A 72,089-nucleotide genomic window follows, 5' to 3' on the forward strand; every position below is an offset into this window, starting at 1 on the left:
TCTGGCTGTGTGTGCACGGAGCTCCGGCTTCTGCTCTTAGCTGCTATCCCGGCAGAGAAGGAGAGACGGGGGAGGTGCCGGGATAGTGCAGAGCTGTGAGCAGGAGACTGAAGACTTCAGCAGAGAGCTGCACATGGACATCAGCCGCCCCTGCATCACAGAGGAGATTGTGTGTGTGTGATGTGTGTGATGGCTGCGTGTGTGTGTGTGTGATGGCTGTGTGTGTGTGATGGCTGTGTGTGTGTGATGGCTGCGTGTGTGTGTGTGTGATGGCTGCGTGTGTGTGATGGCTGCGTGTGTGTGTGTGATGGCTGTGTGTGTGTGATGGCTGCGTGTGTGTGTGTGTGATGGCTGCGTGTGTGTGTGTGTGATGGCTGCGTGTGTGTGTGTGATGGCTGCGTGTGTGTGTGATGGCTGCGTGTGTGTGTGTGATGGCTGCGTGTGTGTGTGTGATGGCTGCGTGTGTGTGTGATGGCTGCATGTGTGATGGCTGCGCGTGTGTGTGTGTGTGTGATGGCTGCGTGTGTGTGTGTGATGGCTGTGTGTGTGATGGCTGCGTGTGTGTGTGATGGCTGCGTGTGTGTGTGTGATGGCTGCGTGTGTGTGATGGCTGCGTGTGTGTGATGGCTGCGTGTGTGTGATGGCTGCGTGTGTGTGATGGCTGCGTGTGTGTGTGATGGCTGTGTGTGTGTGATGGCTGCGTGTGTGTGATGGCTGTGTGTGTGTGATGGCTGTGTGTGTGTGATGGCTGTGTGTGTGTGATGGCTGTGTGTGTGTGATGGCTGTGTGTGTGTGATGGCTGCGTGTGTGTGATGGCTGCGTGTGTGTGTGATGGCTGCGTGTGTGTGTGTGTGTGATGGCTGCGTGTGTGATGTCTGCGTGTGTGTGTGATGGCTGCATGTGTGTGTGATGGCTGCGTGTGTGTGTGTGTGTGATGGCTGCGTGTGTGTGTGTGATGGCTGCGTGTGTGTGTGTGTGATGGCTGCGTGTGTGTGTGTGTGATGGCTGCGTGTGTGTGTGTGTGATGGCTGCGTGTGTGATGCATTTGTGTCAAAGCTGCATGTGTTTGTGAGCTGCGTGCGTGTGAGCTGCGTGCCTGTGTGTGAGCTGCGTGCCTGTATGTCATTATACAGTATGGAGCATCATGTGTGGTCATTATACAATATGGAGCATCATGTGCGGTCATTATACAGTATGGAGCATCATGTGCGGTCATTATACAGTATGGAGCATTATGTGTGGCCATTATACAGTATGGAGCATCATGTGCGGTCATTATACAGTATGGAGCATCATGTGCGGTCATTATACAATATGGAGCATCATGTGCGGTCATTGTACAGTATGGAGCATCATGTGCGGTCATTATACAGTATGGAGCATCATGTGCGGTCATTATACAGTATGGAGCATCATGTGTGGCCATTATACAGTATGGAGCATCATGTGCGGCCATTATACAGTATGGAGCATCATGTGTGGCCATTATACAGTATGGAGCATCATGTGCGGCCATTATACAGTATGGAGCATCATGTGTGGCCATTATACAGTATGGAGCATCATGTGCGGCCATTATACAGTATGGAGCATCATGTGCGGTCATTATACAGTCTGGAGCATCATGTGCGGTCATTATACAGTCTGGAGCATCATGTGCGGTCATTATACAGTCTGGAGCATCATGTGCGGTCATTATACAGTCTGGAGCATCATGTGCGGTCATTATACAGTCTGGAGCATCATGTGCGGTCATTATACAGTCTGGAGCATCATGTGCGGTCATTATACAGTATGGAGCATCATTTGCGGTCATACAGTATGGAGCATCATGTGCGGTCATTATACAGTATGGAGCATCATGTGCGGTCATTATACAGTATGGAGCATCATGTGGGGTCATTATACAGTATGGAGCATCATGTGCGGTCATTATACAGTCTGGAGCATCATGTGCGGTCATTATACAGTATGGAGCATCATTTGCGGTCATACAGTATGGAGCATCATGTGTGTTCATTATACAGTATGGAGCATCATGTGCGGCCATTATACAGTATGGAGCATCATGTGGGGTCATTATACAGTATGGAGCATCATGTGCGGTCATTATACAGTATGGAGCATCATGTGCGGTCATACAGTATGGAGCATCATGTGTGTTCATTATACAGTATGGAGCATCATGTGTGGCCATTATACAGTATGGAGCGTCATGTGTGTTCATTATACAGTATGGAGCATCATGTGTGGCCATTATACAGTATGGGGCACTGTGTGGCCATATTTTTTTGTTTATAATTATTGTATATGAAACAGTGTGATCGGCAGTGCTAAATGGGTGTGGTTGGGATGTGGATATGGGTGTGACTAATTATGAATGGGTGTGGTCAGAGGCGTGGCCTAAAATTTGCCGCGGCGCGCAAAGCGCGCCGCAAACTTTGTCCCTCTTTCCCATCTTCAAAAGTTGGGAGGTATGACTCACCTCCGCTCCGCGCTGGATGAACAGCGAGAATGAACAGCCAGGATGAGGCAGCTCGGCCACTCCCACACTGATAGCAGGGGCGCCGCGCTCTCGGCTGAGCACGGGCGCTCCCTGAGACAGTGATCAAAGAGCTAAGCACACACACTATCACTGTCAGACTAGGCTGCCTGGCTGTTGCCAATTTCAATGCTGGACAGGACAGGCTGCAGTCTAGTCTGACAGTGGTAGCAGTATAGCAAAAATGCCCACCCCCTGCCTATGGATTAGTCCTTCCCTTCCCAGCAGCCCCATTTAGCAGTCTGAGCGCGCTCAGACTCAGAGGGCAGAGGGCACTGACACACTGAACAGGTGAGGGGGTCTGAGGGATGGGATGGGTTGGGCTAGCCTTTTTTTTTGGATGGGGACCCCCACACCTGCCCCCCCCCCAACCACCCTTGGGGCATGCTGATTTGGCATGCCCCACAGCATGAAACCCGGGAGGGGGCCCAGCTGACTTACCTCATCTTTGGCAGTCTGGTGGCATCCTCACCCAGGCGAGAAGTGTTGGAAAGAGTTATGGCAGTAACTGTATACCTGGCAACCAATAATTTAGCTTTTCGAGGATCGTCAAATACATTGTTTACACCAAATAATGGACATTTCCTTGGGCTTATAGAGCTTCTTGGAAAATTTGAACCAGTAATGAGAGATCATTTAAAACGAATTACTTCCCAGGAAATCCATACACATTACTGTGGAAATTTAATTCAAAATGAAATTATCTGCTTGATGGCCTCTCAGGTGAAGAAATGTATTCTAGAAAAAGCCAAAAGATCTAAGTATTTTTCAATAATGTTGGACTGCACACAAGATGCAGGTCACACTGAACAGTTGTCATACACCTTAAGATTTGTTGATATAGATGATGATCACGTAGCAATAAAGGAACATTTTATTGGCTATCGTCCTGCTACTGATACATCTGGGGAAAGTCTCGCCAATCTCCTTTTAGAAGAGATTAGTAAATGTGACCTGGAATTAGAAAATGAACTGGCAGAAAAGCTGAATTATTCGGAAGCTATTAATGCTTTTGCAGCGGCTAAATCTAGAAGAGTCAGTTTCTCATAAATCTGCAACCTACAATTTTTAGGATCTGTTTCCAAAATAATTAATAGATATTATTTACCTACAACTTTGTTCTCACCGTTAATAATTAGCATACTTGTCCCTTTTCCCCAAGTTCTATATAAGTTAAAGGCAAATTATAATTTATTAAAAAAAGGGAAGATACAAGCCTGCTCTCTATTTATTACTCAAGCCCACAAAAATAATGTTTATTATTTTCGGTGCCGGGGGGGGGGGGGGGGGGGGGGAGAAATTTCCTACTCTCGCCCTGTGTCATTTTTGGGCTAGAAACTGCCCTGCATGTACAGCACCATGGATTCAGTGGGGCTATATAAATAAATAAATAATAATAATATCACCCTGAACATTCTAAGCTGGAAGGAGTAGGGGAACCTGAGGACAAGTTGAGGAACAGTCTGCAATGAGGGCGATCGTTATGTAGCTGTTTGCAAATTGATCAGGTGATGAGAAGAGATGTAAGAAGAAGCTGGAGAATGAATGTCTGGAAAGATGCCATCTTTTATTACAGTACCGGGAGCGACCTAATGGAAGCCAGAGCAGTGGCTGCAGCAAGGATTGCTTGGAGGATAGACATGGTCTAGTCTTGGCAGCGTAGAAGACAAACAGCATTTAATCTGCAGCCGCACAGACAGCTCATTAAACCTCTTTATTACAGGCCATTTATTAATCACATTTATCTCCCCCACCCACATGTATATCGGGTACATAAGCCAATCAGGTGACTACTCAGATATAAAAGCGTGATCGGATGATTTCTAGGAAATGTGATAATGCTGTTAGTCACATCGGTATATTATTGTGATGTGCCATTATATGACATGCTGAGAAGGATAAGTGTAAAGGTACCGTCACACTAAGCGACGCTGCAGCGATAGCGACAGCAATGCCGATCGCTGCAGCGTCGCTGTGTGGTCGCTGGAGAGCTGTCACACAGACCGCTCTCCAGCGACCAGCGATGCCGAGGTCCCCGGGTAACCAGGGTAAACATCGGGTTGCTAAGCGCAGGGCCGCGCTTAGTAACCCGATGTTTACCCTGGTTACCAGCGTAAAAGTTAAAAAAACAAACAGTACATGCTCACCTGCGCGTCCCCCAGCCTCTGCATCCTGACGCTGACTGAGCTCCGGCCCTAACAGCACAGCGGTGACGTCACCGCTGTTGCTTTCACTTTCAGTTTAGGGCCGGCGCTTTAGTGTCAGGAAGCAGAGGCTGGGGGACGCGCAGGTGAGTATGTACTGTTTGTTTTTTTAACTTTTACGCTGGTAACCAGGGTAAACATCGGGTTACTAAGCGCGGCCCTGCGCTTAGTAACCCGATGTTTACCCTGGTTACCAGTGTAAAATATCGCTGGTATCGTCGCTTTTGCTGTCAAACACGGCGATACACGGCGACCTAGCGACCAAATAATGTGCAGACCTTCTAGCAGCGACCAGCAATTTCACAGCGGGATCCAGATCGCTGCTGCGTGTCAAATTCAGCGATATCGCCATCCAGGTCGCTGCAACGTCACGGATTGCTGGCGATATCGCCTAGTGTGACGGTACCTTTAGTAATTTGGCCCTGCCGTGGTCACACTTGTTGGTGTGAAGGCTTTTGCATAGCACATTATATTGGTGAACATAGAAAATCTTCATGTCATGTTGAAAATTGCCAATTGAAATATTCTGGACAATGAGTATAAAAGTAGCCAAGTGACTAATGTCACAGCTCTCAGCCGGTAAGATTGGTGGTCAACACGTGGTCTGGCAGTGAAGTGATGGGAGGGGAGTGGCACTTTGGTAGTGTTGATATTCATTAAAGCAACATTTGTAAGATTTCATTACATTCTTCTTTACCCACTTTCCCCCTTATCCCGATTTCGTGGAGCTGGTAGGGTCTCTCTCCTTCCACCTCTTCCTCCTGTCCTCTTCCTCCTCTTGCTTTTTGTTGCTTTGCCCTTGCCCCCTTTTTCATCGATCTCCTTATCCCCTTCACCTTTCTCACTCTGAGTATCCGAAGATTCATCAATGAAGGCCATATTCTCTCCCCACTCCATGATTCGTTTTGTAGGATCCTCTGCCCTAAAAGAAGGAGTTGGCGGCGGTGTCTGCGGTGCAATGGTGGGAATAGAAGTTGGAAGTGTTTGGGGCTCTTCATTGTCTTCGTCTTCTGTCGTTTTTGCTTTTCTCCCTCCCTTGTTTTCCATCTCCACCTCTACCTCGTCTTCATCTCTTGGGTTTTCATCTGAATCTTGGTAACCCCCTTTCTGTTTCAACATTCGTTCTTGAAAGTTAAGGCTTAGCCCCCTGTGAGGAAGCTTCATATCGGCTGTCATGCTTGCTGTCCAGTTTGCTGCGTGAGCAGTTAGTCCGCCCATCTGTAAAGAGGACAAGAAAAGCTTTTTAGAACTTGCCGGTTGAGTTGTTGAAAAGTTTAGTACAATCCACTTACTGCATAAGCCCGTCGAGATATTATTTTTTTCTGGACAAGTTATGGGCAACCAACATTTTTACAGACATTGAAAAAAACAAAATGAACCATAAATATCACAAAAGTCATAGTGGTATGAATACCTTAGCGGCAATTATAAAATGAAGAACATGACAATAACTATTTCATTGACGCTAAAAATACTTATCCCATTTTCAAGAATGGGTCAATGAGAAAAAAAACATATTACGTGGTCATACGGGTTTTGGTGGGTAGTTACTGTTTAAGGCTAAGCTCCCACAGTGCAAAAACACAGAGCATTCTCTACTGCAGATTTGCTTGCAGTGTGTTTTTCAGTAACTGCAAAATGCATGAGATATGCAGAACGTAAAAAAAGAATGTATTAGTTTTTCTCTTATTCTCTCTCTCCATCCTGCTCCGATTAATGAGTTGGCAAAACATGCACATTCTTTTACATTTTAAATTCTATTTTGTTTTACTATTCTATGTGGATTTACTGAATTTGTTTTACCTTCCAGAGTAATACACCCTTCTGTTTCTGCTTTGCTACCTTTATTTGATTTTTTTATTGTTATTATTATTATGGAGTCCCTCAGGACCTTACTAGTAGGCTGAAGTCATATGTTGTGGCCATAGTTTTTAGCCAAGTTGGGTATATATTTTCATTCTACTGCTTAAAAGCAGAAGTTGTGGATTTCTGGTCTGGGTGGAGGGGCTGGTGGGGTATCGTGTGTATGTCACTAGAATTGATGGTCTGCAGTGCGGTGTAGAGTAAGTTCAGGTGAAGTTGTAGGGTTATATATGGACTATATAGAATCTGCAGAGAATGCAGACTGGGTCAGAGAGAGATAAAGAAGTCATCTGGACCAGATTGGAAAGTCTAACCATTGGATTCTATGATTTACTGATTTTCTGCTGCCTCCAATCTAATATTTCTATCTAGATACACACATTAGTAGACTATCATTTTTTGGCTAATTGTTTGGCTGCCAACTATGTCTCCCGACATGACAACATCTCCATACACAGAAGCTGTCGTTGTGTTTGAGCGCTCCTTTGTACGCTATCAGACTCCTCTGGGAACGGCTTAGAGAACAAAAGGATTAGCAGTACACAATTGGATGCGCCGGATCTTTTCTCCTCCAATATCATCTGTCAGGGAAGAGTCAGGAGCCCCCCATGCACATTAAACTGGTACCCGATCCTGCCAGTATTGGTGGCTTTGGCCAACGTTAATCTAATGTATGTGCGAACATTTAGAAGTACTGGAAAAAAATACATTCAGCCCCAGTAATTCGTCTTTGTAGCTTACCTCCGCTCGGGTTTTTCTGGACAGAACTCTCAGCCAGTTTCCTATCATTGTGAGAATGGAAGCAAAGTAGGCAAGACCAAGCAATATCCAGAACCAGACCAATGGTTTATACCAAGTGTGCTCATTTCCAACGCCGTCACCTACAAGACAGGAAAAGATGAGTCCCGAGGACATACAATGATGGAAGAAATAATGTACATTTATATATATCGATCTTATTATTGTACTGACACATTGAAAGTCAGAAAAATCTATTATATAAATTGCCTGAAGAACAAAGATACATGAATGTCTTAAACTCAATAAACACTTTTTACCTGCAAAATAACCCTATATCTGGATGCAATTAGCATTTCCAGACATTACAGATTCCCTTTACTGTACACTATACAGACAAAAGTATCGAGACCCCTCCACATTACACCTTGAGGAGCTTTTATGACCTCCCATTCCATATCCATTGGTATAAATATGGAGTCGGCCCCTTTGCAGATATAACTGCTTCCACTCTTCTGGGAAGAATTTCTGCCAGATTTTGGATGTATCTGCAGGAATTTTTGCCTCTTCATCCAAAAGAGCATTTGTGAGGTCAGACACTGATGTTGGGGAGAGGCCGGGATCACAATCTTCATTCTAGCTGTGTATCTGCTCATGTTCTTCTGCACCAAACTCCTCCAACCATGTCTTTATGGATCTTGTGCACTGGGCGCAGTCATGGGGAACAGACAAAAGCCTTCACCAAACTGTTCCCACAAAGCTGGAAGCTACAATTGTCCAAAATGTTTGATGTACTAAAGCATTAGATTTCCCATCAAAGGAAGTAAGAGGTCCAGGCCAACCCTTAAAGGCCAACCCCATAGCATTATCCCTCCTCCAGTTAACTGTACAGTTGGCACAATGAGTCAGGCGGGTAACAATCTCCTGACATTTACTAAACTCAGACGCATCCATCAGAAGCCAGATAGAGAAGTGTGATCCATCACTGCACAGAACACGTTTCCACTGCCCTAGAGTCCACTGATGACGACTTTATACCACTCCATCCAAAGCTCAGCCATGCTGTGAATCTTCCGGCACACAATATTAGTGCTGATGTTAATGGGTTGTAGGGGCAAAAAGAAGAATTCCCCAAGGGCTTAGTTCTGTATAAAAATAACAAATGAATTGATACTTACCTGGATTCAGCTCAGGCTGCCCTGTGATCTACACTGGCTAAGGAAGTGGCGCCAAAGGTTATATATCGGGGGCGAAGGTTATATATGGGGCTGAGGGGCCAGAGGTTAAACATCAGGGGCAAGGGGCCAGAGGTTATAAATCGGGGGTGAGGAGCTAGAGGTTATATATCGGGGTTAAGGGCCGGAGGTTATACATGTGTAGCGAGGTGCCAGAGATTTTACTTCGGAGGCAGGGGGTTGGAGGTTATATATGGGACTGAGAGGTCAGAGGTTATATATATGGGGCCGAGGGGCCAGAGGTTATACAACAGAGGGGCCAGAGGTTATACATTGGGGGTGAAGGGCCGGAGTTTATACATGGGGGGCAAGGTGCTAGAGGTTTAACATCTGGGTGGGGGTTGGAGTATATAAATGGGGCCAAGGGGTCAGAGGTTATACATCGGGGGAGAGGGGCCAGAGGTTAAACATTGGGGGTGAGGGGTCAGAGGTAATACATTAGGGGAGAGGGGCCGGAGGTTATACATCGGGTGCTAGGGGCAGAAGTTATACATCGGGGGCAATGAGATTGGAGGAAAAACCTGAATACAGTGAGGAAAAGGTATGCCCCAATATTTTTATCCATACAGTGTACCTCTAAAACATAAGCTTTCTAGGTTATTATGGCTTGATGGGACAAAAATTAGGGCACCCCAGGTTAAAAAACAAATCACAAGAAACTGTCATGTGTCTGAATACTGAAGTCTTCTGGGAGAAAAGAGTTCTATGCCAAGCCACAAGCAAGCAATGCTTCTGCTAATGCATTGTCTCTTCAATGTTACTTACAGTGGCAAGACTGCTAAAAGACAATAGTCTTCAGATTTCATCCTATCCTGACCCCATAATTAGCCATCAAAGCAAATACCTCTTAGGTTTATTAAACGCTATAAAACTTTATTAATTGACCACGATGTTATAAAAAGAGATTAAAATCTTATTTATACACATATTTATATATCGTATTTGTAGAATATATAATGGGAAAAAAAACAGTAAAAAAGTGTCCACCAACTTCAAATGTTTGGATGCTTTCCTGAGCCAAGGTTTTGTGTTTTTTTTTAAGAGCCAAACAAATTTCTTTTTCCATTCAAAATCCTTAAAGGGGTTGTCCCAACAACAAATATACCACTGGATATGTGATACATTTATGGGGTCCAACTGAGATCCCCACTGATCTCAAAGGGCAAGGGTTCCGAATTCCGCTTTGTGAATGAAACAGTAGGAGCATGTGCAACTATTGCTCCATTCAGTGCCAATAGGAGTGGTGGTTGCACATGCTCACTACTGCTCCATTCACACAGGGAATATGTTGCGGTTTTAGCAGCTAGACTCTAAGTGATCATACATTTAACCCTTTTAAAGAATCAGTGTGGTGATGAGCCAAAATTCTTTGCTCATACAAGTGTATGCACCCTAACGGTACTTCTGCATGCTTCCAATTTCCTACTTAACTCTTTTGAATGACTACAAGAAGAGATCTTTCAAACCATAATGAACTTACACATATCTTGGAAAATAGTATAATTTTATATACAACAAAAAAAACATTTATTTGCCTTAGTATAGGTCGCAGTCAGACGGTCGTATAACATGGATGACGATCGCATCACAGTGCACGGACTGGCTGGCGGCTCTCCTGACCCGAGGGTGACAGCATATATTTCTGTGCAGCTGTCATGCTCGGGTCAGAAGAGCCGCCAGCCAGTCTGTGCACTGCGATGCGATCGTCATCTGTGTTATACGGCCATCTGACTGTGCCCTTATATCCCTGTCAGTTTTGATATAAGAGAGAAATAGTTCAGTTTATTCTGGGACCTTCAACACAGCACAATCTTTTTAACCTACAATGCAGCTGTTATTAATGGTAATGAGATGACTCTGTAAACTCTGTCCAAGTCTAAACAGCAAAGCAGAAAAGTGCTGACAAATGTGAAATGTCACTCTAGCATGTCTAATATGTAAACTGGAAAATTACCATGTTTTTTTATGGATAGTCAATTAAAAAAATTAAAACAAAAATAAACTAAAAAATTCAGCAAAAGATTTTCCGTTACTTAAATGTGAGTTATATTTTTTGGGGGGGTGGTGGGAACACTGATTAGAAAAGAAGTAGATATTCCCCTCAATGTAGACAAATTTACGCATGGCCAATATGAATTATGAATATTATAGTAAAGAACATCAGAAAATAGAATGGTATACCTGCCACATAGTCACCAAAGCCAATGGTGGTAAGGGTGATGACTACAAAGTAAATGGCTTCTAGCAGGGTCCACTCCTCGATTTCTTGGAAGACTAAAGTAGGAATAAGGACGAAGAGTAGACAGCCGATAAGGATGAAGAGTACGGCTGAGATAACTCGCACAATGGTGGGCGAGACACGCCACTTCTGTGTACAAAAAAAGACAAGGGAGACACATGAGATGGCGGAGATTGTTTTCATTCCCAAAAATTAAATCAGTCATCAAGTAATCTACATTTTTAGGCACAGATGAAATAAAAATGATTTCTTCCCATTTCAAATCAAATTTACTCTGATCACACGTTGCTTTTTTGTTGCATTTTTTTTTTGCGACCAAGACAGTAAAAAAAAAAAAAAGCTGCTTACAAAAAAAGTAGGTTTTCCTGCGTTTTTGGTGCAGATTGCAGCATGTCATTTATCTACAGTACATGTTTAATAAAGTTAGCATTTTTTTCAGCGTTTATGTACTTTATCAGTCCTTTTCAAACTGAAAAAAAAGCTGTGATGTGCATGTACAGTATCGTGCTGGAATTAAGAGGGTTAATATCCAGATTCCCAATGATTCTGCAGGATGGGACTAAGGCATTGTTGCAAATTATTATCTGCAAGCTTGTACTTCTCATATCCTTCCTGATAGCAGGAGAAAGATTGATGTCTCTTCCAAGTGGAAACTATCCGGTCAGCTAAATGAAATTACTCGATTAATAATTTGCAATGATACAGTATATCCACACGTACAGAACAGCAAGGTAAAGCGGAAGACCTCTGCATTGTATCAACCTTATGTGTACAGATAGAAACGTCGGCCATTATTGCAATGAGTGCACTAACGACAGTAAAAGATGGTAACAAAGTCATTCTAGAAGTATCGTGAGAGCACAGGTTATAATGTTCGGAATTAATCTTTATTAGAAAAACTTTTTCTCTCTTATTATGATGCTAATATTCAATTGTATAATAAATATTTTGATAAATGTATCACTGATTCTTTTATGCCAAGAGGCCCTGGTGCCCATTATATATATATGGATATTATTTGTTGCTGAAGGCATCACATTAGCAATAGCAGCTTTAGGGCTCACTCACGCCACAGTATTTTTGGTCCGAGTGTGATTTGGTCCGACAAAGCAATGTTAGAAAAAAAAAAAACATGCCCGAGTTTGATCTGATATTTGGATTGCAATCGGCCATGCAAGTCAATGACACACTGATACAAAGGAGAAGATGGATCATTTTTTTCTCCATCTCATCCAAGAGAATCAGATCACAATTTGATCAGATTTTGATCAGAGTGTAATTTGCATAACCAGCCCAATTCTCTCGAATGAGAGAATCAATAATCTTCTGACCCTAGCCTTGGGATAAAGGGGAAAGGAGCTTCTCAGATAAACAATTTTTCCAAAATTCCTTGTAGGTTCAATTTGGACCAAACCAATTCGGCACAAATTGAAAGTGCTCCAAATTCTTCACTTGCCCTAAAAAAACGTGTGTGGAGTCTCATAGGACCTTATCCAACCGCTTTTAAGCTCCTTAATGCAAAGACAGCATTATTAATGTCAAAGTGACCTCAACATACAAGGGGAACCCAAAAGATCAGGAATTGTCTTCTATAGTATGAGGTTTCCTGTAGGTGAATGTTCCCGGAACCTTATGCCAGCTGCCTTTTTGAGGAAGGTTGTATTTGGCTCCAGTGATTTTATTTTCAAACTTTTGTTCAATCTTTCACCTATTTTTTTTATTTATTTGTTATTGTCATTGAACTCAACTTCATGAACAACCTCCTGAAAGTTCATCAAACCTTTCTGGAAGATTATCATCAGACCATTGATGAGCTTGTGGAGTTGATTGGGATTTCATGAAGATCCAGCAGCAAAATTTCACTGAAAAATGAGACGTAAAATACGTTGCGGCAAAATTTGTGCCTCGCCTGCTCACCCCTGACCAGAGAGATAATCGCGTGGCTGCCAATGGACATTACTTTAAATGAGACGGAAGTTTCAAAATGTATCAATAAATACACAATTTTTTACAAATTAATTCTCGTTTCTTTTGTTTACGATGCTTTTTTTTTGTCTTTTGTTGTTCATGTGAATCAGCCATCACAAAATAGGCAAAAGACTGAACAACTCATTGTAAAAAAAAAAATCACTGGAGCCAAACACAACCTTCCCCGACAACATCAGCTGGTATACTGACTCAAAAGTAATCACCGTACACTCATTTAGTGATGAAAGCCCATACTACAAGCGTCCTGCCTTCCAGACTACACTATGTTCCAAATTATTATGCAAATTACATTTTTATCAGACTTTCCTAAATGGTCGGTGCAAATGACAGTCAGTCTAATAAAAGTCATCACCCGTTAGATTATACATCGAATTTTATTGAAGAAACCTCCCAATGATAACAGTATAATCTGCAAAATGAATAAAAACTCAAAATGCACTGTTCCAAATTATTATGCACAGTAGAATTTCTAAACATTTGATATGTTTTAAAGAACTGAAAATGCTCATTTGTGGAATTTGCAGCATTAGGAGGTCACATTCACTGAACAAAAAAGCTATTTAACGCCAAAACATCCCAACAGGCCAAGTTACATGTTAACATAGGACCCTTCTTTGATGTGACCTTCACAATTCTTGCATCCATTGAACTTGTGAGTTTTTGGAGAGTTTCTGCTTGTATTTATTTGCATGAAGTGGGAATAGCCTCCCAGAGCTTCTGTTTGGATGTGAACTGCCTCCCACCCTCATAGATCTTTTGCTTGATGATCCTCCAAAGATTCTCTATAGGGTTGAGGTCAGGGGAAGATGGTGGCCACACCATGAGTTTATCTCCTTTTATGCCCATAGCAGCCAATGACTCAGAGGTATTCTTTGCAGCATGAGATGGTGCAATATCAGCATGAAGATGATTTTTCTCCTGAAGGCACGTTTCTGCTTTTTAGTCAGAAACTCTATATACTTTGCAGAGGTCATTTTCACACCTTCAGGAACCTTAAAGGGCCTTACCAGCTGTTTCCCATGATTCTGGCCCAAAACATGACTCCTCCACCTCCTCGCTGACGTTGCAGCCTTGTGGGGACATGGTGGCCATCCACCAACCATCCACTACTCCATCCATCTGGACCATCCAGGGTTGCTCAACACTTATCAGTAAACAAGACTGTTTGGAAGTTAAGGCCCCGTCTCACATAGCGAGATCGCTAGCGAGATCGCTAGCGAGATCGCTGCTGAGTCACAAGTTTTGTGACGCAACAGCGACCTCAGTAGCGATCTCGCTATGTGTGACACGTACCAGCGATCAGGCCCCTGCTGTGAGATCGCTGGTCGTGTCGGAATGGCCTGGACCTTTTTTTGGTCCTTGAGGTCCCGCTGACAGCGCTGAATCGGTGTGTGTGACACCGATCCAGCGATGTCTTCACTGGTAACCAGGGTAAACATCGGGTTACTAAGCGCAGGGCCGCGCTTAGTAACCCGATGTTTACCCTGGTTACCAGCGTAAATGTAAAAAATAACAAACAGTACATGCTCACCATCTGATGTCCGTCAGGTCCCTTGCCGTCTGCTTCCTGCTCTGACTGAGCGCCGCAAAGTGAGAGCAGATCACAGCAGTGACGTCACCGCTGCGCTCTGCTCTCACTGTACGGCACTCAGAGCAGGAAGCAGACGGCAAGGGACCTGACGGACATCAGAAGGCGAGTATGTACTGTTTGTTTTTTTTTACTTTTACGCTGGTAACCAGGGTAAACATCGGGTTACTAAGCGCGGCCCTGCGCTTAGTAACCCGATGTTTACCCTGGTTACCCGGGTGCTGCAGGGGGACTTCGGCATCGTTGAAGACAGTTTCAACGATGCCGAAGTCGTTCCCCTGATCGTTGGTCGCTGGAGAGAGCTGTCTGTGTGACAGCTCCCCAGCGACCACACAACGACTTACCAACGATCACGGCCAGGTCATATCGCTGGTCGTGATCGTTGGTAAATCGCTATGTGAGACGGGGCCTTTAGTCTTCATGTATGTGTGGGCCCAATACAACCATTTCTGCTTGTGAACACTGTTTAAGGGTGGCCAAATAGTAGGTTTATGCACCACAGCAAGCCTTTGAAGGAGCCTACACCTTGAGGTTCGAGGGACTCCAGAGGCACCAGCGGCTTCAAATAACTGTTTGCTGCTTTGTAATGGCTTGTAATGGCAGCTGCTCTCTTAATCCGATGAACTTGCCTGGCAGAAATCTTCCTCATTATGCCTTTATCAGCACAAACACATTTGTGCTCAGATACAACCACAAATCTCTTAACAGTACGATGATCACGCTTATGTTTTTGGAAAATTTCTAATGTTTTCATCCCTTCACCAAGGCATTGCACTATTTGATGCTTTTCAGCAGCAGAGACATCCTTTTTCTTTCCCATGTTACTTGAAAACTGTGACCTGCTTAATAATGTGGAACATGATTTTTAAGTAGTTTTCCTTTAATTAGAATCACCTGGAAAACCAATTATCACATGTGTTTAAGATTGATTTCAGTGATCCATTGAGCCCTGAGACACAATACCATCCACGAGTTTATTTGAAAAACAAAACAATTAAATCTTTATGACACTTAAATCCAATTTGCATAATAATTTGGAACACAGTGTAAACTATAAATAATGAGGATGTTTGTTGTCTAACTGCTAGTTTATGAGCTTATTGTAGAAGTGTAGAAAAGCAATATTGGGAGACGGCACTGAACATATTAAAAAATGAGTGCTGTGATACACTAACTAATTTAAATGTGCCAGTTTGGCACATGGCAATGTTGGGTGCGGTAGTTGCAGACACTGGACATTAGCCCCAAAAAATAGTTTTGTGCTAAATTATAACTTCACTTGGCCACAGACTAATTATGATTTCCAGCAGCAACATCAGCAGCCATCTGTCTCTGCCTTACACCGCGTCAGTGACTCAGTCATCCTCTCTTAATATCTTGCAATTGATGCTATCTATTTTCTTTTCCTCATACACTAACCCTCACAATGTGTACTATGTAAATCTGACTGAGCTGAGAGGTCCTCTCTCCTATCCACATTACTACTACATCTCTACTTTCACACATCCGTTTTTCTCTGTCAGGCACAATCCGGCGAATTTTGAAAAAAACAGATCTGGCAAATGACGCCGCCGGATCCATTTTTTCCCCATAGACTTGTATTAGCGCCGGATTGCTCCGGATGGCCTTCCGTTTCGTCCGTTTTTCGACGGATTCAGCAAAAATTGTGGACCCGGCGGCCAGACAAAACAGACAGAGGAATGTTTTTTGTGTCCGTCGAAAAACCGGACAGCGCATGATCCGGCACTATCTGGCTTTTCCTATAATGGAAGCCTCTCTCTCCCCTCCAGAAACTGACCTTATCCGATTGGCCAAAACAGCTAGTCGGATCCGGCAGGAAAACTGATCTGGCGCTTCAGTTTTTCACTAATTTTGCTGGATCCAGCGATCCATCCCGCCGCCTGATTATGCCTGACGGCAGAAGACGGATGTGTGAAAGTAGCCTAACTCTCCTGCTTGGGCTTTTATTGTGGCTGGCAGTCATCAGTAATCTCACATAGGTGATCTATAGTCCCGCATGATTGGCTGTGTTACAGGGTGGGGTGCCTGCTGAAAGGCACAATGGGGCAACCCACAATCCGCATCTGAAGTCATGTAATCCTGTTATTCTGTTATTTTATATTTAGATATAAGATTTTATGGCATTCACTGAGCATAATTAATGTGTTAAAGAGAACCTGTCATCACGATTTAACCTGTTAAAGAAAAGGTATGGCCATAATGGCCCTGTTATACTGATTTAATGGATACCTGTAGTGGAAAAATCCATAGCCTGGTTCTTGTTTAATTCACCTTAGAAGTTTTGTGCAATCGCCTCTTCGTGCATTGGGGCGGGACTGTGTGGCGGGACTGTGGGTAGGGTCTTCGGCTGTGCTGTGGCCCCTCCGCATCTGTATGAGCCTCTTTTTTTTAAATTTCACCCTAGCGCCTCCATTGCTGTGGGCTGTGCACATTCATGTCCCATCGTTCTCCAGCAAAATAGCACCGCAGGCAGCGCATGCTCAGATTAGTCACCAGCAAAATGGCGCCGGAAACGGCACAAGTTCAGATTAACCTTAAGATCTCCTGCAAAATGGCAGTGCATGCACAGATCAAGATCTTGGCTCGTCATTGAGCCACAATCCCAATCTCGCTTGCGCAGATACCTGCGCCATTTTGCTGGAGAATGCCAGGACGTGAATGTACGCGGGCGGCGCTAGTGCGGAATTTAAAAATTGAGGCTCATACAAATACGGAGGGGCCGGAGCAGAACTGAAGACCCAACCCACAGTCCGGCCCCACGGTCCCGCCCCGATGTATGAAGAGGCCATTGCGGCGTGTCCATACAAAGTCTGAGACTGCCAGCACTGATTGGACAGAATCAGTCACGACAATCCCCAACTGGTAAAACCCATTTCACAATTTTTTCATACATTTCTTGGAAAAATAACAGATGAACACCATAATGCACATCTATGAAAAGAACAACTAAATTCTCCAGAATTTTTATTTCATAGGAACATATAAGGAGAGATAATGATTCCGCTTTAAAAAAAAAAAAAAAAAAGAAAAGATTTTCAAAATGTTACTTGCTATTGTATTATTACTTTAGAGGCTGCGAGAAATACTTAGTATTACCCCTGCTGTATTCATTAGCTCTTGACTCAATTGATAAATATTCTGGTGTCAAAGTAACAAGAAGATATGAATATCATATAAAAGAATTAAAATACTTCCCACTGAGAAGTTTGATTCATCAGTTTGGGAAAATATTCATCAAATCTTGTAATTTTACTCATTTATATTCCTGCTCATTCTCGGCTCTGAGGTCCAGTGGGTGGTCTTATCAGTGACTGACAGCCTTCCCTGTATGAGCATGACTGTCAGTCACTAGTTAGAGCCGCCCACTGGACCTCTGAGCCAAGAATGAGCAGGGATTTAAATGAGTAAATTACAATTTTCTGATTTTATTTGGCCCCTCTCCCCCAGAAAACTATATATCGATCTTCTCAGCTCCTCCTGTTCTATAACATACTGCCCACAGATCATACTGCTTATTCAAGGCGGCAAGTTCCCTTTAAATGGAATCAAACAACCAACATACTTTCAGAAGGATGCTTTTTCTCTGAAATAGTTTTGCATCATAAGAACTGATTGCAGCTCCTGGTGGGAGAAGCTTCAGCAAACTGTCAATCGAGAATCACTTAATATCGACGTTGGCAGAGATGACGCTGAATCATCTACATTGTCAGTATGATATAAAGCGGCGTCCAACATCGGTTTCTTTGCTGTCATTGGAGATTTGACGAAAGCAATAAATGCCCCAAAATTACCAAAATGGAACATGACATGATTAATCAGAAAGATTCTGCAGATGTATCTGGTCTGTATGGGGAGGAGTAGGGTGATCATTTTGTAGCGGTGGCCCTTGTTGGCACCAGTTCTTACAAGATATGTGAGATGAGGATAGTGTTAGTGTTGGTCTCACATGTCGTATTGCGATAATGGATAATTCAGGAACAAAGAACTACAGTAATCTGTTGGTCAATTTCTCACTTTCTAGAACTTCTCATTCCAGCAAAAATACATTTAAACAGTTGGGTGCATAAGTGGCATAACACAGGAATCTTGCCAATATATATATATATTTTTTTTAACGTCCTTCGACTTGATCTCGAGCCATGGCATCTTGATGGATGAACGCTCTATAAGAAAATTGATCTTGTGGGAGCCTAGATAGGTCCACCAGGGTCTTCTCCAATGTTATCTTCATACTATCAAGCCATCAGGTTGCTGGTCTTCCTCTTCGTCTTGTTCCTTCTACTCTTCCGACCATGATGTCTTTCTCCAGTGATTGCTCTCTTCGTATGATGTGTCCAAAGTTGGCAAGTCGCAGCTTGGGAATCCTTGCTTTCAGTGACATGTCTTTCTTGATTTATCCCCAAATTGATTTGTTTGTTCTTCTTTCCATCCATGGTATTGAGAACATCCTTCTCCAGCACCACATTTTGAAGGCGTCGATTCTTCTTCTGTCTTATTTCTGTATCTTGACAATAACAAAAAAAAACAGTAGCGATATATTCAGACACCCATTGTTACTGCAGACATCCAGGAGAGGGTTACGAAAAACCCAAGGAAATCATGAAAATGAACCTAGCAGGCAAAAATGAGCCTAGTAGGCGCTAGTCAGCGTGACAACATGCTGACATACACTAAAACCAGTTCTGAAGTCACCGAGTGTCAGGAAGACAAGAGTTAAAAATAATGAAGCTGCAGAAGGGGTGCAATACATGCGTAGTAAGAACTAATACCTACTCGCCCTTCTAGCTCCGGCAGTTCCAGTGCTACGTCCTTAATGCTTTTCCATACAGTGACAGCAGACGTCATTGCCTAAAAAAACACTGTGACGTCTGCAGCCAATCACTGACCTCACCGGTGGTATCCTGCTGAGGCTGGTGATTGGCTGCAGGCTTCATGTAGGAAATATAGACTGTGATCTCTGTTTTCAGAAGTATCACAGACACAATGCTGGAACCGCCAGAACCTAGAAGAGGGAGTATGTATTAGTTCTTATTTTACATGTATTGCTGCCTCAGTGCAGTGTTTTCATTATTTTGGGCAACCCCTTTTAAGGAGACTGGTGGCATAGTGAAATTAGCTACTGATATGATCACAGATGGCCATTTGGACTCCCACAATACATAATGTCCCATGTCCATATAACTGGGTGTGCTCATTCACAGAACATACGTGGAAGGCTATGCCCGATGCCCCTGCATGCTGTCCCGTTCTGCCACCATGCAAGGACACCGGCTTACTCATTGCCTCGGCCCATGACGCTATCCCCGGCGTGCTCCTGTTCCAGCCTCCTTCTTGGTGCACGCTGCACTGTGTCTCAGCGACACACCTAGGGCGCGGCTGCATGTGCTCCCCTGTTTTTTAAAGGGGCAGCGTGTGCACATGGTAAACTATTGGGAGGCATTTTGTTTAATGTGCATACACCTGTAAGGTGTCTCCCAGCCAATAGCTGGGAGACATCTTGTATAAAAGGCACCCTTGCTTACTGGGAGGTGCCTGAGCAACCCTTATAGTTCTGTTAGGCGGTTTAGTGGTAACTGTATGTTGCCAGGTTCCCCTTCCTTAGTGTGCTGTGTATCCTGTGTTCCCATTAGTCTCCCATAGTTAGTCCCATAGTTGTTTCCTGCGACCGCCTCGGTTGTGTACAAATCCGTAAGCCGTGTCTGCGGTACCTTTACCCCATGGCCGCATCAGTGGAACTGGTCTGATACCCTGGGGGCTGCATACCCCGGCACAGAACTGTGAACTTATCTCTGTTGCCGTCCAGTCTGCACCATGTGAATCTGTTCCTGTGGCTGCCCTGTCTGCACAGGGAGAACCTGTCCTATCCACACAGTGTGAACTTATCCCAAGTGGCCATCCTGTTAGAAATTGTCCCAAGAGGCCGTCCTGTCTGAACTTGTCCCAAGTGGCTGTCCTGTTAGAAATTGTCCCTGGAGGCCATCCTGTTAGAAATTGTCCCAGGAGGCTGTCCTGTCTGAACTTGTCCCAAGTGGCCATCCTGCTTTGTCTGAGAATCTGAAGTAATGTCTCTGTCCCTCTGGGTAGAGAAGATAGTACACCGCACACTCTGTATAGATATTGCAAAATGGTGAAGAATTTATTGACAAAATTGACTATGTGACATGAAAAGCGACCAGAGGTAATTATTAGGACGTTTCGGCTCATCCAGAGCCTTAATCATATAATCGCTTATATGTGCACAGAGGAGAGGATAATAGTCCTAGGATACCGGCAGCAGGGCGCGGGAGCGCCGCTTATCTACCTTGATTATAAGACCCCACAAAAGGGCAGCCTCAGCGTGATCTCACGCATTACCACCTGGCACTTAAGTGTTAAACTCCATCTCCTAGGACCATTTTGCAATATCTATACAGAGTGTGCGGTGTACTATCTTCTCTATTTACGTGGGGCTATCACGGCCCACTGCACCAGCACCTCGCTCCCATATTATCCTGAGTGCACGCCAATTTTCTTTACTTATTCTGTCCCTCTGGGGTCAGCAGCTACTGTCGAATGCCGCCCTGGAGTGGCACCTGGCAGCTACCTGCTGCACAAGCCTGACCTCACCCATTGTGGATCTTCGGCTGTATCATCCTCATTATAGTCTGCATATTTCCACACAATACAGAGCCAACGTTCCACACTATGGATACAATTTCCTACTTTACTTTATTTTCCTAAACAAGCAATATGTCTCCTACAATTAAACTGTCAGAGAAGCCCATAGCCATCGATCAGATCAACCCCTTTGAAATATTTTGTATCTTTAAGAACCAATTTGTTCTAGAAGCCTGAAGAGCAAATCCAACCCATTCTTGAGCCATGTACAGTAACTTAATGTTGAATAGAAAACTCTTATAAGACGAAACCACATGTTATAGCAATAAATCCTGATCAACAATCAGGACCATGTGTATACGAAACCAGGACTAATTACACCCTATCATTCTACTTACATAGGGTTATATGCACAACAAAATGATACTAGGGTCCATAGTATATGGAAAATTGAGAAAACTTTATTAGTTAAAATGACCAATAATTTAGGTGCAAAAGGGGAAGATGTGTAATAGATTTAACATACATAATAAAACATTGCAATAGTATGGGCGCGCACAGGAAAAATGGTATGGAAAAGAGGAATAAATCTTTCCCTCTCTACAAGCAAACAGTGTTCAGCTAATCGTATATCTAGTAACGGTGGGGATTTGCTGTTATTTCACCTCTGCTGTGTCCTATAGAAGTGTCATAGTTCATATATATATATACCACTATCTCAGCGCGTCCGCCCTGACGCACGTTTCGGACTTTCCTTCTTCAAAGGGGCCTGCATCTCCATAGAACAACCCGTCTTTTATATATTTTCCGCCATATTGCGGACTAAGGGAGCCCCGGCCGGAAATGACGCGCCCGTCTCCCAGACAACCACGACGCCGGCGTCACGTGACGGCAGGTCCAAATAGACACTGCCCACCACAATGAGACGCCGAGAGACGCCCAGGGGCGCGGAGGCCAGGAGAACGTGCACATACGGGCAGGGAACATCGTCCCTTAATACCACCGCAACAAATACCAACATGTGTGAACATATCACAACTGGAGCCTACAAATAGAGACCTCAGTGCTTAACAAAACAATGGAAATGACAAGGGTAATTCACCATGGGATAAAGGCATAGACAGCAACATAAACAACAGTCCCAAAACCCACAATAAAAGACTATATAAAGACATAAAAATATGTCTTCATGGCGTCACTTAATGAAAATGATTTGAACATTCATGTTACCTATAAATATGATGGTGACACCTTGGAATTCCTGGACGTGACACTCAAGAGGGATAGGCGCGGTGAGATACAAACAAACATTTTTCGTAAACCCACTTCAACTAACATGCTACTGCACGCCACTTCCTCCCATCCTGGCCATATGATTCAATCCATCCCCACTGGGCAGTTTCTACACCTTCGCAGGCTCTGCTCAACTGATGAGGACTTTATGAGACAAGCAGACGACCTTAGAGGCCGCTTGATTGAGCGGGGGTATAGTAACCGTAAAATAAAAAAAGCCTTTAATAGGGCAAGGTCTTCATCAAGACACACAATATTATATGGAGCTAGAGCCAACAAAAATAAGGATTTTGTCCGTTTCGTAACAAAATTCCACTCTCATTTTCCGTATATGAGAAGGGCACTAGATACAGTTGTGGCCAAAAGTATTGACACCCCTGCGCTTCTGTCAGATAATACTCAGTTTCTTCCTGAAAATGATTGCAAACACAAATTCTTTGTTATTATTATCTTCATTTAATTTGTCTTAAATTAAAAAACACAAAAAGAATTGTCCTAAAGCCAAACATAAAAAAGGGGGTGGACAAAAGTATTAGCACTGTTTGACAAATCATGTGATGCTTCTCTAATTTGTGTAATTAACAGCACCTGTAACTTACCTGTGGCACCTAACAGGTGTTGGCAATAACTAAATCACACTTGCAGCCAGTTGACATGGATTAAAGTTGACTCAACCTCTGTCCTGTGTCCTTGTGTGTACCACATTGAGCATGGAGAAAAGAAAGAAAACCAAAGAACTGTCTGAGGACTTGAGAAACCAAATTGTGAGGCAGCATGAGCAATCTCAAGGCTACAAGTCCATCTCCAAAGACCTGAATGTTCCTGTGTCTACCGTGCGCAGTGTCCTCAAGAAGTTTAAAGCCCATGGCACTGTGGCTAACCTCCCTAGATGTGGACGGAAAAGAAAAATTGACAAGAGATTTCAACGCAAGATTGTGCGGATGTTGGATAAAGAACCTCGACTAACATCCAAACAAGTTCAAGCTGCCCTGCAGTCCGAGGGTACAACAGTGTCAACCCGTACTATCCGTCGGCGTCTGAATGAAAAGGGACTGTATGGTAGGAGACCCAGAAAGACCCCACTTCTTACCCCGAGACATAAAAAAGCCAGGCTGGAGTATGCCAAAACTTACCTGAAAAAGCCTAAAAACGTTTTGGAAGAATGTTCTCTGGTCAGATGAGACAAAAGTAGAGCTTTTTGGGCAAAGGCATCAACATAGAGTTTACAGGAGAAAAAAAGAGGCATTCAAAGAAAAGAACACGGTCCCTACAGTCAAACATGTGGGAGGTTCCCTGATGTTTTGGGGTTGCTTTGCTGCCTCTGGCACTGGACTGCTTGACCGTGTGCATGGCATTATGAAATCTGAAGACTACCAACAAATTTTGCAGCATAATGTAGGGCCCAGTGTGAGAAAGCTGGGTCTCCCTCAGAGGTCATGGGTCTTCCAGCAGGACAGTGATCCAAAACACACTTCAAAAAGCACTAGAAAATGGTTTGAGAGAAAGCACTGGAGCCTTCTAAGGTGGCCAGCAATGAGTCCAGACCTGAATCCCATAGAACACCTGTGGAGAGATCTAAAAATGGTAGTTTGGAGAAGGCACCCTTCAAATATCAGGGACCTGCAGCAGTTTGCCAAAGAAGAATGGTCTAAAATTCCAGCAGAGCATTGTAAGAAACTCATTGATGGTTACCGGAAGCGGTTGGTCGCAGTTATTTTGGCTAAAGGTTGTGCAACCAAGTATTAGGCTGAGGGTGCCAATACTTTTGTCTGGCCCATTTTTGGAGTTTTGTGTGAAATGATCAATGTTTTGCTTTTTGCTTCATTCTCTTTTGTGTTTTTTCATTTAAGACAAATTAAATGAAGATATTAATTTGTGTTTGCAATAATTTTCAGGAAGAAACTGAGCATTATCTGACAGAATTGCAGGGGTGTCAATACTTTTGGCCACAACTGTAGATCCTGGCATATTCTTAAAGGGCCACTGTCACCCCCTCCAGCCGTTATAAACTAAAAGAGCCACCTTGTGCAGCAGTAATGCTGCAGTCTAACAAGGTGGCTCTTTTAGTTTTTGATTCAGTTATTACCTCAATAAAGCGTTTTAAAAATTGGCCACACATACCAGATATTGTATCTGGAGGCGGTCCGAATCGTCCTCTATCAATCTCCCAACTGCCGTCACTCTTCTCTTCAGGGGCGATGGTCGCCGCCCCCTGAGCGCTGTTGCTTCTTAAATCCGGCGCCTGCGCTGTGCGTGCCTGCCTGGGGCCCGCACTGTGTTATTCATTATGCACAGTGCGGGGCTGGGGTTCCTGGGCATGCGCACTGCGCTTGTCAGACGCTCCCCCGGTCCCCCGCCTTCCAGCATTGCCGGAATATACAGGTTTCATTGCCGACGTTTTGAACAGCCACAAAGAACAACGCTGGAAGGCGGACCGGGGGAGCGTCTGACAAGCGCAGTGCGCATGCCCAGGAACCCCAGCCCCGCACTGTGCATAATGAATAACACAGTGCATGGCGGGGATTCAGGAACAGGGTGGTCGCACTGCCCACACCTGCGCAGTCAGGCACCCTGCGTCTGAGCTGTGACTGACGATGAAGACTGCGCAGGCCCCAGGCAGGCACGCACAGCGCAGGCGCCGGATTTAAGAAGCAACAGCGCGAAGGGGGCGGCGACCATCGCCCCTGAAGAGAAGAGTGACGGCAGTTGGGAGATTGATAGAGGACGATTCGGACCGGCTCCAGGTACAATATCTGGTATTTGTGGCCAATTTTTAAAACGCTTTATTGAGGTAATAACTGAATCAAAAACTAAAAGAGCCACCTTGTTAGACTGCAGCATTACTGCTGCACAAGGTGGCTCTTTTAGTTTATAACGGCTGGGGGGGGGGGACAGTGGCCCTTTAAAGCTGATCCGATTATCTCCAGATTCCTTCCAGAGAGGGCATCTGTCACAGCAAGGAGATCAAAAAACTTACGGGACCATTTGGTCCATAGTTATTATGTAAGCGAATCAGCTACTCAGCTACTACCTTTTTGGATACAATGGCGGGGACACGTGGTTGCGTCCCATGTGGCCGATGTGTGGCTTGTCCCAACATCGACCGCTGCAGCACATTTAGTAATGCGAGTGGATCACGACAATTTGAAATTAAAAAATGGATTACATGTACAGATAAAAATGTGGTTTACTACGCCGTATGTCCCTGTAATAAAATCTACGTGGATTTGACCACACGGCAGTTCAAGATACGTATCAGGGACCACGTACGTGGTATTGTTGCTGCAGCAACTTAATTGGACACATCCATGTTAAAAACTCTTCCCTGCCATTTTAAGGATTATCATAACTGTGACGGTGCCCTCCTTAGGATCCGTGGTATAGATAAAATTGATGTCGTTATCCGCGGCGGAGGAGTCTCTAAGAGATTGGCTCAGTTGGAGTCCAGATGGATTTGGACACTTAACACGGTCCATCCATCTGGACTCAACGAAAATATCAGCTTGTAGTGAGGGAAAGATTTATTCCTCTTTTCCATACCATTTTTCCTGTGCGCGCCCATACTATTGCAATGTTTTATTATGTATGTTAAATCTATTACACATCTTCCCCTTTTGCACCTAAACTATTGGTAATTTTAACTAATAAAATTTTCTCAATTTTCTATATACTAGTAACTTAATGTTCAAGAATCCTACATCATATATCTAAGTAATCACCTTTCACGGAGTCTCACAGCTTCCTCGAGAAGTCATCACCCTATGAAATGGTATAAACTCCAAGAAGAGCAAAACCCCCTCATTACAGGGCCCATGCGAGGACTACGCTTACAAGTTGACGTTAAAGAGTAACTATTGTTTTATTTTTTTTAATTTAATAAATAAATAGTCCACATGAAAATAAGCAATATTGTAATATATCTTATGACAAAAATCTGTAAAAAAAAAAAAAAAAAGCTGTAAAATCTGTATTTAGTGATGACAGATTTTCCCATTATTGAGACAGAAGATGGCAGTTGGTGCTAATAAGGTTCTATGGAGAGAAGAGGAAGAAGCTAGAGGCCCACACAGACGTTCTGCTGCAATTTCTTTTGAAAGGAGACTTGCACTTTAACCCCTTAAAGTGGTTGGAATTTTTTTTTTTTACATAAATTCAGGTCAAAATTATTTTTTGCTATTAGATTTTATTACAATTTTGGAGCTTTTGGAGGAACTTTGTTTCCCTGCGTATTCAACTTTAATGCATCATGTTTAATGGTCACAAATCTGTCAGAAAAAGACAGATGAAAAATAGTTATATAATAGTTATATATATATTTAAATAGTTATATAATTTATACAATGTGATTTTCTGGATTTTATTTATGAAATTCTAATCTCTCAATGTTAAAATTAACCTACCCTTAAAATTATAACTGTTCATGTCTCTGCTCATTTAATAGACGATTTGCACTTTGTCTTACGTGATTTTCTGTCTGCACAGAGTCCCAAACTCCTGTCAAAATCTAATTTGAAAAGCAGAAAAAAATTGAATTTCACAGCGTAAATCGATAAATGAGCTCTTTTGGATACAAAGTTTAGTTAATGTATCTCCAGAAGTCCCCCAGAGACATTGCGCGGTGGGAGGGGAGTACAAGCAATATGGCCGCGTACCTTCACCTTCAGTCAGGTGAACTGCAGCACTGGATCTAGGGATTTACTGGCAGAATATGTGTAGAGAACTCACAACCCGGACAGAAGGATCGATGATAAGCGACATTTGTACACAACTGAAGGTCTAGGTGTAAAATATTATTTGCAAAGTAGAAAAAAAGGACTGTCTGCTTGCAGATGAAGCAGAGCTCAATTTGGTATTAAAGGGGCGGTCCGGTGCTGATTACTTTTACGTTGGAGGTGAGCGGTGCCAGTGACTTTATGACCCGCATGCCTGGCGAGATGTGCAATCGGTAGATATCGCGCACCTGTCCTACTCTAATGAACAGGATACGTGCATAATACCTGGCGATTTAGCATGAGGTAGGAGCACAGACCCTGATTCCAGCATTGTCACTTATTTTCCTGGTTGCTGCAGTATTGATAAACTCACTGTTTTCTCTGCTAAATTTCTACCAGAGTTAAGAATGTTGAGTCCTGTATAACCCCGCCCACACCACTGATTGGCAGCTTTCTGTGCACACTGTCAGCAAGCTGCCAATCAGTGGTGGAGGCGTGGCTGGACCAGGAAGCAGGAGTTACCTAGTTCGGTAGTGATAATCTCCAGCTAATAAAACACTGATTTTATTGAAACATCAACACACAGCCTAGTAAGTGACACATCGCTGGAATCAGGGTCTCTGCCTCTACAACATACTACTCTCAGATTACATAGCAAAACCTGCTGATAGATTCCTTTTAATCTCTAGCATTGTATAAAGGAAAATTGTTAAAACCTTGCAATATTATATGCATCTGATTTACCTTCAAGCTTTCAAAAGCTGAGTACTGCAAAATTAACAGGAAGCTTTGAATCACTGACAATGTGAACTATCCAAAGTTGCACGAGGAGATTTTCACACCGTCGTATGCTGCAGAGAGATTGGAGGTTCCATCCTAACCATAGTAGTGAGTTAGGGCTCATTCAGACATCCATTTTTGCCATGCATGTCCTATCTGTGATTTTCATGGATAGTACATGTACCCTTTATGGGCATGCTCACATGTTCTTTTTTTTGCAGTTCGACAGTCCACAAAGAGACGTCCATTTTTAAAAAATCTGATTTGCAGATTAAAATCAAGCTTTCCAAAAAAAAAAAAAAGGAAGGCACTTGGATGCCATCCGTGTGTCATCAAAATCCTGTCTAGTGTTTACTACCTGTTGGGTAGGAGAAGCTGGAAAAAAATTATGCCATATGGATGGAATAATGGACACGGCCCAAAATTGGAAAATTGCATCCAACGCATTTATAAAAAAAATGGCTCATTTTTTCTTGTACAAATAAAAAAAACGGACGCCTTAATGAGACCCAGGACATCACACAATATATGGCTAACTAAACAGCTGCTATGTACAATTTCCTATTAAAAAGGTAAAAAATATTTTATGCAAAGAAAGTATATCAATTGTATAATGCAAGCTTATAATGCCCTTTGTATTTTAATTAAAGTTTATGAACTCACTGCTAGTGATTGGTAACTATGTGTTATAACTAGGATATATATACATTATATACATACAAAAAAAATATAAATAAATATATATCTATATATTTTATTTATTTATTTAATTTTTTTTACATAGCTATAGTATAGGAGATACATGACCTTACCAAGAATATCATTTCCACCTTCCCAATGCCTTTGCGGAGAGCAGATCCCAAATGGTCGCCGACTCCAGCCAGAAGAATACCGAAAAGAGGAATGCCGACAAGTGCATAGAAAATACAGAAGAGCCGTCCACCTTCTGTCTTAGGTGCATTGTTACCAAATCCTGTGACACATTGCACAGAGAGAAGAATATAGTTTAACAAGAATAATTAATTATTTAATTTCATTATAACATTACAGCTTCTCCGTCTTCTGACCATAAGATCCTCAGCAGCGTAATGCATGTTAACGATCATCAATTAACTTTCAGTGGTGCTCAGCAATCACACAATATTCTCTGTAATCACCTTAAATAAAGAAGATTTTATTTTATTGGTGAATGCCGCCACTTTTCTATCAAGTGGTGAGTACCTTTTTATGCTGCTTTTCTTTGGCAATATCATACTGTAATATCGACTTTTTAATACACCTTTTATATACCGTGCAATGCACAAATCAGAAAATAATATTTTAAATATTCTGGATATTTTTTCAAAGTTAAACATTATAGTAACATCCCCTAAAAAAGCTGCCAGAGACATATAATACATGCAAAGGGACTTAAAGGGTTAATACCACAATCACATTATTTTTTCACAAAGCACAGTAAATGCCTATCTATTCCTAATATAATATATAAGATTTTTTTCTTGTACCTTTGTATCTTTTTTCCTTCTCTATCTGCCCCTTGTTGCATCCTGTGTCACATAGCCTTATTTTTACCTCCCTACCTACATTTCTCAACAGGACCCTGCTTATCCTAAGGACTGCAGACCCCTCCCTCCCTCTCCTGTAGGCTTCTGAGAAGCCCAAAATCTCTGATTAAGCATCAAGCTAATTTACAGTAAGTGTAGAATTCGCTTTATGCATCTGGTCACTGTCTGCTCCTGTGTGGCATTCTTCCACCTACATCAGTATAGCTTCAGTGTGGTTTTACATAGTTTTGAATAATTTCTCTCAGAGATCAACTTTCCTGCATTCCTCCACGACGGAGCTTGTTACTACTAGGCAGAGCTGTGCTTTGTTTGTTGTCTGCTGTTACTGCTTAAAGATTAGTGATGTTAACCTGCAAATGATGCCCTGTTGATGCATGCAGCAAAGCTTTATCTTCTGTCATGTGCATCAATGCAGTAGCATTTGCAGCTCATGTCACTGATCTATCAGCAGTAGGCAGCAAATAACGCTCAGTTCTGCACTACTTAGTTATGTAACAGAGAAAAAACTTTTGTATGAAACTACAATCATTTGGCATTCCAGCAAAGCCTCAAAAAGGTCTATAAGCCATACTGCATATATATACATGAGTGCATGATGGCTGACCAACCAGAATTAAAATATCATATAATAATTTAACATTTGTTTATTCATTATCATCTTAACTACTGGACCTCACTGCTAATTGGTCTTCCTCCCACTAAACCTCCCCTTCTCCAATCCATCCTTGAATGCAGCAGTCAGATGCCTATCCACCTGTTACACAGATGCCGCCACCCTGTGCCAGTCATTGAACTGGTTGCTCATCCGCTGCAGAATACAATAGTGTGTCATGTCCTTCTGCAAGATCTGGGGTTAGACAATTACTATGTATGGTGAATTGCAAATCTTCCATTTAGCCCGTGTTTTTGGGTCCCATATTAAGTAGATTTGTTTTCCTTTGGTGCTGAAGAGGTTAATGACCCTTTCTATGCTGGTCAGAAACTTGCAGCTCCATTTTCAGCTGCATATGATCTGGTCATTACCTCTTCCTATAAAACCTGCCAGACACTCTCTACTTTACCAGTGAAAACTTTTCTTCCTAGCTCCTTGGAGACGCTGTGCTGAATAGGAGACCATTGTTGATACTGGATATTGTTGCATGCTGTTCTTCGGTGTATGCTTTACTCGATGTTCTATTCTAATTTGGTTGGTACACCCCTATCCTTCCCTATATACGTCTATATCTTTGATGTTTGTATATATGTTGCTTTCTGTTTTCCCTGTTTTGTCTTTGTGTCTTGTTTACCTTATATTTATGTCCCATGACTCATGGGGTGAGGGACATGTCAGATCAGGGTTTAGCAGGAACATTGTAAGGTCGGAGACTCAGGCCTCAAGAGTACTCCAGAGACTCGGGCCTCTCCACCTTCAAGAGTACCTCCGGGACAGGGATAGTTAGAGTCCCAGTTCCAGGGACAGTTTGAGGCTCCCCTTCGTTACCGAAGACCGTCACAGCGTGACATCTCCACAGTGCTACACTGCTTCATATTTCCTCCCTTATCTATGTCTACCACCAATACCTTTGCTCTCCAGAATGCTGTACTGGCTTAGATCTCCACCCTCATTTCTGTCTTCCATACGATCTGTATCCTACTAGTGATCTAACACTAACATCCTCCCTAATCTGTACCTCCTGCTCCTGTATCCAAGACTTTTCTCATGCTGCACCTGTTCTCTGGAATGCACTACCCAAGACAATCCTATTAATTCTTAGTATCCACTGGTGTAAGAGTTCGCTAAAAACACATCTATTAGGAAGACCTTTCATCAACTCATAATTGTAACTTATTAGTTCTCCCATTTTATATTTTTCCTACTTGGTGCCTTCTTTCATTTGTTTCCAACACTCTCCATGACCTCAGTAGCATTTTGTATCTGGACATGTAAAGATACTGGCTGGTGATCGGATCATGCAGCTTCAATGAATACCCTTATCTATTAAAATCATGGCTGAACCATGCAATGCAAGCACGTTTTACCTTTTGTGTCACCCCTATTTCCTTATAGATTGTAAGCTCTTGTGAGCGGAGCCCTCACTCTTCTTCAAAAGGTTGTATTTTATGTTACTCTATAATATCTGATATTTTTAGTATCTTTCCTCAGACTTGTAAAGTGCTGCAGAATATGTTTGTGGTACAATGCCATGTAAAAGTTTGTGCACCCTTGGTCAAAATTACTGTTTTTGTGAACAGTTAAGCAAGTTGAAGATGAAATGATCTCTAACAGGCCTAATGTTAAAGATAACACATTTCCTTTCTATTTTAGGCAAAAATATAGTTTACCTTTTTTTTTTCATTTTAAAAATTACAAAAAGGAAAATAGGCAGATGCAAAAGTTTGGGAACCCTTGGAGATTTGAGTGCTCAGGTAACTTTGACCAAGGTTTCAGACCATAATTAACCTGTTAAGGTTATGGCTTGTTTACCCTAATCGTTAGGAAAGGCCAAGTGATGCAAATTTCCCAGCTTTATAAAAACCCAGCCTCCTCTAACCTTTTGTCAAAACCCAGCAGCCATGGGTTCTTCTAAGCAGCTGCCCAGAATGCTGAAATTGAAAATGGAGGAGGCTCACAAAGAAGAAGAAGGCTATAAGAAGATCGCAAAACATTGTCAAATTGCCCTTTCCTCAGTTCGAAATATAATTAAAAATGGCAGTTAACTGGAACAGTGAAGGTCAAGATGAGGTCTGGAAGACCATGAAAACCTTCAGTGAGAACTGGTCGTAGGCCTTCATGGAAGAGTAATCAGAAAAAAACCTCTCCTGCGTCCTCACCATAAAATTCAGCGCAGGAGTATGCAAAAGAAAATCTAAATAAGCCTGATGCATTTTGGAAACAAATCCCGTGAACTGATGAGGTTAAAATAGAACTCTTTGGCCACAATGATCAAAGGTATGTGTGGAGAAAAATAAAAGGCACAGAATTTCAGGAAAAAAACATCTCGCCAACCATTAATCATGGGGATGAATCAATCATGCTTTGGGGTTGTGTTGCAGTCAATGGCACAGGAACATTTCACGGGTAGAGGGAGGAATGGATTCAATTAAATTTCAACAAATTCTTGATGCAAACATAACACCATCTGTAAAAAAGCTGAATGTGAAAAGAGGATGGCTTCTACAAATTGATATTGATCCTAAACACATATCAAAATCGACAATAGACGACCTTAAAAGGCACAAGCTACAGGTTTTACAATGGCCCTCACAGTCCCCTGATCAGAACACCATTGAAAATCTGTGGCTAGACCTCAAGATAGCAGAGGATGCAAGATGACACAGGAATCTCACAGAACTGGAAGAATTTTCCAAGGAAGAATGGAAGAAAATCCCTCAAACAAGAATTGAAAGAATCTTGTCTGACTACAAAAAGCGTGTACAAGCTGTGATACTTTCAAAAGGGTGTTGTTGTGAATTTGGATTCTGGGCTCCCCCGGTGGCTACTGGTGGAATTGAACTTGTGACATCATCTTCCCTGTTCACCTGTTCTGATTAGATCTGGGTGTCGCTATATAACCTGGCTTCTCTGTTAGATGCTTGCCGGTCAACAATGTTATCAGAAGCCTCTCTGTGCTTGTTCCTGCTCCCAGACATCTACTAGATAAGTTGGACATTCGTCCATGTTTTGTTTTTGTATTTTGGTTCCAGTTCACAGCTGCAGTTTCGTTACTGTGTCTGGAAAGCTCTTGTTGATCAGGAATTGCCACTCTGGTATTATGAGTTAATGCCAGAGTCCTAAAGTAATTTCTGGATGTGTTTTGTTAGGGTTTTCTACTGACCATGAAAGTATGCTTTCTGTCTTCTGCTATCTAGAAAGCGGACCTCAAATTTGCTAAAACTATTTTCCTGCTGCGTTTGTTGTTTCATCTCATATCACCGCCAATATATGTGGGGGGCTTCTGTCTCCTTTTGGGCATTTCTCTAGAGGTGAGTCAGGTCTTATATTTCCCTCTGCTAGCATTATTTAGTTCTCCGGCCGGCGCTGGGCATATAGGGATAAAAAGTAGGACATGCTACCTGGCTACTTCTAGATGATGCGGTAGGTTTAGTTCATGGTCAGTACAGTTACATCTTCCAAGAGCTTGTTCCTATAGAGGCTTATGCTAGTTCTCTGGCCATGGAGATCATGACAGTTTGACCGGCCCACTAAAGGGTTAAAATCCTTGGCTGAGAAAGGAGAGAAATAAGAAGTCTGCTGAGAGTTTTTTTTTTTTTTTTCCTCTGTGCTCTTAATTGGATCACTTGCCAGTCTGTCTATGCTGCAGTCTTTCTTTTTTTTTCTCTCTCCTTATAATCTTTGAATGGCTTTGTGTTCACCTGTTAATAATGGATCTTCAGAGTGTAACTGCAGGTTTGAATAATCTCACCACGAAAGTACAAAATTTGCAAGATTTTATTATTCATGCTCCGGTATCTGAGCCGAGAATTCCTTTGCCGGAATTCTTCTCAGGGAATAGATCTAGCTTTCAGAATTTTAGAAATAATTGTAAGCTATTTTTGTCCCTGAAATCTCGTTCTGCTGGAGACTCTGCACAGCAGGTTGGGATTGTGATTTCCTTGCTCCGCGGCGACCCTCAAGACTGGGCTTTTGCATTGGCACCAGGGGATCCTGCGTTGCGCAATGTGGATGCGTTTTTTTTGGCCTTGGGCTTGCTGTATGAGGAACCTCATTTGGAACTTCAGGCAGAAAAAACTTTGATGTCCCTATCGCAGGGGCAAGATGAAGCTGAAATTTACTGCCAAAGATTCCGTAAATGGTCTGTGCTTACTCAGTGGAATGAGTGTGCCTTGGCGGCTACTTTCAGAGAGGGTCTCTCTGATGCCATTAAGGATGTTATGGTGGGGTTCCCTGTGCCTGCAGGTCTGAATGAGTCCATGACAATGGCCATTCAGATCGATAGGCGTCTGCGGGAGCGCAAACCTGTGCACCATCTGGCGGTATCCACTGAGAAGACGCCAGAAAGCATGCAGTGTGATAGAATTCTGTCCAGAAGCGAGCGGCAGAATTTTAGACGGAAAAATGGGTTGTGTTTCTATTGTGGGGATTCTACTCATGTTATATCAGCGTGCTCTAAGCGTACTAAAAAGCTTGATAAATCCGTTTCCATTGGCACTTTACAGTCTAAATTTATTTTGTCTGTGACCCTGATTTGCTCTTTGTCATCTATTACTACTGACGCCTATATCGACTCTGGCGCCGCTTTGAGTCTTATGGATTGGTCCTTTGCCAATCGTTGTGGGTATGATTTAGAGCCTTTGGAAACTCTTATTCCTCTGAAGGGGATTGACTCCACCCCATTGGCTAATAATAAACCACAATACTGGACACAAGTGACTATGTGTATTAATCCGGATCACCAGGAGACTATTCGTTTTCTAGTGCTGTATAATCTACATCAGGATTTGGTGCTGGGATTGCCATGGCTGCAGTCTCACAACCCAGTCCTTGACTGGAGAGCTATGTCTGTGTTGAGCTGGGGATGTAAGGGGACTCATGGGGACGTACCTTTGGTGTCCATTTCATCATCTATTCCCTCTGAAATCCCTGAGTTCCTGTCTGATTATCGTGACGTCTTTGAAGAACCCAAGCTGGGTTCACTACCTCCGCACCGTGAGTGCGATTGTGCTATAGATTTAATTCCGGGTAGTAAATACCCAAAGGGTCGTTTATTTAATCTGTCTGTGCCTGAACATACTGCTATGCGAGAATATATAAAGGAGTCCTTGGAAAAGGGACATATTCGTCCATCGTCATCTCCCTTAGGAGCCGGTTTTTTCTTTGTGTCAAAAAAAGACGGCTCTTTGAGACCATGTATTGATTATCGGCTTTTGAATAAAATCACGGTTAAATATCAATACCCATTGCCGTTGCTGACTGATTTGTTTGCTCGCATAAAGGGGGCCAAGTGGTTCTCTAAGATTGATCTCCGTGGGGCGTATAATTTGGTGCGGATCAGGCAGGGGGATGAGTGGAAAACCGCATTTAATACGCCCGAGGGCCACTTTGAGTATTTGGTGATGCCTTTTGGTCTTTCTAATGCCCCTTCAGTCTTCCAGTCCTTTATGCATGATATTTTCCGCGATTTTTTGGATAAATTTATGATAGTGTATCTGGATGATATTCTGATTTTTTCGGATGACTGGGACTCTCATGTCCGGCAAGTTAAGAGGGTTTTTCAGGTTTTGCGGTCTAATTCTCTGTGTGTCAAGGGTTCTAAGTGCGTTTTTGGGGTTCAGAGAATTTCCTTTTTGGGATATATTTTTTCTCCCTCTTCCATTGAGATGGATCCTGTCAAGGTTCAAGCTATTTGTGATTGGACGCAGCCCTCTTCTCTTAAAAGTCTTCAGAAATTTTTGGGCTTTGCCAACTTTTATCGTCGATTTATTTCTGGTTTTTCGGATGTCGTTAAGCCATTGACCGATTTGACTAGACAGGGTGCTGATGTTGCTAATTGGTCCCCTGATGCTGTGGAGGCCTTTCGGGAGCTTAAGCGCCGTTTTTCTTCTGCCCCTGTGTTGCGTCAGCCTGATGTGACTCTTCCTTTTCAGGTTGAGGTCGACGCTTCTGAGATCGGAGCTGGGGCAGTGTTGTCGCAGAAAAGTTCTGACTGCGCCGTGATGAGGCCTTGTGCCTTCTTTTCCCGTAAATTTTCGCCCGCTGAGCGGAATTATGATGTTGGGAATCGGGAGCTTTTGGCCATGAAGTGGGCGTTTGAGGAGTGGCGCCATTGGCTCGAGGGGGCCAGACATCAGGTGGTGGTATTGACTGACCACAAAAATTTGATTTATCTTGAGACCGCCAGGCGCCTGAATCCTAGACAGGCGCGCTGGTCATTATTTTTTTCTCGGTTTAATTTTGTGGTATCGTACCTACCAGGTTCTAAGAATGTTAAGGCGGATGCCCTTTCTAGGAGTTTTGAGCCTGATTCACCTGGCAACTCTGACCCCACAGGTATTCTTAAGGAGGGAGTTATCTTGTCAGCTGTTTCTCCAGACCTGCGGCGGGCCTTGCAGGAGTTTCAGGCGGATAGACCGGATCGTTGTCCGCCTGATAGGCTGTTTGTTCCTGATGATTGGACCAGTAAAGTCATCTCTGAGGTGCATTCTTCTGCGTTGGCAGGTCATCCTGGAATTTTTGGTACCAGGGATTTGGTGGCAAGATCCTTCTGGTGGCCTTCCCTGTCACGAGATGTGCGAGGCTTTGTGCAGTCTTGTGACGTTTGTGCTCGGGCCAAGCCTTGTTGTTCTCGGGCTAGTGGATTATTGTTGCCCTTGCCTATTCCTAAGAGGCCTTGGACACACATCTCGATGGATTTTATTTCAGATCTGCCTGTTTCTCAGAAGATGTCTGTCATCTGGGTGGTGTGTGACCGTTTTTCTAAGATGGTTCATTTGGTTCCCCTGCCCAAATTGCCTTCTTCTTCCGAGTTGGTGCCCCTGTTTTTTCAAAATGTTGTTCGTTTGCATGGTATTCCTGAGAATATCGTTTCTGACAGAGGAACCCAATTTGTGTCTAGATTTTGGCGGGCATTTTGTGCTAGGATGGGCATAGATTTGTCTTTTTCGTCTGCTTTTCACCCTCAGACTAATGGCCAGACCGAGCGGACTAATCAGACCCTGGAGACATATCTGAGGTGTTTTGTGTCTGCTGACCAGGATGATTGGGTTGCTTTTTTGCCATTGGCGGAGTTCGCCCTCAATAATCGGGCCAGCTCTGCCACCTTGGTTTCCCCGTTTTTCTGTAATTCGGGGTTCCATCCTCGATTTTCCTCCGGTCAGATGGAATCCTCGGATTGTCCTGGAGTGGATGCGGTGGTGGAGAGATTGCATCATATCTGGGGGCAGGTGATGGACAATTTAAAGTTGTCCCAGGAGAAGACTCAGCTTTTTGCCAACCGTCACCGTCGTGTTGGTCCTCGGCTTTGTGTTGGAGATTTGGTGTGGTTGTCTTCTCGTTTTGTCCCTATGAGGGTCTCATCTCCTAAGTTTAAGCCTCGGTTCATCGGTCCGTATAAAATATTGGAGATTCTTAACCCTGTTTCCTTCCGTTTGGACCTCCCTGCATCCTTTTCTATTCATAACGTTTTTCATCGGTCGTTATTGCGCAGGTATGAGGCACCGGTTGTGCCTTCCGTTGAGCCTCCTGCTCCGGTGTTGGTTGAGGGTGAGTTGGAGTACGTTGTGGAAAAAATCCTAGACTCCCGTGTTTCCAGACGGAGACTCCAGTATCTGGTCAAGTGGAAGGGATACGGCCAGGAGGATAATTCTTGGGTCACTGCATCTGATGTTCATGCCTCTGATCTGGTTCGTGCCTTTCATAGGGCCCATCCTGATCGCCCTGGTGGTTCTGGTGAGGGTTCGGTGCCCCCTCCTTGAGGGGGGGGTACTGTTGTGAATTTGGATTCTGGGCTCCCCCGGTGGCTACTGGTGGAATTGAACTTGTGACATCATCTTCCCTGTTCACCTGTTCTGATTAGATCTGGGTGTCGCTATATAACCTGGCTTCTCTGTTAGATGCTTGCCGGTCAACAATGTTATCAGAAGCCTCTCTGTGCTTGTTCCTGCTCCCAGACATCTACTAGATAAGTTGGACATTCGTCCATGTTTTGTTTTTGTATTTTGGTTCCAGTTCACAGCTGCAGTTTCGTTACTGTGTCTGGAAAGCTCTTGTTGATCAGGAATTGCCACTCTGGTATTATGAGTTAATGCCAGAGTCCTAAAGTAATTTCTGGATGTGTTTTGTTAGGGTTTTCTACTGACCATGAAAGTATGCTTTCTGTCTTCTGCTATCTAGAAAGCGGACCTCAAATTTGCTAAAACTATTTTCCTGCTGCGTTTGTTGTTTCATCTCATATCACCGCCAATATATGTGGGGGGCTTCTGTCTCCTTTTGGGCATTTCTCTAGAGGTGAGTCAGGTCTTATATTTCCCTCTGCTAGCATTATTTAGTTCTCCGGCCGGCGCTGGGCATATAGGGATAAAAAGTAGGACATGCTACCTGGCTACTTCTAGATGATGCGGTAGGTTTAGTTCATGGTCAGTACAGTTACATCTTCCAAGAGCTTGTTCCTATAGAGGCTTATGCTAGTTCTCTGGCCATGGAGATCATGACAGGGTGTACTACTAGGTACTAACCATGCAGTGTGCCCAAACCTTTGCATCGCACCATTTTCCTTTTTGTAATTTTTAAAATGTAAAAGATGACTATATGCAGTACAGACCAAAATATTGGACACACCTTCTCATTTAAAGATTTTTCTGTATTTTCATGACTATGAAAATTGTACATTCACACGGAACTCATCAAAACTATGAATTAACACATGTGGAATTATATACTTAACAAAAAGTGTGAAACAACTAAAATTATGTCTTATATTCTAGGTTCTTCAAAGTAGCCACCTTTTGCTTTGATGACTGCTTTGCCCACTCTTGGCATTCTCTTGATGAGCTTCAGGAGGTAGTCACCGGGAATGGTTTTCACTTCACAGGTGTGCCCTGTCAGGTTTAATAAGTGAGATTTCTTGCCTTATTAATGGGGTTGGGACGATCAGTTGTGTTGTGCAGAAGTCTGGTGGATACACAGCTGATAGTCCTACTGAATAGACTGTTAGAATTTGTATTATGGCAAGAAAAAAGCAGCTAAGTAAAGAAAAAAGAGTGGACATCATTACTTTAAGAAATGAAGGTCAGTCAGTCTAAAAAATTGGGAAAACTTTGAAAGTGTCCCCAAGTGCAGTGGCAAAAACCATCAAGCGCTACAAAGAAACTGGTTCACATGAAGACCACCCCAGGAAAGGAAGACCAAGAGTCACCTCTGCTTCTGAGGATAAGTTTATCCAAGTCACCAGCCTCAGAAATCGCAGGTTAACAGCAGCTCAGATTAGAGACCAGGTCAGGGCCACACAGAGTTCTAGCAGCAGACACACCTCTACAACAACTGTTAAGAGAAGACTTTGTGCAGCAGGCCTTCATGGTAAAATAGCTGCTAGGAAACCACTGCTAAGGACAGGCAACAAGCAGAAGAGACTTGCTTGGGCTAAAGAACACAAGGAATGGACATTAGACCAGTGGAAATCTGTGCTTTGGTCTGATGAGCCCAAATTTGAGATCTTTGGTTCCAACCACTGTGTCTTTGTGCGATGCAGAAAAGGTGAACGGATGGACTCTACATGCCTGGTTCCCACCGTGAAGCATGGAGGAGGAGGTGTGATGGTGTGGGGGTGCTTTGCTGGTGACACTGTTGGGGATTTATTCAAAATTGAAGGCATACTGAACCAGCATGGCTACCACAGCATCTTGCAGCGGCATGCTATTTCATCCGGTTTGCGTTTAGTTGGACCGTCTTTTATTTTTCAACAGGACAATGACCCCAAACACACCTCCAGGCTGTGTAAGGGCTATTTGACCAGGAAGGAGAGTGATGGGGTGCTACGCCAGATGACCTGGCCTCCACAGTCACCAGACCTGAACCCAATCGAGATGGTTTGGGGTGAGCTGGACCGCAGAGTGAAGGCAAAAGGGCCAACAAGTGCTAAGCGTCTCTGGGAACTCCTTCAAGATTGTTGGAAGACCATTCCCGGTGACTACCTCTTGAAGCTCATCAAGAGAATGCCAAGAGTGTGCAAAGCAGTCATCAAAGCAAAAGGTGGCTACTTTGAAGAACCTAGAATATAAGACATAATTTCAGTTGTTTCACACTTTTTTTCATCTTAAATTGGCTTAACAATTCATCATAACAGTAATTTTGACCAGGGGTGCCCAAACCTTTACATGCCATTGTATATAAATAGGAATGACTGTCATTATTATTATTAGATTAGATCTATATATCGGCCAAATTAGCTTTATAAATGTAATTCTCCTCCTGTGTTTATAATAAAAAGTTGAAAAGACCATTACCGATTGTAGTGATGACTGTTCCTGCAAAGAAGAAGCAGCTCCCGATGTCCCAGTTGGTGGTGGCGTTGGTGCCGTTAGTTGCAATATCAGCTCCAGAGCCCAGCGCGTCTTTCACCTGCTGTGATGCCAAAAGATTCAGTGAATTCCCATCCTTTCTCGTGATTCATCATCACTTAATTAGGAGATGTAAGCTGAATGAGGAAGCGTTCTGCTGTAATCGGCACTACCGCTGACAGGGCAATGTCAGGGAGAAGGCGCTAGGGCTGCGTCCACACTTTTTACAATACATGTGTGACAGATCACAAAGAGCAGTGTTTCTCAACTCCAGTCCTCAAGACCCACCAGCAGGTCATGTTTTCAGGATTTCCTTAGTATTGCACAGGTGATGGAATGAATGCTTGAGCAGATGATGAAATTATCACCTGTGAAACACTAAGGATATCCTGAAAGCTTGACCTGTTGGTGGCTCTTGAGGACTGGAGTTGAGAAACACTGACAAAGAGGATCCTATCATTTCTCTGGATATTTAACTGCAGTCATCAGTCTTCATCACTTCTGTCATAACCATTTTTTTTGCAACTCATCATGATCAGGATTCTGTCAAAATGCCTAACAAAAAAAGCGATATTCTGCTAAGGATTCCGACCCCATGACGGAAAACAAATGGAGGCATTCGGATTAAAGGGGCGGTTCAGTACTTTTATATTGTTGGCCTCTCCTTAGGTCATCAATGTCAGGTCGGTGAGGGTCCGAAGCCCGGCACCTCCACCTCCACTGATCAGCTGTTCTCAAAGCTGGCCAGATTTGATATTTTTTTTTATTGTTTCTCATGGTGGGCACGGGCTGGGTGGCGGACATCTTTGATTTGGATTGGACTTGAACCAAACCAAAGTTTTAGATGGAAGAATCCCCAACACTTTTAGGATTATTTACTGTCAGATAAAATGACAGCCACTTACCATTTGCCCTCTAAGAGTATGCGAATTTCTTAAGTTGGAGGACCCCAAAGGTAACAAAGAACATCTCTTATTTTGGACAACTTCGCCCACCCCTCTATGATCCTCCATTTAATTCATGGGTACAATAGAAATCTATGGCAGGCTGCACATTTGCCAGGTAATAAAAGCTCTTTTCCCAAAAATTTGAACATTTTACCAATTAGCTAATTGGGTGTCTGTTTCCGTTATAATCTGGATACTTCTGATGAGGCAAGCCCATTGTATTCCCAATATATTACGTTTTCTCCGATCTACCGAATAGGGGATAGCGCACTGATTCTTGCTGTTTCCAACCACTAGGATTCCCCCACAATCTCCAAATTGGGCCCTGAATCCAGGAACTGGGCACCGCATCACCCCATCTTGAATAGGGCAGAGGTGCACTTGTGTTACCTCCACCCCACGATGGCTGCGGAATGCCGAGCTCATCCGCACCTCTGCTACATTCAGGATGAGGATCTGCAGAGCCTGGTTTCTGATTTGGGGATCAAAGATGGTCCCAGTGATGAGACCTTTAATAAGTTATTCCTTATCTGTAAAATGGGGGATAACAGTGTTTTAGGAATAATCCTTGATTGAAATCATTGCTCCTGACGTTTATGTTAAAAATTCCAATATAAAATTATTAAAAAGTTCAGCCTGCTCTTCGCTTCTACTTGATGGATGAACCTTGTACTTTTGTTCTGCAGATCAGCAGATGTCCTCTACATAGAGGTGTATACCGAATAAAACATATATAATCTGCCTGCCTATAAAGTAACATAACATCAGATACAATGTATCACCTGCGATGTAACAGCTGCTGAAGTAACAGACGCTCACACCCTTAGAACAACTCATCTATAATCAATGGCTCCTTTCCCTACAAAGAAGAGGTTGTGTTTTGTACCTCTGAGAATAATGTCACCATAGCCAGAGGGATTAACGAACAATTATGGACCTATCAATGGACACCCTATGTTATTTTCCACTATGTGCATGGGTATATTAGTGTTAGGCTGAATTCACACATCCATGTTTCAGTCTGTGTGTGGACTGCCATGCCTGGACCAACCTCAAGTCCTAACAGTCTTACAGGTCGGCGGGTGGTGAAACAGAAGTTACCCATATAATTGTTTAAAGGGAATCTGTCAGCAGGTTTTTGTTATAGAATCTGAGAGCAGCATAATGTACGGGCAGAGACCCTGATTCCAGCGATGTATCACTTACTGGGCTTCTTACAATACAATCAGCGTTTTATCAGCAGGAGATTATCACTAGAAGACTAGGTGTATTGTGCAAGACAGTCAAACTAATCTGTAACCACGCCCCCAGCACTGATTGGCAATGTATATAGGAAACTGCCAATCAATGGTGTGAGGGGGCGGGGTTACACACTGCTCATCAGTCTGAGATCTGCTAGATCTGCAGCAGATAAAACAGGGATTCTATCTAACTGCACCAAGCAAACTAGTAAGTGGCACATTACTGGAATCAGGGTCTCAGCACCTACATCATGCTGCTCTTGGATTACATAGCAAAAAAAAAACAGCTGACAGATTTTCTTTAATAGGCAATTACTCTAATAGGCTGCAGTACTTGATTATATTATGGTCGCTACGACCAACAGCAGCTAGCTAATTAACTGTCACTATATGAGTGGTTGTAACAATGGATTCCTGCAATGCCTGCACATGAGATAAGTGACATAGTGAATCAGAAGAACTATACTACATTTCTAATTGGAGGTATTTGCTAATATTATTATTATTATTATTATCATTATTATAATACCTAGTACATATTGGGATAGGATCTTGGATATGGGAATACCCCTTAAAGCCTTCACATTCCTTCCACACAGGAACTCCTGTTTTGACTGAATGTGAGAAAGAGTTTAGAAGTTTAGATTGGCACCCCTACGACGTCATCGTAAAGGCTCGTGATGACAAGCTTCGAGTTAGACAACTACGGCAAGCCTGTTACACCATGAAGAGAGCATGGTCTAAGAGGCTTCTGTCAGCGCAGCACTGACAGGTGTAAAGCATTATACCAGCGATCAGACTAATAAAAGTTAAGTCTCATAGAAGGACTAAGTAAAAGAAAAACAATAAAAAAAACAATCTCAGAATCAGTTTTGCTATTTTGGGAGGTGAGTATAGTTCTGGGACAGGTGAAATCTAATGTTGATATATATGATATATTGATATAATTCCTGAAAACCTATATACCGTATGTTCTTCGTGCTTCACTAAAGTTGGGCTCTCACCAGCACAAAGGTGTCCAGAATATCCTCCTGCACACAGATGTTCTCCTCCAGGAACCTTCTGCGGTGTTCCATGAGGAGGTTCTGCTGCTGAGTCTCAAAGGGTTGTTCGAGCATCTGGAAGACCACTGCCCCCGTCACCAGGTACCCGAGGACGACGCCGAGCAGGGCCAACACCGTCTTCTTCTTCATGACGTTTTTATTCTGAGATGTCTCCTCTTCAACCTCAACCTGGTCTCCAAGTAATATGGTGTCTTGGGATGAACAAGACAGTGGGTACAGAAAGCCTCCAGGAAGACCACCTACTGGAGAGTGGCAAGACACTGTACAGGGGGAAAAATACAAAAAGTGTCTAGTATTGCCAGTAATAATATAGAGGATATGACTATTCACAGTTCTGGTCCACATCCAAATAATGGAAGTCACGTCATTCTGCCCAATAAACTGAGTACAAACATATATCACCAGGTGATGTACACTGCCAGTGTCAGTACAGAAAGACGAAAAACTCAGGAGTGACCAAAAGGACCTTATCCCCAAAGTACGGACCCTATTCAGCCCCTATATCTTCAATAACTGATGGTCGACAGCTATCAATTCCAACCTTATAGCATGGTGTCTTCTCTATAGGGAGAGGGAATGAAGTGACGGGCTTCTCTCCCATGGGAACATAGGATTGGGCATGTTAAAATCCAACATGTCTGATTCTTCCTCTCCTGACATCCACCATTGGGGAAGATTTGAGAGGTCTCTATAAACAGTACATTGTCATCATGTGTTCTGGGCTCCTCACAATGGAGATCGAGGGTCTCAGTGTATGCAACGTTGTAAATTGCACTGCAGATGTAAAGGGGTTGTCCGGTGAAAACAGGTGGTCACCTTTTCCTGGGATAGGAGATAACTTACTGATTGGGGGGGTCTGATTGTTAAATATGCATGGATGGGCAGAATGGGGCACTTTTAACCATGTCAGATGCCCGACCGCCGCGCCTTTCTTTCTCTGTGGGGCTGCTGGGGAAGCCCAAGCGTAGCATTCCAGGGGACACAAAGAGAATGAATGGAGCCGTGGTTGAGCATGCGTAGTGCAGTGGTTGAGCATGCGCAGTGCAGTGGTTGAGCATGCGCCGTGCAGTGGTTGGGCATGCGCCGTGCCGCTCCATTCTAACTGTAACTGCCGATTGGTGCGGGTCCCAGTGGTCGAACCCCAAGTGATAACCTGACTGTATCAATGCTAAATTCTGATGATCAGTGGTGGTCTAGGTCCTGACACCCCCAGCGATCAGTCAAAACAGTGCTGTGAAGTGCCGAGCTTCTGCATGGGCTACATGCACTGGGCAGTGTATGGGCTCAATAGTCTATTGATCCCATACATCGCTCTCTACGCACAGGCCATGCCGCAGCTCCGCACTTCAATAATATAAGAGAAATGTTTTCTCTTATACCTACCTTTTGAGCCACCATTAATTTATTTTGCAACCCTTTAGTGCCATTTTGTTAGATAACTAGAAGACCACCAAAATGTAACCCAGATCTCTGGCCCCCATTAATGACACGGGAGTTTGGAGATTTTCTTACAGTCACATCTGAATTTCCAGATTAGATATTAATGGCAAGTAATGCCCACGTCTTCCCAACATCTTAAGGAAAACACTGACTATGCAACCATTTTCTGACTTGGAAGAAGCATATCACATTAAACATTGGAATTAATTAGTACACCCAGGGAGCAATCATTTCAACAGATACCATTGCCTTCTGTTAATGCTACGACTAAATTAACCCTGACATATTTATAAGCTTCCTTGTAAATCAAGTTTTCAATGAAGCTTTGGGTATAAGGATACAACTTTCACAATCAGCCTATTGGATATTGATTTCCAGGTACAATAAAATGGAAGCACTTGTGGATATCTTTATATTGCACCTTTATTTCTATATGTCATGTTTTGGTTATGTTTATTTTTCACATAATAATAAGAATTTTTGTTCTAATGCGTCAACATTCTGCAGAACTTCACAATTCAGATACATATGTTTATATTCTACGTTCGTTATTTCTATTAAACTTGTATTTGTTTATGTCTATTGTTTATCTGTACTTATTTAAAATTTAAACTACAACTTTGTATCATATGTTGACTATGTATATTTATCACCTAATAATTATTTTGTATATGTTTATATTGTATATTGTTTATTGGTATTTATATATTCCATCTGTGTATATTTATATTGTACATTGGTTATTTATATTTATATTACACTTGTACACTTTTATATTGTATATTGTTCTATATATATATATATATATATATATATATATATATTATATTACATTTGTATATGTTTATATTGCAATATTGCATATACCACATGTTGGCTATTTAGACTTATACTGCACCTGTACATTTTTACATTTTTTATTGCATATTGGTTAGTTTATAAATATATATATAAATATATATTACTCCTGAATATGTTTACTTCATTTGTTGGTTATTTATGTTTATATTATACCTGCATATGTTTATATCATATGTTGGTAATTTAGGTTATGTATGTTTATATTTATTTGTTTATTTTACACCTGTGTAAGTTTATATCATCTATTGGTTATTTATGTTTACCGTATATTATACTTAGATGTCTTTATATATCTATATACACACATTCATATACACCGTACATATGTATATTGGCTATTTCTATTTTACCTGTCCATTTTTATATTGCATATTGGTTAGTTTTTAACCTATACAGATATATGACCGATATCCAACTACCTATATATTCATCGGGACATATATAAAGAAGCGGCGATGTCAGCAGAAGTGAGTGCAGAGCGGGTGGTGTCACTTACCGGGAGGGCAGGTGTCGGAGCCATCGGCCAGCGATGTCCAATATTGGATGATATAATAGTCACACACCTGCACCCTCAGACAGGTATGAGCCCCCTCCAGCAGGGATGCAGCCCACCCTCTTGTATCTGATGCCCGGAGGAGAGTGATACCCACACTGAGAACTCCCTCCTATCCACACACTGCATGGGCGTGGAAAACAGGGAGTGAAGAAGAGGATGAAAGAAGATGTAGACATTGAGACAGAAGGATATAAAGCTTGAGATGTAGAACGATTTGCCAGAAGCGAGTGGAGGAGATGGAAAAAGAAGCAATGTGAGAAATGCAGAATGTGTACAGGACCTAAGGGAGGGAGTGATGCTGCTCCACCAGGGACCTGCAGGAAGATAATGCAATGGCCACAATTAACCATTTTTTCGCCAATGCCCAGCGAATGTTACTTACCAATCCTGAAGATCTTCGCTTACCCTGTTCTTGTAGTGAAGGCCATTGATTAACCCTTCCATCACGTAATGGCCAATTAAACTAAACGGCAATTTTTCGCATTCTGTCTAATGAGATTATAAGACGATAATCATCATCTGACTCCCTGCAGACCCCTGAGGATAATAACCCTTCTGCCCTGGCAGGAGCCAGATCGGGCCGCCGTTACCCTCTGTCTGCCAGCCCTGCATTTATACAGCAGTCCCATGACAAAACTTAGGATCCCTTAACCCTTTCCTTCCAAGCCTGATAGCACGATACACAATATGCAGATGGCAAAGCATCAGCCACTTGCCTGCTTGCACCATTGCATAATGATCACCCCACCCTTCTTGCCAAAATGCAGGAGAGCTTCCTTAAAGCTCCCTACTGTCACAGACCTGCAGTGTCACTTAACCCCTCCCACTCTGCTGGCCCCATTTCTAGCCATGAAATAGTTAATGCTTGTTTGAAATCTCCGGTCAGCACACATTAAATGGTGATGACAGTCGGTGGAGATCATGCCAAGTGCTACCTTCCACTTAACTTCACTACTTAACCCCTTTATGGGATGGATGGGCATCCAAAATCCCTGAGACATGTCAGCCATACCACTGCAGTGGAATCAGCTGCATGCTGTCAGTGTTGTGGTCACTGCTCCGAGCATCAGTATGTTGTGGCCGATTTACGCAGTGTGGTCCTGGTGAAATGTTGCAAATGGACGTTTTTCTTAAAGGGATATTAAACCTGTAGAAATCTTGCAAAAGTGCAAGATAACACTGAGATGTACTGAGATAACATTGTAGTTAAGTTCCAGGCTTTTCACCAGTATACTATGTATAAGGGTAGGGTCACCCAAAAGTCTGCCGAGAAAAACGGCACTGATGAGACTCTGATCAGAGTTTAGTCGGACGTGGAGAGAAAAATAGAGTTTCTCCACCTTCTCCATTATGTTACCCCGTGAACATCGGACTGCACTCGGATGTCATCTGAGAGCACTCTGGTGTTTTTCACAGACCCAAAGACTTGCATTGTTAATTTTGATTCAGATCAAAATCTGTCATGTTACTGATTTTAATTGGAGGAAGTGGTCCGAGGAAAAAGATCAGACATGTGCACAACCCCATAGAATAACATGGGTACGAGTGCTATCTGTCAAAACCATGGATAGCGCTTGTCCGATTTAAACGTTCATATACGCAAGCCCTAATTATGTACTAAATTGTAAAACGCTGGGTAAGGGCTGTCCCACACGTCCAGATAATTCCGGTACCGGAATAAATCGGTACCGGAGTTATCCGTGTCCGTGTGCCTGGGAACTCACGGAGGCCATACCTGCGGCACACGTGTGCCGCCCGTATGGCGAGTGGGTACCACACGGAGCGTGTGGTACCCACTCTGCATGGTGCTGAAGCTGCGATTCATATGTTCCCTGTAGCAACGTTTGCTGCAGGGAAAATATGAAGAATAGTGTTTAAAATAAAGATCCATGTGTCCGCCGCCCCCCCACCCCCTGTGCGCCCCCCCCGCTGGTCAGAAAATACTCACCCGGATCCCCCGTCGGCAGTCGCTCCTTCCTGGTCTGGCCGCGGCTTACTGTATGCGGTCACGTGGGGCCGCTCATTTACACTCATGAATAGGCGGCTCCGCCCCTATTGGAGGTGGAGCCACATATTCATGAGTGTAATCGGCCGCATACAGTAGAGAAGCCGCGGCCAGACCAGGAAGGAGCGACAGCCGACGGGGGATCCGGGTGAGTATTTTCTGACCAGCGGGGGGGCGCACAGGGGGTGGGGGGGCGGCGGACACATGGATCTTTATTTTAAACACTATCATTCATATTTTCTCTATAGCAAACGCTGCTACAGGGAACATATGAATACCGGCTTCAGCACCATGTGGGGGGGACAGCGCTTACTGTAGCGCTGTCTCCGGCACGCACACGGACCCCAGACGGAGAATGTCCGTGTGAGGTGCGTGTTTTACGCGGACCCATTGACTCTATTGGGTCCGTGTAAAACGTGCGCTCCCACGAACACTGACATGTCTCCGTGTTTGGCACACGGAGACACGGTCCGCACACGGTCCGCACAAAATCAATGACATCTGAACAGATGCATTGATTTTTATGGGTCTACGTGTGTCAGTGTCTCCGGTACGGGAGGAAACTGTCACCTCACGTACCGGAGCCACTGACGTGTGAAACCGGCCTCAGACGGTCACTGAAAAAAACTTGGGTGTGTGGTGGACGGCAAACTCAACTTTAGTGATCAGTGTTAGGCGGCTGCTGCCAAGGCACATAAAATAATGGGATGCATTAAAAGAGGCATAGATGCTCATGAGGAGAACATAATTTTACCTCTATACAAGTCACTAGTTCGACCACACTTAGAATACTGTGTACAGTTCTGGTCTCCGGTGTATAAGAAAGACATAGCTGAACTAGAGCGGGTGCAGAGAAGAGCGACCAAGGTTATTAGAGGACTGGGGGGTCTGCAATACCAAGATAGGTTATTACACTTGGGGCTATTCAGTTTGGGAAAACAAAGATTTAGGGGTGATCTTATTATAATGTACAAATTTATGAAGGGAAAGTACAGAGATCTGTATAATCATTTTTTTACACCTAGGCCTTTGACAGTGAGTGAGTATCCTCTACTTCTAGAGGAAAATGGTTTAATCATAATTACAGAAGGTGATTCCTTACTGTAAGAGCAGTAAGACTATGGATTATTTACTGTAAGAGCATTAAAACTATGCATTCTTTACTGTAAGAGCAGTAATACTATGGAATATTTACTGTTAGGGCAGTGCAACCATGGAGTCTTTAATGTAAGAGCAGTGAGACCATGGATTCTTTAATGTAAGAGCAGTAAGACTATGGATTATTTACTGTAAGAGCAGTAAGACTATGGATTCTTTACTGTAAGAGCAGTAAAACAATGGATTCTTTACTGTAAGAGCAGTAAGACTTTGGATTCTTTACTATAACAGCAGTAAAACCATGGATTATTTACTGTAGGTGAAGTAAGACTATGGATTATTTACTGTAAGTGCAGTAAAACTATGGATTATTTACTGTAAGAGCAGTAAGACTATGGATTATTTACTGTAAGAGCAGTAAGACTATGGATTATTTACTATAAGAGCAGTAAAACTATGGATTATTTACTATAAACTCAGTAAAACTATGGATTATTTTCTGTAAGAGCAGTAAGACTATGAATTATTTACTATACACTCAGTAAAACTATGGATTATTTACTATAAACTCAGTAAGACTATGGATTATGTACTGTAAGAGCAGTGAGATTATGGATTATTTACTATAAGCTCAGTAAGACTATGAATTATTTACTGTAAGAGCAGTGAGATTATGGATTTTTTACTGTAAGAGCAGTAAGACTATGGATTCTTTACTGTAAAAGCAGTAAGACTATGGATTATTTACTATAAACTCAGTAAAACTATGGATTATTTACTATAAACCCAGTAAGACTATGGATTATTTACTGTAAGAGCAGTGAGATTATGGATCCTTTACTGTAAGAGCAGTAAAACTATGGATTATTTACTGTAAGAAGAGTAAGACTATGGATTATTTACTGTAAGAGCAGTAAGACTATGGATTCTTTACTGTAAGAGCAGTAAGACTATGGATTCTTTACTGTAAGAACAGAAAGACTATGGATTATTTACTGTAAGAGCAGTAAGACTATGGATTCTTTACTGTAAGAACAGTAAGACTATGGATTCTTTACTGTAAGAGCAGTAAGACTATGGATTCTTTACTGTAAGAGCAGTGAGATTAAGGATTCTTTACTGTAAGAGCAGTAAGATCATGGATTTACTGTAAAAGCAGTGAGACTATGGATTATTTACTGTAAGAGCAGTGAGATTATGGATTATTTAATGTAAGAGCAGTAAGACTATGGATTGTTTACTGTAAGAGCAGTGAGATTATGGATTATTTACTGTAAGAGCAGTAATACTATGGATTATTTACTGTAAGTGCAGTAAGACTATGGATTATTTACTATAAACTCAGTAAAATCATGGATTATTTACTGTAAGAGCAGTGAGATTATGGATTATTTACTGTAAGAGCAGTAAGACTATGGAATATTTACTGTAAGACCAGTGAGACTATGGATTATTTACCGTAAGAGCAGTGAGATTATGGATTATTTACTGTAAGAGCAGTAAGACTATGGATTATTTACTGTAAGAGCAGTGAGATTATGGATTCTTTACTGTAAGAGCAATGAGATTATGGATTATTTACTGTAAGAGCAGTGAGATTATGGATTCGTTACTGTAAGAGCAGTAAGACTATGGATTCTTTACTGTAAGAGCAGTGAGATTATGGAACTCTCCGCCACATGTTGTTGTAATGATTAATTCACCAAAACAAAATTCAAGAAGGGCCTGGATACCTACCTTGATAAATATAATACATGTTATGGGCACCAGATTTTGTGATGGGGTGTTGATCCAGGGAACTGGTGTATTTGCCATATGTGGATTTGGGAAATAATTTTTCCCCTATTATGGGGCAATTAGTATCTATCTCATGGGGAATTTGCCTTCTTCTGGATCAACATGCTAATTTATAGGTTGAACTTGATGGACTTATGTCTACCTTCAACCTAAAAAACTATGAAACAATTGAAAATACAAATAAACCCAGCAGTCCTCATCTCCCAAACTGGCTGATAATGGGAAACAATGGAGCGCAATCACTGCACAATAATAATAGTTAAAGGGAACCTGTCACCCCCAAATTCGAAGATGAGCTAAACCCACCGGCATCAGGGGCTTATCTACAGCATTCTGTAATGCTGTAGATAAGCCCCGATGTAACCTGAAAGATGAGAAAAAGAGGTTAGATTATACTAACCCAGTCCCGCTGCAGTCCGGTCCGATGGGCATCGCAGTGCAGGTCCAGCACTTCCCATCTTCATATGATCACGTCCTCTTCTTGTCTTCCTGCTGTGGCTCCGGCGCAGGTGTACTTTGTCTGTCCTGTTGAGGGCAGAGCAAAGTACTGCAGTGCGCATGTGCTGGGCCTCTCTGACCTTTCCCGCTGCCTGCGCACTGCAGTACTTTGCTCTGCCCAGAACAGGGCAGACAAAGTACGCCGCAGCGTGAAAACAAGAAGAGGACATCATCATATGAAGATAGGAGGTGCCGCACCCAGACCGCGAAGCCCATCGGACCGCAACGCCCATCGGACCGCAACGCCCATCGGACCGCCCCTGGATGAGTATAATATAACCTGTTTTTCTCATCTTTCAGGATACAGCGGGGGGATTATCTGCAGCATTACAGAATGCTGTAGATAAGCCCCTGATGCCGGTGGGCTTAGCTCATCTACGAATTTGGGGGTGACAGGTTCCCTTTAAGATATTATTTGGGGTTTAGCATAAAATAAAATCCTTTGTTCTGCTGCTATTATCTTTCCTCGTGGGAATAAACTATACACAAAATATTGAAAAACACACATTAGTAGCAAATCTAATGTTATGTTCCCCCGTAGTGAAAATGTAGCAGATTCTGTGCTGTGTATTCACTTGTGGAAAATCTGCTGCGTTTTACAGTGTCAGGAAATTGCACAAGATTTTACAGAATTTCCAGCACATGATTATGCACAGCGTCAGCGGACAACGGCTGCGGGTTTAAGATCTGTGGCGTGTCAATGTGCTGTAGATAAATGCGACTCTCCAGCACCTCCTTAGCAATGAGATCCACAGCGGTAAAAGCCACTGCAGGTATCACTGCGGGAGATCTGCAGTAATCACGCTCAGTTGGAGCATACCCTAATGGAGTCAGGAGGCTCATATACTGTGTGTGGATCATTTCTGCAGGGAAGGATAATAGCAGTGTGATCTATATAGCTGCTGGAGACCGAGACTGGTTAGCTAGGTGGATCCCCGGGGGCTTCTCCCTACCTGCTCCTCTTGCGTGACTGATCTCTCCCTACTTGTGTAGGGAGGGACCTGTCAATCATTAGCAGAGGGCGGGGCTGAAGCCACCAGGACCCGCCCACCCAACTACTCTCCCATGTGGCTTGGTCCCCAGATGGATTTTAAAGCATTTTTGTTTCCTATATGTATATGTCAGACTCCAACATACCTGGCTGTGATCATAGAGCCACTGTCTGCTACATGCTGCCAATGGATCGAGCAGCATGTATCCGCTGTCACCTTCCCTTTAAGTCTATATTAATATCAGGCAAGTGTTTCCTGTTGCAGCTTAATAACAGTGATAAATATGAATATATATATTTTAAGTCTTGTCTTTCTTTTGTGTCTTTTTAGAGATAAGCACAGATTTTTTTATGCTTTCTATTTTTGAGAAAAAAAATGCAATTAACCTATTTTACCTAAAGGGGGAAGAAATGGTGCAGAAAATCTGCAACATTACAAACTCAATGAAAAGATCATCGTGGGAATTTTGCCTTAAAATGTTGCACGTTAGACATCAACTGCCTTCCCCCACCCCAAATAAAGTGTTGTACTGCAGGAGGGCACTGCTGGGCAGACGTGGACATTTTTGTTGACACTTTGAATAGTCTCAAATGAAAAATTAGCCATAAACATCTTTATAATAAAAACCACGCCCATATTGTCCAATACACCTAAAAAAAAAGATATCAATTTAGTACAAAAGATATAATGAATTAAAATTAAAAAAAAAAACTTATATTCAAGGTGCAAAGAGAATGATGAATCATGGCTAATATGCTGTAGGTTTAGTGTGCCTGTAATAAACCTGGCTGTATCACTGTATGCTAAAGGGAAAAGCTACGCTAGGTCGACCACACCTTATGGTCGTTCGGCACCACCGTTTGTGTAAGCAAATTATCCATATCATATACCAGTGTTTCCCCAACTAGGAACCTCCAAGAACACAGCAACACAAACGGGTCACTTTTACAATAGGAATTGTAATCATAAAGATATGTCAAAATAAACATAAAATAATTTGTAAACATAGCAATGGGCAAGAAGTAACCCAATATTGGTCTTAGGGGGTCCCCAGCAGTTCAAGAGTGGAAACATTTTCAAGGGTTCCCTGCAGTAATAAGTATGGGAGTCACTGGCAGATACCCAAAATATCGATAGATAGATAGATAGATAGATAGATAGATAGATAGATCGATAGATCGATCGATTTTCGGATAGAGATAAAGAAAACATAAAAATAACAGCACTATCTTCAGTCAATGGTGCAATTCCTCCTAGAGTCGAACTGACAAAAGTATTTTGGATATAGAAAAAAGTCGAAAATAGTGGCAACGCTCAAAGGGTGGAAAAAAATGTACCACTTGAGCACTGGCTCAATTTTTGCTTTCTTTGAATATATATGTGTTTATAAATAAAGATAGATAGATAGATAGATAGATAGATAGATAGATAGATAGATAGATAGATAGATAGATAGATAGATACAATATAAACATCAGATAGATAACAGATAGATATATCGATAGATAGATAGATAGATAGATAGATAGATAGATAGATAGATAGATAGATAATACATAGATAGATAGATAGATAGATAGATAGATAGATAGATAATTGCTGGTCACAGCCGAAACGTTGCCACACCATATGTGATAATAAAGTCATCATTTATTGAAGTGCTGCCTCCTTTTTTCTTTTTTATTATTAATACAAATGGATATTTGTTTGGAGGGCCCTGCACCCAGAATTCATCTATACAGTGCTGTTCCTTTTTTTTAATTATAGATAGATAGATAGATAGATAGATAGATAGATAGATAATAGATATGAGATAGATAGATAGACAGATAGATATATATATGGGATAGATAGATAGATAGATAGATAGATAGATAGATAGATAGATAGATAGACAGATAGATATAGGATAGATAGATAGATAGATAGATAGATAGATAGATAGATAGATAGATGATAGATAATAGATGATAGATAATAGGTAGATAGATAATAGATAGATAATAGATAGAAAATAGATAATAGATAGATAATAGATAGAAAATAGATAATAGATAGATAATAGATAGAAAATAGGCAATCGACAGACACACAAGCTCCCCAGCCAAGCCCCATTTTTTAAGTTATGAAATGATTATCCATTGAATAAGAAGATGACTAAATATCATATCAGAATCAAAGAGCGAGAAGCAGATGACGACGATACATCCTAATGATAAGTTCTCAGCGTTACTTGGTACCATGAAGGATGACACCTTCAGAGATAATTGCCGGAGGACATACCCAGATGTAGCAGTGCTGTATCCACCATAGAACTGTTTGGGGCTACTTTGCTATAACACTTTTATACAATGTAAATTGGTAAGCGTAACGTTATTTTACATGGGATGATGATGGTACAAATCATCCTTACTCAACGGTAATTACGGTTTTTCCAGTGCCAAATATTTGGGGCAATTCATCTTCTCATGTAAAATAATGATAAACTTAGCTCTGCAACATCTGACTAATTCAGCTCTGCTACATCTATGTGCGTAATAAAAAAAATAGAGGGAAATGTTGGGAAAAAAAGTAAACGACAAAAGTCAATGAATTAGAGTGGGAAGAGGTGGTAGGAGCGGTGGGCGAGAGGGTGAGTGGCGGGTTCTCACTTGCTCTGCTGGTCTCTGCAGTCCTCCTCCCGGGCTCTGCACTCTCTGTGATGCTCTGTTCTCTGTCACAGGTTCTGCACAGACAGACTGACACAAAGCAAATATATAATATCATTGTGCTGAGAGCAGCCTTAACCCCTCTCCGTCCTCCCCAGAGCTTTATTTCTGATAGATCTGTCTATTACATATAAACCTTCACTTATCCCCTTTCCTGTCAGCGCTCCACACACTGGATTAACCTCAGTTCTGCTGAACTCTGTTGTGCCTACATGGCCGCATCTTTTTTCTCACACTTTCCCAAGACTTTAATACAGATATACTCTTCTGCCATGCAAAATGAAATCACTGAGAAAAAAAAGGGATGGCCAAAATCACCAACACTACCACTTCCCAAAATCTACTCCCATCCCGCAGAAAAGATAATGCTACCCAGCATCAGCTATACACATCGTCCTCTGCTGGGGCTTGGCTGTTAAAGGGTTAAACCATTTCCCTGCCCCATCAGCATTTCCAGATAGATGATCATAGTCAATAGCAATCAATAGCCGTATTATCATCAGACAGTGCCTGGGGACAGGTAATCCACTTATCCATAAATATCCTGATATTTACACATGTACTAATAGATGGATAGATAACAGAGGATAGATAGATAGATAGATAGATAGATAGATAGATAGATAGATAGATAGATAGATAGAAGATAGATGATAGATAATAGATAAGAGATAGATCTATAGATAGATAATAGAAAGATAGATATTAGATAAATAGATCTATAGATAGATAGATGATAGATAGATAGATAATAGGCAGATGATAGATAACATATAGATATTAGATAGATAATAGATAACATAGATAGATAATACATAGATAATTGATAGATAATTGATAGATGAATAGATAATAGATAGTGTGAGGGGTTGCCACTCTTGGTAGTAGCCTTCAGGTAGACTCAAGAGCACACGCACTTGAAAACACCAGTGGGTTTATTGTGTGCAGCATAAACCACAGTGTTTAAAAAAGCATAACACTGGCCTCTGGGCACGGTAGAAAACAAAACAAAAATAGTAGCATACAGTTCAGTCCTCCTTGGCGCGGGGTCCTCCTGCACACAGTTAGGGAAAACCACTCTTAGCCCTTCTGTGGGAAGCACAACTTCTCCACACAGCACCACACACAGACTGAACCACAGGTCCAGGTATATCATGTCATGTGCTAGTCACATGATAATGACATCACTGCAGGTCCTCAAACACCTGCAGGTCCTGCAGGCAAAAGGGGTACGGTGAGCACCCTCCCTCCCGCACTGTGGGTGCTCACATGAAACCGGCCCATTAAACACTGTACACAGCCTTTCAGCACCTGCATAGTGTGCTGGAAACACCAAACACTCCGGTTTCACATCACAGACCGCTCCATGCGCAGTGACACGTACCTCCCTTCCTCCACAAAGCCAGTGACTCTGTCACAATAGATAGATGATATATAATACATTTAGATCTCAGGCACAGCAAAAATTACATCAAAATTACATCTAATCTTTTATAAAGTCAAATTCCCAAAATATTATTGACAATGTATTTTGCAAAATATTCTAATTCCATGCCGAACTGAAGTAGTACAGCTGAATCAGCGATGGCTGGTGTAGAAGAGCTGGATCATCAATGACTGACGTAACAGAGTTAAATCAGCATGGACCAGTGTAGCAGAGCTGGATCAGCGTGTAGCAGAGATCGATCAGCATAGACTGGTGTACCAGAGCTGGAACAGCAATAAATAGTCTATCAGAGCTAGATCAGCGATGATTGGTGTAGCAGAGCTGAATCAGTGTGGACCAATGTAGCAGAGCTGGATCAGTGTAACTGGTGTAGCAGAGCTGGATCAGTGTAACTGGTGTAGAAGAGCTGAATTGTAATAATTATAGGGGATAACTTAGGAGACTCTTGGTGCAAATAATAAACGCAGCTTAGCAGTCTATAGGAAACTTTAGAGGAAAATGCAATCAAGCAGAAAGTCTATGAAGCACAGTTATTCTTGAGGATACTTGACACGAATAAATCCTTGTCTTAGTCCAGGCACAGATAGATATGCTTATTAGGCAGTTCAAATCATATCTTAGCTCAACCAGGGAGGCCTGGTTAATAGTCTCAGGTTATTGCAAAGCAGCAACAGCTTACATGTCCAGCAAATGCAGATGGAAGTAAACACGAACAGCAGATGAAAGAGGATTACTGGAACCTTGTGTATGCAGCAGTAACTCAGAGCAGAGTAGCAGGATCACCACACAGGTTCACAGGAGCAGGTGTATAGCCAGGGAGTAATCAGAGGTCAGAGCTGGATGCAAGGCAGAATACTCTAGCACAGACTGAAGGCTGGGGTGGAGTTTTATAGCAGGAAGACACAGTGCACATGAGACCAAAGATGCCATCTTGGAAAAGGGCAGTAATGCACAAAAGGTAAAAAATGTTCAGAGTCCTGACATTACTCCCTCCTTAGAAGCGGCCTCAGGACGATCCTGGACCTGGTTTCTCAGGGAATCTCTGATGAAAACGAGAAATCTTCTGTTGGGCATTGATGTTTTCCACAGGTTCCCAAGAGTCTTCCTCAGGGGGATATCCCTGCCATCTTATCAGATATTGGAGCCGATTCCTGCGAATCCTGGAATCGATAATTTCCTCCACCACGAATTGTTCTTGCCCATCAATCACCACAGGCTGCGGAGGTGGCACAACACGTCCCTGGAAGGTATTAGGAGATACAGGCTTTAGTAAAGATACATGAAAAACTGGGTGCACCTTCATTGTCCTAGGCAGCTTCAGCCGGCAGGCCACAGAGCTCACAATACCGTTGATCTTGAAAGGGCCAATGAATTTCTGTCCAAGTTTTTGTGAAGGAACGTTTAACTTCAGATTCTTAGTTGCTAACCACACAGAATCTCCTACCTTGAACATGGGTGCAGGTTTACGGAATCTATCAGCCGATCTCTTATAACGTTCTTGAGCTGTGGTCAGCCTTTCCTTCACTGCCGGAACCGGAGAATTAATTGGAGACCTAGGTAAAATACACGGATGATAACCCAGATTGGCAAAGAAAGGTGTAAATTTAGTGGAGGCGCTCTGAGAATTATTATATGAAAATTCAGCTAACGGCAACAACTCCAACCAATCATCCTGGAGATGGCTGACATAACATCTTAGATATTGTTCCAGCGTCTGGTTGGTACGCTCAGTCTGACCATTTGTCTGGGGATGGTAAGCAGAAGAGAGACAGACATTAATATTGAGTGCAGAGCAAAACCCCTTCCAGAGTCTTGAAGTGAAATGTACGCCACGGTCAGAGATGATCTCATCCGGAACCCCGTGCAACCGAAAGGCATTCTGTATAACCAAGTTCACTGTATCTTTAGCTGAGGGGAGGCCGGTGCACAGAACAAAATGAGCAGCTTTAGTCAGGCGATCAACTACTACCATGATTGTATTCATGCCCCCCGATGTAGGCAGCTCCACAATAAAGTCCATTGATATAGACCCCCAAGGGCGGGACGGAACAGGTAATGGCTGTAGAAGACCCGTAGGTGCCACATGAGGAGTCTTGTAATGGGCACATACCTCGCAAGAGAAAACATAGTCCTTGGTATCCTTCAGGCAAGTTGGCCACCAGAAGAATCGGCTCAGGAACTCTTGTGTCTTCTGTACCCCCCTGTGACCAGCCAACTTGGAGTCATGTACCAACTTGAGGATCTGCAGATGGACGACCTCCGGGACGTAGATACGTTGATCTCTGAACCACATGCCACCCTTAAAGACAAGATTAATATCCACAGGTGGGTTGACCAGAAATACATCACCTTCATAGGCCTCCCTGCACTCCTTCCGCAAGTCCTGATCGTGGATAACTCTCATGAAATTGGCATCAGATAGGATGGTCTTGGACGGGGCTCCAGGTACGGAATCCGCAGCATGGATTCGGGATAAAGCATCAGCCTTCCCATTACGAGAACCTGGACGGTACAAGATAACAAAGTTAAATTGATTTAAAAATAAGTTCCAACGAGCCTGACAAGGAGAAAGACATCTAGCGGATCTAAGGAACTCTAGATTGCGATGGTCAGCACTATGATCTGTTGTACAGCTCCTTGCAGATGATGCCTCCATTCTTTGAAAGCCGCAATAATAGCCAGCAATTCCTTGTCTCCCACGTCGTAATTCTTCTCTGCTGAGGTTAGTCTACGGGAAAAGAAAGCACAAGGATGTAGAAAACCCTTCTCTCCAGTTCTTTGGGAGAGAATAGCCCCCAAAGCATTATCAGAAGCGTCCACCTCCACAATGAAAGGAAGTGTTGGTTTTGGGTGTATCAACAGCGGTGCTGATGTGAAACAGATCTTAAGCCGATCAAAAGCTTCTTGAGCCTGTGATGACCACTTAAAGGGCTTTTCCTTCTTTGTCAAGGAAGTAATGGGACGTACAATATCAGAAAAATTTCGAATGAAGCGTCTGTAGAAATTTGCAAAACCAATAAAATGTTGGACCTCCTTAACGTTCTTGGGTACCGGCCAGTCAAGGATAGCCTGAATCTTACCAGATTCCATGTTCAGCTGCTGGGGAGAGATGATATAACCTAAGAACTGTATCTCAGAATGATGGAACTCGCCTTTCTCCGGCTTAATATACAGATGGTTCTCTTTCAGACGTCTTAAAACAGTTTTGACATGTTCTTCATGTTCCTGTAGAGAGTCAGAAAAGATTAGTATATCGTCCAAATAGACCACTACAAACTGGTCCAACAAATCTCTGAAAATGTCATTAACAAGGTGTTGAAATGTTGCAGGGGCGTTACAAAGCCCGAAGGGCATCACAAGAGATTCAAAGTGTCCATACCGGCATCTGAATGCTGTCTTCCACTCATCCCCTGGACGAATACGCACCAAATTATAAGCCCCACGAAGATCCAGTTTAGAGAACACCTTAGCATGGCGGACTCTTTCCAGTAATTCGGGAATCAGAGGCAAAGGGTAACGGTTTCGTACGGTTACCTTATTGAGTTCTCGATAGTCAACACAGGGTCTCAGGGTCCCATCCTTCTTCTTTACAAAAAAGATAGGTGCCCCTGCTGGTGAGGAAGAAGGACGTATGAAGCCTTTGGCCAGATTTTCATCAATATACTCTTTTAAGGCTTGAAGCTCAGGTGCCGCCAAAGGGTATACGTTACCAAAAGGAATGGCTGCCCCGGGAAGCAGCTCAATGGGACAGTCATAATGCCTGTGTGGAGGAAGCTGATCTGCATTCTTCTTGTCACATATGTCAGAGAACTCTTTATAAGCTGGAGGTAAAGAAAATACCTGTACATGTGGTTCCGTAGTTGTGGACTCAGGGACAGCTTCTGTTAACGCTGAGTTGCTCCTTGTTGGGAAGATAATCTCCTTGGTCTCCCAGTGGATAATTGGGTTCTGAGAACGCAACCAAGGAATGCCTAAAATCACAGGAAAATGAGAAGAAATTAGCAAGAAAGAAAGTTGCTCCTGATGATTAGGCTCCAACAAAATTTCAAGGGGTACGGTCTCCTGATCCACAGGCCCAGAGATTAAAGGTGACCCATCCACTGTTTCTATGGTAATTGGAGAGGCTCTTTGCTGAATTCTAATACCATGTTCCTTGGCAAATGCGATATCCATGAAATTGCCACCTGCACCAGAGTCAATCATAGCTGAACTGGAAATCCACTGTCCTGAACACAGGATCTTAATAGGGAGAGAACAGTGAGAGTTCTTTTCCTTCAGCTCCTTGGGGGGTGAAGTCATAGAAAGTGAATGGAATACAGCGTTTAAAGGCAGGCTACATTCAGAGATGTCAGATTCATCATCACAGTTGTCATACTCCCCTATTGCTGCTAGCACCTTGATAGGCTGTCTAGGACACTTAGGACAATTGATCAAGAAGTGGTCAGACTGGCCGCAGTAGAAACATAGACTTTCACGAAGGCGATGCTCCCGGCGCTCATTGATCTCGCGCCTCTGAATGGAATCAATTTGCATGGGCACCTCCTCCACCTCCAGAGAGGTTTTACCTGCAGGCTCTTTGGAAGGAAGGGAAAAGTTAGAAACACGGTTATATGCAGCAAATTTCTCCTGCCTACGCTCAGTAAGGCGAATGTCTATGCGCACACAATGCTGTATAAATGTCTCTAGCTCTTGTGGTGACTCAGAGCGGGCTAGTTCATCTTTTACAATACTAGACAGACCCCTTTTAAAAATAGGCAATTGTGCATAACTGTCTCAATTGGTATCTACCGCCAATCTCCTGAATTCAGTGGCATACTCAATAACAGAACGTTTAGCCTGGCGTAAAGACAACAAAGCAGATTCAGCGGTTGCACGGCGATTAGGGCCATCAAACATTAATGCCATAGCGGCCAAGAAATCATCCAAGTCATTTAACCGTGGGTCACGAGACTCAATCATCGGATTCGCCCAGGCGAGCGCTCGTGAGGTCAGTAGCATTATTACACACAATACTTTGGATCTATCAGTAGGAAAACGGTCAGCATGCACATCAAAATATAGCATACATTGATTCACAAAGCCACGAAATTTGTCGCGATCACCATTAAATCTGAACGGGGGCAACTTAGGTGGGCCAGCTGGTGGCGGTTGCCCAGAGGGTAAAGTCACTTGTGCAGCTACGTGCTTATGTCCTGAAAAGCCCGTCCATACTGGGACTCTATGCCAGCAAGTTTGTTTTCCTGGGCTGCCATGCGGTTGCTCAAGTCCTGCAAAGTCTGTCCAAACACTTGTTGATTGTGTTCAAAGCTTCCAAACTTCTTTTGCAGACCTTCCACATCTTTCTGCAGTGATCTAATTATGGAAAACACCTGCTCTAATTTGCTTTCTGCAGTCATTGTTCCATCAGTCTTCTTTTTTTTTTTAGGCTAGAGTATCCTGTAATAATTATAGGGGATAACTCAGGAGACTCTTTGCGTGGAACAAGACAACTACAGGACACAGTTTTTAAGTGGTAAAGTCTATATTATCACATGGTGATTCAAACAGGTGCAGAGAGAAACTCAAGTCCACAACACTTGGTGCAAATAATAAACGCAGCTTAGCAGTCTATAGGAAACTTCAGAGGAAAATGCAATCAAGCAGAAAGTCTATGAAGCACAGTTATTCTTGAGGATACTTGACACGAATAAATCCTTGTCTTAGTCCAAGCACAGATAGATATGCTTATTAGGCAGTTCAAATCATATCTTAGCTCAACCATGGAGGCCTGGTTAATAGTCTCAGGGTATTGCAAAGCAGCAACAGCTTACATGTCCAGCAAATGCATATGGAAGTAAACACGAACAGCAGATGAAGGAGGATTACTGGAAACTTGTGTATGCAGCAGGAATTCAGAGCAGAGTAGCAGGATCACCACACAGGTTCACAGGAGCAGGTGTATAGCCAGGGAGTAATCAGAGGTCAGGAGCTGGATGCAAGGCAGAATACTCTAGCACAGACTGAAGGCTGGGGTGGAGTTTTATAGCAGGAAGACACAGTGCACATGAGACCAAAGATGCCATCTTGGAAAAGGGCAGTAATGCACAAAAGGTAAAAAATGTTCAGAGTCCTGACATTACTCCCTCCTTAGAAGCGGCCTCAGGACGATCCTGGACCTGGTTTCTCAGGGAATCTCTGATGAAAACGAGAAATCTTCTGTTGGGCATTGATGTTTTCCACAGGTTCCTGTTATGACCCCAATGGCAGGGGGTCTCAGAAATAAATAGCAAGTCTGCAAACACAAAAAACCAGCTCATAGGGCAGTGATAACTGGGCTGACCGTATATCTAATCCTAACACCACAAATAGCAGCAGCCGGGGAACGTGCCTACGTTGGTTCTAGACGTCTCGCGCCAGCCGGAGAACTAACTAACCCCAAAAGGGAAAAGATAGACCTTTCTTGCCTCCAGAAAAAAGACCCCAAAAGTTGGATACAAGCCCCCAACAAATAATAACGGTGAGGTAAGAAGAAAAGACAAACGTAAGAATGAACTAGGTATTTAGCAAAGAGAGGCCCACTGACTAATAGCAGAATATAGTAAGATGACTTATACGGTCAGCAAAAACCCTATCAAAAATATCCACGCTGGATATTCAAGAACCCCCGAACCGTCTAACGGCCCGGGGGGAGAATACCAGCCCCCTAGAGCTTCCAGCAAAATCAGGAATCACATTTAGTACAAGCTGGACAAAAAATAAGAGCAATGCAAATAACCAAAAGACAAGGAAGCAGGACTTAGCTTAATTTTGCAAGAACCCGGACCAGCAGACTGGAGCAAACAGAAAGGTCTGATTACAACGATGCCAGGCACCAGACTGAGCATTCAGGAAGTTCATATAGCAACACCCCTGGACTAACGACCCAGGTGAGTGCCAAACTGAGGAAAGACAATCCCAGAGTCATATCACTAGTGACCACAAGAGGGAGCCAAAAAAGTCTAATTCACAACAGTACCCCCCCTTTAAGGAGGGGTGTTATGACCCCAATGGCAGAGGGTCTCAAAAGTACATACCAAGTCTGCAAACACAAAAAACCAGCTCATAGGGCAGTGGTAACTGGGCTGACCATATATCTAATCCTAGCACCACAAATAGCAGCAGCCGGGGAACGTGCCTACGTTGGTTCTAGACGTCTCGCGCCAGCCGGAGAACTAACTAACCCTAGAACGGAAAAGATAGACCTTTCTTGCCTCCAGAGAAAAGACCCCAAAAGTTGGATACAAGCCCCCAACAAATAATAACGGTGAGGTAAGGAGAAAAGACAAACGTAAGAATCAACTAGATATTTAGCAAAGAGAGGCCCACTGACTAATAGCAGAATATAGTAAGATGACTTATATGGTCAGCAAAAACCCTATCAAAATTTCCACGCTGGATATTCAAGAACCCCCGAACCGTCTAACGGCCCGGGGGGAGAACACCAGCCCCCTAGAGCTTCCAGCAAAATCAGGAATCACATTTAGTACAAGCTGGACAAAAAATAAGAGCAAAGCAAATAACCAAAAAACAAGGAAGCAGGACTTAGCTTAATTTTGCAAGATCCAAGACCAGCAGACAGGAGCAAACAGAAAGGAACTGATTACAACGATGCCAGGCACTGGACTGAGAAACCAGGAAGTTTATATAGCAACACCCCTGGACTAACGACCCAGGTGGGTGCCAAACTGAGGAAAGACAATCCCAGAGTCATATCACTAGTGACCACAAGAGGGAGCCAAAAAAGTCTAATTCACAACAGAGGGGTCACCGAACCCTCACCAAGACCACCAGGGCGATCAGGATGAGCAGCGTGAAAGGCACGAACTAAATCGGCCGCATGCACATCAGAGGCAACCACCCAGGAATTATCCTCCTGACCATAGCCCTTCCACTTGACCAGATACTGAAGCCTCCGCCTGGAGAGACGAGAATCCAAGATCTTCTCCACCACGTACTCCAACTCGCCCTCAACCAACACCGGAGCAGGAGGCTCAACAGAAGGAACCACAGGTACAACGTACAGCCGCAACAAAGACCTATGGAACACGTTGTGAATGGCAAACGACACCGGAAGATCCAAGCGAAAGGACACAGGATTAAGGATTTCTAATATCTTGTAAGGCCCGATGAAGCGAGGCTTAAATTTAGGAGAGGAGACCTTCATAGGAACAAATCGAGAAGACAGCCATACCAAATCCCCAACACGAAGTCGGGGACCCACACCGCGGCGGCGGTTGGCAAAACGCTGAGCCTTCTCCTGTGACAACTTTAAGTTGTCCACCACATGATTCCAAATCTGCTGCAACCTATCCACCACAGAATCTACCCCAGGACAGTCAGAAGGCTCCACATGTCCCGAGGAAAAACGAGGATGGAAACCAGAGTTGCAGAAAAATGGCGAAACCAAAGTAGCGGAACTAGCCCGATTATTAAGGGCAAACTCAGCCAACGGCAAGAAGGTCACCTAATCATCCTGATCTGCAGAAACAAAACACCTCAAATAAGCCTCCAGAGTCTAATTAGTTCGTTCCGTTTGTCCATTAGTCTGAGGATGAAAGGCAGACGAAAACGACAAATCAATGCCCATCTTAGCACAAAAGGATCGCCAGAACCTGGAAACAAACTGGGATCCTCTGTCAGACACGATATTCTCAGGAATGCCGTGTAAACGAACCACATTCTGAAAGAATAAAGGAACCAGATCGGAAGAGGAAGGCAGCTTAGGCAAAGATACCAAATGGACCATCTTAGAAAAGCGATCACATACAACCCAGATGACAGACATGCCCTGAGACACCGGAAGATCTGAAATGAAATCCATGGAAATGTGTGTCCAAGGCCTCTTTGGGACAGGCAAGGGCAAGAGCAACCCGCTGGCACGAGAACAGCAAGGCTTAGCTCGAGCACAAGTCCCACAGGACTGCACAAATGACCGCACATCACGTGATAAGGAAGGCCACCAAAAGGACCTAGCCACCAAATCTCTGGTGCCAAAAATTCCCGGATGCCCTGCCAACACCGAGGAATGAACCTCGGAAATGACTCTGCTGGTCCACTTATCAGGAACAAACAGTCTGTCAGGTGGACAAGAGTCAGGTCTACCAGCCTGAAATCTCTGCAACACACGTCGCAAATCCGGAGAAATGGCTGACAAAATTACTCCCTCTTTAAGAATACCAACTGGTTCTGCGACTCCAGGAGAGTCAGGCACAAAACTCCTTGAAAGAGCATCAGCCTTCACATTCTTTGAACCTGGTAAATACGAAACCACAAAGTCAAAACGGGAGAAAAACAATGACCAACGGGCCTGTCTAGGATTCAGGCGTTTAGCAGACTCGAGATACATCAGATTTTTGTGATCAGTCAAGACCACCACACGATGCTTAGCACCCTCGAGCCAATGACGCCACTCCTCAAATGCCCACTTCATGGCCAGCAACTCCCGATTGCCAACATCATAATTCCGCTCAGCAGGCGAAAACTTCCTAGAGAAAAAAGCACATGGTCTCATTACAGAGCAGCCAGGGCCTCTCTGCGACAAAACGGCCCCTGCCCCAATCTCAGAAGCATCCACTTCAACCTGAAAGGGAAGTGAGACATCAGGCTGGCACAAAACAGGCGCTGAAGTAAACCGGCGCTTCAACTCTTGGAAAGCTTCCACGGCTGCAGGAGCCCAGTTAGCAACATCAGAACCTTTCTTGGTCATATCCGTCAAAGGTTTAACAACGCTAGAAAAATTAGCGATAAAACGACGGTAGAAGTTAGCAAAACCCAAGAACTTCTGAAGACTCTTAACTGACGTGGGTTGAGTCCAATCATAAATAGCTCGGACCTTGACTGGGTCCATCTCCACCGCAGAAGGGGAAAAAATAAAACCCAAAAAGGGAACTTTCTGTACTCCAAAGAGACACTTTGAGCCCTTAACAAACAAAGCATTCTCACGCAAGACCTGAAACACCATCCTGACCTGCTCCACATGCGAGTCCCAATCATCAGAAAAAACCAGAATATCATCCAGATAAACAATCATAAATTTATCCAGATACTTCCGGAAAATATCATGCATAAAGGACTGAAACACTGAAGGAGCATTAGAGAGCCCAAAAGGCATCACCAAGTACTCAAAATGACCTTCGGGCGTATTAAATGCAGTTTTCCATTCATCTCCCTGCTTAATGCGCACAAGGTTGTACGCACCACGAAGATCTATCTTGGTGAACCACTTGGCACCTTTAATCCGGGCAAACAAGTCCGACAACAGGGGCAAAGGATACTGAAATTTAACAGTGATTTTATTCAGAAGCCGATAGTCAATACAAGGTCTCAAAGATCCGTCCTTCTTGGCCACAAAAAAGAATCCCGCACCAAGAGGGGAAGAGGATGGACGGATATGCCCCTTCTCCAGAGATTCCTTGATATACGAACGCATTGCGGTATGCTCAGGTACAGACAGATTAAATAGTCTTCCCTTAGGAAATTTACTACCTGCAATCAAATCTATAGCGCAGTCACAGTCCCTATGAGGAGGCAGAGCACTGGACCTGGACTCGCTGAATACATCCTGAAAATCAGACAAATACTCAGGAACTTCCGAAGGAGTAGAGGAAGCAATAGACACCGGCGGGGAATCACCATGAATTCCCTGACAGCCCCAACTTGACACAGACATTGCCTTCTAATCTAAGACTGGATTATGGGTCTGTAACCATGGTAGACCCAAAACGACCAAATCATGCATTTTATGCAGAACAAGAAAACGAATCACCTCCCGATGTTCAGGAGTCATACACATGGTTACCTGTGTCCAAAACTGCGGTTTATTTTCCGCCAATGGCGTAGCATCAATACCTCTAAGAGGGATAGGATTTACCAATGGCTCAAGAACAAAACCACAGCGCCTGGCAAATGACAGATCCATAAGACTCAGGGCAGCACCTGAATCCACAAACGCCATAACAGGGTAGGAAGACAATGAGCAAATTAAAGTCACAGACAAAATAAATTTAGGTTGCAAATTACCAATGGCGACAGGGCTAACAACCCTTGTTAGGCGTTTAGAGCATGCTGATATAACATGTGTAGAATCACCACAGTAAAAACACAACCCATTCTGACGTCTATGATTTTTCCGTTCATTTCTAGTCTGAATTCTATCACATTGCATTAAATCAGGTGTCTGTTCACCACCAGAGGATTAGCAGTTTTGCGCTCCCGCAAACGCCGATCAATTTGAATAGCCAGCGCCATGGAATCATTCAGACTTGTAGGAATGGAGAAACCCACCATCACATTCTTAATGGCTTCAGAAAGGCCATTTCTGAAATTTGCGGCCAGAGCACACTCATTCCACTGAGTAAGCACGGACCATTTCCGAAATTTTTGGCAATACACTTCAGCTTCATCCTGGCCCTGAGAAATAGCCAGCAAGGCTTTTTCTGCCTGAATTTCAAGATTGGGTTCCTCGTAAAGCAATCCGAGCGCCAGAAAAAATGCATCAATATTCGCCAATGCCGGATCTCCTGGCGCTAGCGAGAAAGCCCAATCCTGAGGGTCGCCCCGCAAGAAAGAGATAACAATTTTAACTTGCTGAGCTGAGTCTCCAGACGAACGGGGTCTAAGAGATAGAAACAATTTACAATTATTCCTGAAATTCCTAAACTTAAATCGGTCTCCAGAGAACAGTTCAGGAATAGGTATTTTAGGTTCAGACATAGGACTACTGGTAACAAAATCTTGTATGCCCTGCACACGAGCAGCAAGCTGATCCACACTTGTAATCAAAGTCTGGACATTCATGTCTGCAGCAAGCATAAGCCACTCAGAGGTAAAGGGGAGGAAGAAAGAGAGGAAGAAAAAAAAAAACTCAGAATTTCCTTTCTTATTATCCCACTTCTGCAATGCATAAAACATTCAATGTTGGCCTGGCATACTGTTATGACCCCAATGGCAGGGGGTCTCAGAAATAAATAGCAAGTCTGCAAACACAAAAAACCTGCTCATAGGGCAGTGGTAACTGGGCTGACCGTATATCTAATCCTAACACCACAAATAGCAGCAGCCGGGGAATGTGCCTACGTTGGTTCTAGACGTCTCGCGCCAGCCGGAGAACTAACTAACCCTAGAAGGGAAAAGATAGACCTTTCTTGCCTCCAGAGAAAAGACCCCAAAAGTTGGATACAAGCCCCCAACAAATAATAACGGTGAGGTAAGAAGAAAAGACAAACGTAAGAATGAACTAGGTATTTAGCAAAGAGAGGCCCACCGACTAATAGCAGAATATAGTAAGATGACTTATACGGTCAGCAAAAACCCTATAAAAAATATCCACGCTGGATATTCAAGAACCCCCGAACCGTCTAACGGCCCGGGGGGAGAATACCAGCCCCCTAGAGCTTCCAGCAAAATCAGGAATCACATTTAGTACAAGCTGGACAAAAAATAAGAGCAATGCAAATAAACAAAAGACAAGGAAGCAGGACTTAGCTTAATTTTGCAAGAACCCGGACCAGCAGACTGGAGCAAACAGAAAGGTCTGATTACAACGATGCCAGGCACCAGACTGAGCATTCAGGAAGTTCATATAGCAACACCCCTGGACTAACGACCCAGGTGAGTGCCAAACTGAGGAAAGACAATCCCAGAGTCATATCACTAGTGACCACAAGAGGGAGCCAAAAAAGTCTAATTCACAACAGGTTCCCAAGAGTCTTCCTCAGGGGGATATCCCTGCCATCTTATCAGATATTGGAGCCGATTCCTGCGAATTCTGGAATCGATAATTTCCTCCACCACGAATTGTTCTTGCCCATCAATCACCACAGGCTGCGGAGGTGGCACAACACGTCCCTGGAAGGTATTAGGAGATACAGGCTTTAGTAAAGATACATGAAAAACTGGGTGCACCTTCATTGTCCTAGGCTGGACTGGTGTAGCAGAGCTGGTTAAGCGTGGACTGGTGTAGCAGAGCTGGATAAGCATGGACTGGTGTAGCAGAGCTCGATCAGCGTGGACTGATGTACCAGAGCTGGAACAGCAACGAATAGTGTATCAGAGCTGGATCAGCGATAACTGGTGTAGCAGCGCTGGATCAGGGTGGACTGGTGTAGCAGAGCTGGATCAGGGTGGACTGGTGTAGCAGAGCTCGATCAGCATGGACTGATGTACCAGAGCTGGAACAGCAACGAATGGTGTAGCAGAGCTGGATCAGCGATAACTGGTGTAGCAGGCTAGGATCAGGGTGGACTGATGTAGCAGAGCTGGATCAGGGATGACTGGTGTAGCAGAGCTGGATCAGCATGGACTGGTGTAGCAGAGCTCGATCAGCGTGGACTGATGTACCAGAGCTGGAACAGCAACGAATAGTGTATCAGAGCTGGATCAGCGATAACTGGTATAGTAGCGCTGGATCAGGGTGGACTGGTGTAGCAGAGCTGGATCAGGGTGGACTGGTGTAGCAGAGATCGATCAGCATGGACTGATGTACCAGAGCTGGAACAGCAACGAATGTTGTAGCAGAGCTGGATCAGCGATAACTGGTGTAGCAGAGCTGGATCAGGGTGGACTGATGTAGCAGAGCTGGATCAGGGATGACTGGTGTAGCAGGGCTGGATCAGCATGGACTGGTGTAGCAGAGCTGGATCAGCGTGGACCGGTGAAACAGAGCTGGATCAGCATGCACATGTGTAGCAGAGCTGAATCAGTGATGACTGGTGTATCAGAGCTGGATCAGCGTGGACCGGTGTAACAGAGCTGGATCAGCATGCACCGCTGTAGCAGAGCTGGATCAGGGATGACTGGTGTTGCAGAGCTGGATCAGCAATGACTACGATAACAGAGGAGATAGATTTGCGAATTAGCAGAGTGGCAATGTGTAAGCCCTTGAGCGCTTGATGTAGCAGATCTGGCACCACAGAACAATACAGTTGGACAATGAGGCTCGATGTTGCAGTGCTGAAACCAGGATGACTAGTATAGCATAGTTGAGTTTGTAGTGGTGGGTTAGTGGAGCAGCAGGAACACCATCTACCTGAATACACAGGGGGCATTCTGCTGCCAGTGTTGGGTTTAAATGACCTGAGTGGATAATGACATCAGAGTGCGTCAGGTTGAAGGGACAACCTGATGTTAAGAAGAAGAGACAGGACCGTCCGGCTGTGCTCAGTACTACAACCAGTACAAGTAACGATGTGCTGACTCTATCTGGGGTCTTATCCATAGGAGAGATCATCCATATCAGATTGTTAAGGGCTCAACATCAGATTACACCCACCAAGCTGCTATTTTCAGGAGCTGTTCTGCAGTACCCAGCAGTGGGTGCTACACAATGAATGGAGATGTGTTCTGCAGCTGTGTTCCGTGTATTTATATCCGGTGGCCTCGAAGCAAATAGCAGCTGATAAGTGGGGAGGCCGGGTGTCAACTGATCTGATACTGGTTTGTGTATCAATATCCTCTGACAGTACAATCCCTTCTGATCCAGTAGAGAATTATTCCCAATTGTGTCAGTAATGGTTGCATTGATGGTGTCAGGTGATTACAATAAAATGCAAATTAATTGTTATTTCAACTGCAAGTTGTGAGAACATGGCGTCCGGCCGCAGAATACATCGCACTAGATTCATCTCTGTCACTAAGTAAATACAAGGTCAGCGTCTTGTAGAAACAGCAAAGGAGAAAGTACGGGAGGCAATGGCAAGCAAAGGATGAGCAGACGGCAAGAGGATGGCAGTCATTTATTTATGGTTGCTTCGATGTCATCACAATCATGAATTATGGGAAAATTATCAGGAATATTAAACATCAAATGCAAGGAGAAGCGATCAAAATGGCGTGAAAGAAGAGCTGTCATCTTCCCAGACATGTTTGCTTTAGTAAATGCTTGTGTTCCAAATGAAAGAACCATTCTGGGGAATCTTTTCTTATAACATTTTTTCCTTTTAACATGAAATGTAAAAAACATCCAGCTGTAAGCGAAGGTGGCTAAAAATGTGTATTTATTTTATTCAACAACCTTAAAAAATATGTACAAAAACATGATATAAGGCAACAGCACACCAGTG

The 72,089-nt window shown here is 43.3% G+C and overlaps 1 protein-coding gene across 3 annotated transcripts; it reads right to left on the bottom strand.

Moving 5' to 3' along the window:
• Window positions 1–4,936: 4,936 nt before the first annotated feature.
• On the bottom strand, window positions 4,937–47,184 carry KCNK4 (potassium two pore domain channel subfamily K member 4). 3 transcript variants are annotated; one of them, XM_077292649.1, is made up of 7 exons: window positions 46,850–47,184; window positions 43,551–43,870; window positions 40,305–40,419; window positions 28,614–28,774; window positions 10,764–10,950; window positions 7,351–7,490; window positions 4,937–5,964 (listed from the first exon to the last, which is right to left on the bottom strand). In XM_077292649.1, exons 2-7 carry the CDS (start codon window positions 43,737–43,739, stop codon window positions 5,440–5,442), a joined length of 1,317 nt encoding a protein of 438 aa, XP_077148764.1. In that variant the 5' UTR covers window positions 43,740–43,870; window positions 46,850–47,184; the 3' UTR covers window positions 4,937–5,439. The 3 variants fall into 3 exon arrangements, with proteins under 3 accessions (XP_077148764.1, XP_077148763.1, XP_077148765.1); XM_077292648.1 differs by having other exon boundaries at window positions 40,305–40,422; XM_077292650.1 differs by lacking the exon at window positions 46,850–47,184 and adding an exon at window positions 46,408–46,550 and having other exon boundaries at window positions 40,305–40,422.
• Window positions 47,185–72,089: the final 24,905 nt, after the last annotated feature.

This window comes from Ranitomeya variabilis, chromosome 2 (genome assembly GCF_051348905.1).
Source record: "Ranitomeya variabilis isolate aRanVar5 chromosome 2, aRanVar5.hap1, whole genome shotgun sequence".
NCBI classification, from domain to species: Eukaryota; Metazoa; Chordata; class Amphibia; order Anura; family Dendrobatidae; genus Ranitomeya; species Ranitomeya variabilis.

Excerpts from the sequence above, each read along its gene's own strand:
- KCNK4 (XM_077292648.1), bottom strand. The coding sequence starts at position 43,739 with ATGAAGAAGAAGACGGTGTTGGCCCTGCTCGGCGTCGTCCTCGGGTAC. Across the intron at positions 7,491-10,763 it reads CTTTGGTGACTATGTGGCAG|GTGACGGCGTTGGAAATGAG; the intron begins GTATACCATTCT and ends CCTGTCTTGTAG. Across the intron at positions 5,965-7,350 it reads CCAGAAAAACCCGAGCGGAG|ATGGGCGGACTAACTGCTCA; the intron begins GTAAGCTACAAA and ends TCCTCTTTACAG.